The 72089-nt window shown below is 32.8% G+C and overlaps 3 protein-coding genes and 2 pseudogenes across 3 annotated transcripts; 1 reads left to right on the top strand and 4 right to left on the bottom strand.

The window, feature by feature from the left end:
- Positions 1–6511: 6511 nt before the first annotated feature.
- On the top strand, positions 6512–8577 carry LOC128181758 (uncharacterized; annotated as a pseudogene).
- Positions 8578–14128: 5551 nt separating this feature from the next.
- Positions 14129–19632, bottom strand: LOC128191260 (uncharacterized). Its single transcript, XM_052863349.1, has 3 exons — positions 18327–19632; positions 17571–17669; positions 14129–15922 (listed from the first exon to the last, which is right to left on the bottom strand). Exons 1-3 carry the CDS (start codon positions 19528–19530, stop codon positions 15660–15662), a joined length of 1566 nt encoding a protein of 521 aa, XP_052719309.1. The 5' UTR covers positions 19531–19632; the 3' UTR covers positions 14129–15659.
- Position 19633: 1 nt separating this feature from the next.
- Positions 19634–22247, bottom strand: LOC128177661 (dentin sialophosphoprotein-like). The gene is made up of 4 exons (XM_052844464.1): positions 22242–22247; positions 21348–22156; positions 20886–21026; positions 19634–20141 (listed from the first exon to the last, which is right to left on the bottom strand). The coding sequence occupies exons 1-4, from the start codon at positions 22245–22247 to the stop codon at positions 19634–19636; spliced, it is 1464 nt and encodes a 487-aa protein (XP_052700424.1).
- On the bottom strand, positions 22054–31831 carry LOC128191250 (N-lysine methyltransferase KMT5A-like). The gene is made up of 4 exons (XM_052863342.1): positions 31540–31831; positions 28262–28397; positions 26147–26342; positions 22054–22340 (listed from the first exon to the last, which is right to left on the bottom strand). The coding sequence occupies exons 1-4, from the start codon at positions 31706–31708 to the stop codon at positions 22266–22268; spliced, it is 576 nt and encodes a 191-aa protein (XP_052719302.1). The 5' UTR covers positions 31709–31831; the 3' UTR covers positions 22054–22265.
- Positions 31832–34017: 2186 nt separating this feature from the next.
- On the bottom strand, positions 34018–48847 carry LOC128168523 (N-lysine methyltransferase KMT5A-like; annotated as a pseudogene).
- Positions 48848–72089: the final 23242 nt, after the last annotated feature.

Here is a 72089-nt window from a genome sequence, read left to right as displayed (position 1 = left end):
ACATTTTTGTAAATCTCCGACAAGCAGAGAGTTTCTCTTGCATATCGTAGATAAACGGAAACAGCCGAGCGTCTTGTTGAACGAGACTAGAGTCCAATATTGCTTGGATCTATACTATTTCTTTGAAATATCGATTACTGATACGTAGTTTGTTGGAATTAATTCTTTAAATATTACAGAACATGATTCATACGGGGTTTTTCGCGACATTCTTGTCGGAGAATAATTCATTTTTTTTAAATGTGCATAATTCAAATACATACAGGAAACTACTTGCCATGCAAGATAATATATCGTTGATTCTAAAATAAATAATACTAGTAATCAATAAAATCAACTCCCGTCAGTTCTTCAGTACTTTGATTAGTTTTTGCTTCTCTCTCTCTCTCTCTCTCTCTCTCTCTCTCTCTCTCTCTCTCTCTCTCTCTCTCTCTCTCTCTCTCTCTCTCTCTCTCTCTCTCTCCCTGGCTTCTCTGCTCAGCATTTCCAAATATTCAAATTTGCCGGGGTCGCATTTAAATATGATCAATAATATTAAAGAAAAAACCCCGATAGAAGGGTATATGACCTAAGAACATTCGAAGGATCGATATTGAATGTTGATAAATAAATACATGATACATTTTTGAACTATACGAATGTCCTCAGACATATAGATTATAAGGACAGATACATAAGAAAAGGTTAAAAGCATTACAACCTCAATCTTCATTGAAATTGCAATGGGGCAAGTAACTGAGTACTCAAGTTAAATTAGAGTAAGTCATGCATCTTTGCAATATGGTTTATTAATATAGCGACTTGCATCTGCGTGACCAACAACGTTTTATTTCGTGTCTTATTTATGAATATATAAGGTAGAGTTTCATTTTCCCAAATGACCATATGCTTTTAATTTTGAGACCATGAATTCGATGGTAAATGATAGCATGAAAAAAAAGCGACGCTATAGAATTCAAAATATTCTTTAATAAACACCAATAATATATATTAAAACTAATTATATGTCCAATAATAAAATCTGAATGTTATTGCATCAATGAATACAAACTGATAAATTAAAACCAACAATTATCAAACAACAAATTATGTACTGCTTACTTTTTTCAGTTGCACAAAAAACTATTACTTAAAAAAAAACTACAGTCGAATAAAAAAAATATTGTATTAAAAAAATAATTTGATAAAAGTACTTTTAATAAAACCCAGTATGTCTGTGAAATGCCTCAAGCTACAGACTGAATTTAGAGAAATGAAGGACAAAGTCTTTCTGCACTATTAAGTTCTATGCGTAGAATTAATTTTGTTCCAGACATAATGAGTTTCATCACACAACCAAACAAACAAAACAAAAAAATCGACAACAATGTTTAAACCCGGTTACTAAAGCGCAGGATTATAATGCCAGGCAAAAACATGCCAGGAAAACATTTCGGATGGAATAATGACGCAAGCCCAAATCTCGTCGGCAGTTTAAAAAACGTCCTTAGTTACTGCGACTTTTGATCTGAATACAACCAACAACTACCTGTAATCTTAATGTTCAATGGTTAAATATAAATTACTATCATTAAATCTCCGTATCATATTGTCTTCATAATTAGTGCACCCACGTTAGGTCCTCTCTCTATTCGCGGAGAACTAATGATTCAGAAAAAAGAAGTGTTAGTAAAAACCGAGAGTCAGAGAAAAGGAAAGAGGTGTGGCCATGCTCCAATGCTACATCGCTATAGGAGGGAATCTGGACTATCTCTATTTGATATCACAGACCTTAAAAAAAACTTCAGACCCACTTTCGCTAGTCTTACCAGAGAGATAAAAATAAAACTCGAACCATTGATTATTCCAAACACCGGAAATGATTTATAGCGCGGGCTGTATTTACAGACGTCGATTAGACGTTGATTAGAAGCCAGGTGTAATGACGCGGTCCAGCACGTGCTAGTTTCCAAAATTTGTACTACAGATTCTTAATTAACCAATTTCTGCTTTGAAATAAATCAACCTGTCATAATATTAATCTATCTCGAACAATTTTGTGTCCTTGAAAAACCCTAACAAGGTCAAAGAAATGGTCAGAGCTTATATAATCCGTTATCGATTGTAAACGTCGAGATTTCTTTACATTTTTGAAATATGTTGGGCAGAAATTATTATATTTTATTGATGCCAACTTTTCGCTCCCTTAAATATATTTAAATTATGGATCTGTCATTTTGCATAGTAAACTCGTGAAAAGGATCTATGGCAGATGACAAAATCATGAACACATTTATCAGGACCGTCTGTTCCTAGAAAAAATAGTAACATATATTACATGTTATTAATAAATCAATGTCAATCCAATCATTACCTTGACAATATATACTTTATTTGATGGTTATGAAGGTGACAAACATTGCAGTAATCATACTAACATGTATTATTCCTGCAATTATCGTTACCTTTATAGCCGTGTGAAGCATTAAAGACAGCATTCTACTGTTCATGTAAACAAATCTCTCAGAATTTTTCTTAAACCAACCATATGCATATAAAAGAATGAAAGTACGTAATGTATCGATCATTTCGTTTTACTGAAAGACAACAAATTCTCTCTCGCACAATACGTCAGTCCATGTTTTCGATGTAGCTACTTTTTGAAATTTCAACGCATTTATTAACAACCTCAGAAGTATATAAATTGGACACTGCTTTACACTGGTAAAAATATTTGATTAAATGTTGTTTCTGAAAAAGTTAAAAAGTGTAAGAAGTCAGTTTCGAAAGGTTAATTTGATCAGTGTTGAATGCCTATAATCATGACTGGACCAATTAAATACATGTATATCTGGTTATATGTCAATGGCTGTATAAACGTAATCGTTTTTGTTCATAAAATAAAAAAAAAAATGAAAAACAATGTAACAAAATTTTACACATATTATAAACATAAAAAAACATGAGGTCTACAGGCCTTGACGGTCACCTGAGTACCATAGCCCATAGATTGAGCTTTTAGAAGGTATCATTTTTGCACTAATCTTCCTTTTTTGAGTCAAAATACTTATCCGAAACTCCAGGAATATTTGTCATCCATCCACCCAAATAAAAACTCAACTCTTGCCCCATGGGCAGTGAATTTCACAATAGAAGATTTTGTACATAATTCATGTAACAATGCATTTACTAGTTTATCTCCCACGACAATAAAAGTACAGAATAAAATATAAAATTCAATGCATTTTTACCATGTTGCCATATTGGTCCTACCATTACATTGTAGTATTATAAATTAGGTAGAACTGCTTGAAGAATTTCATAAGTATGCCTTCAGTTTATCTCCTTCTGCTGTGGTTGTAGAGAAGATAATTTTTAATATTTGATACATTTTCACTATATGACCAAGCTGCCTTAGGACCTTAACCCCTGACCCAAGGACCATGGATTTCTTAATTTAGGTAGAGGGCTTCATGGATATCATAACTATAAATTTCGATTTTCTCAAATGTGTATGGGAGCGTATGGGAGTGGAGAAGATTTTTAAAAAAAAAATATCCGATGTACGTTCAATATAAGATCATATTATACATGCAATAGAAACCACTAAATCTACTCTGTTGAAGAAATACGGCTTCAACTGGTACCCATTTTTTTTATTCCAACATAGTCAGTGTGACGATGAAAACATTGGTCGTTTAAGAGACACAAGCGACCTGCTTAATGCAGAAAAGATATACTTTTCCCCGTCCAAAACAGAGCTAGTTTAGAGACAGACATATTTATACTGGTACATATATAGTTCTCCAAGCGCTTTGCAGGCGAAACATAAAATTGATATGCAAGAAATTAATAACAGCATTAAATCAAATGATAGCAAGCCACAGATGTCAAAATATTTTGTAAATCGGACGTTTTCTAATGCGATGATGGCAATTATTCGATTATAGTGTCTGCAGGGGCAATAAAACATTGAAATGGTTTTGACAACAATGCTTATCTGTTTGTAAAACTTTAAATGATTTCAATATGATATACGTCAGTATGCTACGATATAAATCAAGAAGTCAAGGTATTTCTTATAAAGTAGAAGCCAAGAAAAAAATCGCTCAATCCACTTTCTGACCCATATTTCCTTCCCTGCAGAAAAAGGATAAAAGTATACTTAGTATTTTTCTTTTAACAAAAAATATATTCTATTGAATCATAAGATTGCATAATTCTTATTTTTCTTTTCAAAATATATTATTTTTCATTGTTATTTTTAAAGATTCAACTTTTACTTTTTAAGTTTCATCTCATACGAAGTCTTGTGTTAAGAAAAATATTACAAGAGTTCTATTTCCCTCTGTATAGAAGACTAGCGTTATATCACTTGTGTGATTTTTTTTCGATATTTTGAATTTTTTCCCAAACTCCAATTGCACAATGAATGGTCGCAACAAACGAAAGACTGCGTGATGATTCTCACTTTGGCTTGAAAATGAGGAAACTCTCCTTTCTTTATTCAAATGTTTACTATTCTTCCGTGATTCCCTAGCTTTGAAATTTGATGGACAGAAAAATACCTCTCAAACTGTCGCAAAATTGTGTAAAAATTTATCAAACAATTTAAAGATAAAAATAACTTGCTTTCTTAAAAACATACAGCGATCATTCCGGAAACTTGCTTATTATGTACAATTGTTTTCTAATAAAATCAGGCAAGCTTTACTTCCGGATTATCCTCGCGCAATTCTTCACATCCGGAACTTGAAAGCTGATGCAAAGCGCTCGTAAAAAAGATCAACCATGAAAAATTGCTGTGAGAAAACGCGTATTTGATGTAATTATGAATCTAAACTGAGCCATATTTACGCCATTAAAAATACGAGGGGATCGATTTCCCCTCCGCTTTATTTGCCAGGCGATACACCTATCATGGATCGACGGCGCAATCTCCCGACATGCGTCCTACCCCAGCGTAATTTTCCATAAATGTTTGCTAGATTACTCTTTTTCATGTGTAGTGTGGTCATTACGGGGGAAAGAACAGTAGATTTCACTTTGGAACTGTCGCCGTATCTCATATAAAATGACAGAGGATTGCTCTTGAGAAGATGAACTTTCAAATTTGACACACTTCTGACGATTCTGAGCTTTGAAAAGGGGTGTTTGGGTTTTTGTTAAATGTATTTGTATAATATTTAAGGTTTGCAATAACGACATCTGTTGTATGTCAAGTATATGTACACAAACTGTTTACTTCTTTACACATCTTTCTGACCAATTCCATTAGAGCAGCTGGGTTCATCAACAATTCTTTATTTTCTATTTCTGTACAACATTAAATATCTAAAACCCATTACCAAATGGATCAGAAGAACGACATTTCCATTCTTAAAATCGAAACAAAATTGACATTTTCTTATAGATATCGGGCTCCATAACCGTTTTCATGCATATGTGTGCCTGCCGAAAAATTTAAACATCTAAGTTTTGTTAAAACGTCTGTTTTTAGAATGAATTTGTAAGATCGTATGTAAAATGTACTTTTAACACGATGGCTCAAACAAATATATATATTTTTACCATAATAGCTTTGTTTAAATTCATTTAATTGTTTGTACGAAAATAAGATTTTCTATTCCGATTGGATAGTCAATTATTAAGTTAAACTAAATACGAATTCATAGACAATCTAAACAGGTTGTTAACTTTACTTGTATTAAAATTCACAGCTAAAGACAAAACCATTATACTCTTATCATTAATCTTTAGAACATTATTTATTAATGATCAGAGTATTAAACATACAAAATACAATTTGAATGTTTTGGCGGTATCAAACCTTTGATAAACAGCTTTTAAGGAATATAGATGGTATAAAAAACTAACTATCAGATTTACCTTAAAAGTTTAAAACGTTATTTTCAGCCATAAATTATTTTTTAATAAATTATTTTTTTATATTTTAGATAAAAAATTGAATATTTTCTAAATATTTATACAAAGTTCTCCTTTAAAAGGAGATCCCAACGTTCTAAAAATTGCCACAATCTCCCAGTCTTCTTAAAGGAATAAAGTAATGAATTTAACTAAAATCTTTACCCCCCCCCCCCATTTTTTTTTGTGTCCATGCGTTGTTATGAATATATAGTCATAAGTATCAAAAACCTGAAGTGTCAGCTGTCGAGCAATAAGCAAGATAAAAAACTCGTTTTATTTTGCTTTGTAAACCACAGGTACTTGGGACATGGATACCATCTCATCTTTATATGTTGAAAATAAAATAAAAATGGGGGCCAAATCACACACAGAGGATGAAGCTCTGCCGTTCAGTCAACTGTAAGGTAACAGAGATCTGAAAAGGTGACTGATTGGTCATAGCTGTGCCATTCAGTAACATCCAAGTCGACCTTCATGGAGGTGGACGTGTTTCTCTGGAGTGCTGCTCAGTGTTTTGGAATCTAAGGACTGTTTTCAATTGGTGTCTCCTATGATAGGTATATAGTCGGAGGTTAGAGGAAGTGTGCGTCAATTGTCTATTCTAATGAATTTGGGTACCCCGTCTCCCGTTAAACCACCAAAAAAGAAAAAAAACCAGAAAACCAAATTACAAGTCAAGATGGCTGCCGCTCAGGGACAGGGACAGGGACAAGGACAAGCACAGTGCCAAGATACGACTCCCATTTCTAATCCATCATGTAGTCCCATGCAGCATATTATTCAAGTCGGCAACGAAACGTACCACCAAATGCAGCCGATGCAACCTATACAACTCATGCAGCAAGCTATGTAGTGCTCTACATCATTTCAAAACCACCCTTACTCAACCTATTCGAACACTCTGAACACTTCCCATATCCCCCCACCGTGGGCCCAAAATATTTCCCTACAAATTCAGAGTGTACATAAAAAACTTGAAAAGCTTGATTTCATTGAAACTTCTCTCTCCTGCATGCAGGGCGAACTTAATAGTCTGAGCACTCGTGTCTTAGAAGTAGAAAAAAGTCAACAATTTATTTCAAACTCTTACGATGAAAACACAAAAACCAATGCTATAGCCCTTAAAGCTGAACACCGCTCGTAAATAGGCATACGCCATATTAGTTTTCTATCTCCGATATCCCACACTAGGGTATACTCTCCGATTTCGTTACGCCTGATTGCTTTCAAGTCACTACTATCGACGTGACAAAACCTTCGTGTTTCAAGGGGCACCAAGAGGGGTAATGAAATGAAAATGAAAAAATAAAAAACACAACTGAAAAAGAAACCCTTTATATCACTCTTCCGTAAAATGCGCACAGCAATAAAATGTTCTCCTGCATTTAAAAGGGTTACAGACCTCTCGCGGAACCTTTATTCAACTGTAGTACTGTACGCGTTTGAACGTTGGAATATTCATCCGGCAAAGTCCCACGTGCTTACTTCGAACAACGGCTGCCTGTCGACAAATATCTGCAAAGCTTCCACAATAGGTAAGAAGTTAGGGTATATAAATATCTAAATAGAAAATATTTCTCCAATGCCAATAAAATGTACACAAACTCGCGTTTTCAAAGACACCACGTTTCACTGACATCCATCCCTCCGATATTTGTCATTGGACTAAACTGCGCATGTGTAATAGAAAACGAAAGTAGCACTTTGTTGACCCTGACCATTGTAGTCGAATGGAAGTCGTGAACATGTGTCGGTTATCTTGCATTGCTACTTTGCTTATATTTTACTGCATTTATGGCATTTTGCTGTATTTGTTGCATAGCACTAACCTGTGCAATTGATGCCATTTTTTACTTGGAGTCTTTCTTCACTATAATTGCAAAATGGTACGCGAGTACTCGGTCAGCGTGTTCGAGGACTTTATTTACGACGGCAAAGCGTGGGTAGCACCTACACAGGTGAAACCCGAACATCGAAATGCGTTGGACCGTTAACTAACAAAAGGCTTATATAGGGGTTCTGGAATGAAAGGCGAATTGGAAAGAAATATGGCGGACAATGCCTATTTACGAGCGGTGTTCAGCTTTAATGAGCTTGACAATCTCTAAACTTCACTTGAAGACTCAATAAGAGCCAACAATCAGTTAAGCGAGGAAATTCTTGACCTCCAGTGCCGATCTATGCGGGATAATTTGTTGTTCTACGGGGTGGCTGAGGCCCTAAGGGGGGAAATAGAAGACTGTGAAAAAATTGCTCTTGATATATGTCGTTCTTCTCTGAATATAGCAGATGATGAAAGAGCTCACAGAATCGGCAGACCCAATGACAATCGAACACGCCCTATCGTATCCAAATTCTCCAGATTTCCACAACGCGAGGTCGTCAGAAAGTCGGCATTAAAGCTCAAAGGTTCTAATATCTCGATTGGTGAACAATTCCCCAAAATCATCCAAGTGAGAAGAAAGAAACTGCTTCCAGCGATGAAGGAGGCAAAAGATAGGCAGCGAAAAGCGGTCCTCATAGAGGAAACCATACTACCCTCCAGCAACGGAAGCCGACCACTTGGACGCACCGGTACTGGTGCATGGAGCTGAGGGCCGTAGCTCTCCGGGCGGAAGCTGGGAGAGAAGGGATACGAGAGGTGGCGGAAGGGGACGCAGGACTCGCTAAGGAGGTCAGGAGAACAACCTAAAGGACCTAAAAATCATAGGATGGAATATCCACGGAGGCTTTGAAAATAAATGGAAAGAAAGAACTTTTTGTGTACGTACGACACAATTTGTCTGTCCGAGTGTTGGATCGACAAGGAATTCACAATCCAGATTATAAAGCATATATCTTTTCTAGGAAATCCAAATCAACACAAGGAGGAGGCTCAATTATTTTTGATTAAAACTGAATATACCCCGTACATATCTGTTGTTGAATCCTTATATGATACCTTAATATGGCTTAAGCTAAGCAAAAGTGTAAAACTTCAGAAAGATTTGTTTATAGCCTTTACATATTTACCTCCTAGTAACTCTGTGTTTTTTGAAGAAAATGATATAGATTTATTTTTTGAATTAGAAAAACATTTATGTAAGTATATAGATTTTGGTTATGTGTTTCTCTTTGGGGATTTTAACAGTAGAACAAAAAATAAGCCTGATTACATTGAAAATGATGCTGTTCATGATTCTGTTTCCGTGCTGTCGTATTCAAATGACGATCAGCTGACTGAGCGGATCAACCCAGATGTAAGTCACAACGAGTATGGAACACGGCTATTGTCCCTATGTAAGACCACAGGAGTGCGCATTGTGAACGGGCGACACAAAGGAGGCTATTCGAATGACTTTACTTTTAACGGTGCGCGTGGACTAAGCACTATTGACTATCTCTTAACAACATCTGACATGTTTGACACCATTAGTAAATATATCGTAGGCAATTTTACAATGTTTTCTGATCATGCTCCACTACATATTGAACTTCACTCTTTTTGCTTTTTGGATGCATACAATATTGTAAACAATGATTTTTTAAGATCCCGTGATGTTTTTAAATGGGATCCTTGTTACTTAGAACTGTGTAAAGAATCACTTTTTGCATGTGAAAATATCAGCAATACCGTAAATTTTGAGTGTATTACATGTACGTCACAAGACGAACTTGACGAACGTTTACAAATACTGGTTAATTTGTTAGACTCCTCTTTTGGCCAACATTTTAAAGCTGAACACCGCTCGTAAATAGGCACTGTCCGCCATATTTCTCTTTAATCACTGCTGTCCCTACAACCGTTATATAAGGGGCAGACCTCTAAACAGTTCAAAATACTTCGCTGTAGAGGTCTCACCTGTGTGGACGTACATTTTGCCTCGCCGTGTTACCCGGTGTCGTATAATTTAAGGTCCGCCCCGTAAAATGGTCCGGCCGGACCTTTAATGTTAACATTTAAGGTCCGGCTTTCCCCTATAAGAAAAGGTCCTACCCGTAGTCACTTGTTAAAATTTCTCTTAAAGTAATTGTTCTTTTTGCTCGTGTACTTGTATTTTAAATATGTATTTGTTTACATAATCCAGTCGGCCATTTGCGTATTACTTTGTGGAATATCAAATATTAATAGCGGATTAGATTTTGACCAATTGTTTAAGAATCTGAAAAAAAGAAAACCAAGAGTATTTTGACAATAATTTGTACACACCATTTAGTCCCTTTGTTTTTAAATCTCTTCCGGTGTATATGTATAAGCAGAGGGTTTCATGACAGGTAAACACGGGTAAAAGAATTAAGTCCTGCAGGCATTCACACCTGTGTTAATTAGAATACACCCCTTAACTGAGAGAGAAACAATGTCTCCGCTGTGTGCTCTACGCAACTAAGATTGGCTTTTTAGCTTTTGCTTTGTTTAATTTTCAGTAGATCAGAAACTTATGATAATATACTAATAACTTATACGTCTCTAGGTAGATTTATCACAAGTTTTAAGATAATTAATAAAAGGTCGCAGATGTGGATTACCGTAACAGAGGGTATACGTTGACAATATAGTGTATACATGTACGTACTGTGATACAGTATATTCGATCACCTCATTATTAGTCCCCTACCGGTTTTCACCTGCGTCCGTCAGTCCGTCCGTCCATCCGTCCGTCCGTCCCACTTCAGTTTTCCACACTTTTTTTCTTTATGCGTTTGAGGAATAATATGAAATTTGCTGAACAGCTTCAAAATGTCAAACTACAGATCAAGTTTACACTTTTGTAGCGTGTGGTTAACATATTTTCGAGAAAATTAATTTTTTATATTCCAATTTTTTAATGTTCGGGTTCGATATCCTACACAACAGTGCATTGTTTTCACAATTTCCACAAACCGGTAGGGGACGTGTATTGCTTATGCAATACTCTCAGAATGCTTGTTCTTAAAGACTTATTCCCTCTTTCTTTAATCAAACGTACAATACTTTTATATGTATATAATGATGCATACATGTAATTAAGTAAGGATTTGAAAACAAGTAAACACTAGTCTTATTATAAGTAAATCCGTTTCCATCGATAATGTTTAAATTCTATATCACAAAGCGCTTTAATGCAGAAATATATAAATTTTGTAAACTGCTTAAAAAATCCTTGTTGATTTAAGAAAAAAATTGTATCTCCATGGAGTAAAATATTGACGTCCTTATCAAATGGATAGTGTCTAGAGTAGCAATCTTGTATTATATTGGTATAGATTAATACATGTAACACACACACACACACACACACACACACACACACACACACACACACACACACACACACACACACACACACACACACACACACACACACACACACACACACACACACACACACACACACACACACACACACACACACACACACACACACACACACACACACACACACACACACACACACACACACACACACACACACACACACACACACACACACACACACACACACACACACACACACACACACACACACACACACACACACACACACACACACACACACACACACACACACACACACACACACACACACACACACACACACACACACACACACACACACACACACACACACACACACACACACACACACACACACACACACACACACACACACACACACACACACACACACACACACACACACACACACACACACACACACACACACACACACACACACACACACACACACACACACACACACACACACACACACACACACACACACACACACACACACACACACACACACACACACACACACACACACACACACACACACACACACACACACACACACACACACACACACACACACACACACACACACACACACACACACACACACACACACACACACACACACACACACACACACACACACACACACACACACACACACACACACACACACACACACACACACACACACACACACACACACACACACACACACACACACACACACACACACACACACACACACACACACACACACACACACACACACACACACACACACACACACACACACACACACACACACACACACACACACACACACACACACACACACACACACACACACACACACACACACACACACACACACACACACACACACACACACACACACACACACACACACACACACACACACACACACACACACACACACACACACACACACACACACACACACACACACACACACACACACACACACACACACACACACACACACACACACACACACACACACACACACACACACACACACACACACACACACACACACACACACACACACACACACACACACACACACACACACACACACACACACACACACACACACACACACACACACACACACACACACACACACACACACACACACACACACACACACACACACACACACACACACACACACACACACACACACACACATACGTGTATCAACCCCTTTTTGGGGACCTTGTCAAAATATCTCAAATTGGGGACCAAGAGATTTCACAGCATAGTTGACATTGTTCAACTCATTTTATTCTGTTTGTATCCTGATTTGAGTAGATAAAGTGAATCGTTGTGTTTAAACGAAATATCAATGGATTTTGAAAACGGGGACCCGGAAGTGCCAATCTGAGGACTTGAGTGTAAAGTATGGGGACCCTGCTCCTTATAATCAAACAAAACTGAGGACCTTATCTAGATTAGACTAAATTCTTTAAAAAAATAATGGAAACGTTAATTGCAGAAAAAACTTACACTACCAACGTTAGCGTTTTATGTATTTTTTCTGCAATGGCGCCATCTTAATATCCCACATGGATCCCCATTTTCTGAGGATTCATACAATGATATATGATTAATTGATAATTGATCATTTCAACATTCAACAAATGAGATTTAAAACGTTTGAAAAATGTTATGTGATTAAAATCTTAAATCGCGAGGAATACTTGTACTGATAACATAAAAACCTGAAATCCTAATCCTCACATATCTACATGTATAGTTTGGGAACTTAGGCATGATAAATCTATTTATTTATTTTTTTAAATATATTTAACTGAGAGCCAATAACACACACAGTACACCTTTTGATATTGACATATGAATCCAATTTAAATTAAACTGAGGACAAAACACACACGGTACAACTTTGGGGAATTACACATGAATAAAGAATACACTAAACTGAGGACCTAATACACACGGTACAACTTTGGGGACTTACACATGAATAAGGTATAAACTAAACTGAGGACCTAATACACACGGTACAACTTTGGGGACTTACACATGAATAAAGTATACACTAAACTGAGGACCTAAAACACACGGTACAACTTTGGGGACTTACACATGAATAAAGTATACACTAAACTGAGGACCTATTACACACGGTACAACTCTGGGGACTTACACATGAATAAAGTATACACACTAGACTGAGGACCTTATACACACGGTACAACTTTGGGGACTTACGCATGAATATAGTATACACATAGACTGAGGACCTAATACAAACGGTACAACTTTGGGGACTTACACATGAATATAGTATACACTAAATTGAGGACCCAATACACACGGTACAACTTTGGGGACTTGCACATGAATATGGTAAACACTAAACTGAGGACCCAATACACACGGTACACGTTTGGGGACTTACACATGAATATAGAATACACAAAGTAAACATTGCAGACTTTAACAAATATTAAGCTTTATATTGAAATTATGAAATATAGACGATTAAAGTCACAATTTACTGAACTTTCAAACGTTTCCAGGGCAATTTTGCACCTTTTTTTCGCCGATCCTACATTCACCACTAGAAGCAGTGTGCATTTAGAGAACATTAACATGACAAATTATGCTGCAAAACCTTCCGAGATATCTAATTCTGGTCCTAATACTGAATTTAAAAAAATCATACATGTACAATTGTAATTTCTTTTCCACTTGGATCCACGGATTGTCAACATCCCCACATTCATTATGCTTACAAATCTGCCTGATAAGAAACTACAGTATTGCGCGAAACTTAAATGGCAATAAAAATTATAATTTATAAACTTTTGTTCAGAGTATGTGCTAAAGGCTATTCAAGGTATTAGCTGAAAGTTGCATTATTCTTCTTCCGTAGTTATTATAACAAAAATAAGTATTTTAATGTCATTCAAATCAAAATTTTAATTGTACGCAGCATGATCACAATACCACGTTTTTGCAGCACAATAAATTTCTGAACATTACAGCTCATGTGAGCCTCGTATTAACATATTTACATTTTGATGTAATGAATAAATTTCTTACTGCTCTACAACAAATTAACACTAATATAAGTAATCAAAATTTATTGGCAAATATTTTCATACAATTGATAAAATTGCAATTAAAGTTGCAATTATAGTTATCATTTATCATACACTTTCAATCCATTCATGTCAGTTTAAAACTCCACTTAAACATAGCATTTAATGCTGTAAGAAGTTTAAATTTTAAAAAAAAACATCTCCATCCAAATTAATTAACAAATTCTATGTAAAACAATATACTATTTGATCATACATAAATCATTGATAAAATTGTAGTACTTAACAGTTAATTAACATTCTCTGCATATTGATTACAATACTTAAAATCAGCCAATTATTTATTTCCAAATCTCCAAATCATCCCAAACAATCAAATACCTCGTATGTATAGTGCATGTGCATACTAGCTGTAAACGATGCATCATTCATATCATTGTCAACTCTCAACATCCACAATGAAGTAATTCATTTCAACAGTATGAAATATGTCAATATCTACTTCTCCAACATTTCATCAGTGCAATTTGCGAATTTACAAATTCAAATTATTCAGAGTTTACTAATGCTGTCAGTTCACTCCAAAACCAAAATTGTAAAACACTATATATATATACATGTACATACAACATATTCTCTACATTTTGATTAAAATAACCAATTCTTATATCTATCATTAAAACATTTCAACAAATCTACAATTCTTGTGAATACAGTACACATTCTGTTGTTCATACAACTATCATCAATGCACATCAACAGTACAATTAATTTTTATATAGCAAATCTAGCTCATTAATATAATTTGCAGTATGCAAAGTTACTAAATATTTTCTTAATTTCTAGTACATTATATATTTGTCAAAATCTATTTCCAAACATCAAATCAAATCAATTACCAATTATTGTATAATTCATACAATTGCTAACTGTAACCATAGTCATTCATACAACCAACAATGAAGGTAGATATACCGGTACACAATTTGCTCATTAAAACTACATGTCCAGTCACTGTAATATTTATTCCAATCCCTCTGTATTTCAATGAAAATGCTAAAATTAATCAAGGTCTATACCCAAAATATCTGGAAAAAAAAAATTTGTCATTTCAAGTTAATGTCAAATTAAAAACACAAAACCATATTAGTTTTACAGTTGTATTAATCAATTCCAGCTAAAGTTATCATGGCCCTTATTCCTTAGTTATTTTACAAAGGTGAATGCTCATCACAGCAACAAACATGACAACAGTATGTATTGGTAAAGCTATACATGGAGTATTTTCTACAAATTTGCTATTCCTCACACTTCTGTGCTTTATACAATATATGAAAATTGATGTCCACAAGCTATAATGAACTTGTAATTACTTCATTATCAAAGTAAATAAAGACAAAAAATCAGCATTTTCTTTGTTTTTTTATAAGGTTGTACACTTGATCTTTCACATTTCTCCAAGTTCTTTTGGAAAGGATTTTATCCTTTTTTAAAACATTCTCGATATCGTTCTTGCCAGGAACTTTGGACATTGCAATAAAATGGGAAAAATGCTTGTTGACTGAATTCATTTCAGATGGATTCCATGGTTTTTTCTGTGTTTTGTGACGTTTGCCTGCAGAATTTTCATCTGTAGATCTGCCATCAGAGGGTGCTTTTCTTTTCCCTAAAATTACGAGTTTTACAATATAAATTGGTTGATGATATGGTTGGAATGTGAAAAATGCAAATAACTAAGAAGACATACAGTACCGCAACATTTTTTTTCACAAGATAAATGATAGAATTTACGCATGATAGGACAGGCTTAATGCATGATAGAACAGGATACATGCATGATACAATAGGATTTATACACCATAGGAAAGGATATACTATGCATGTTCATAATTAACGAATAATCACGATATATGATCTTCACAATTTACCCGAAAATGGCATAATTTGATAAAGAAAATGTAGGAAATAAGAAATATTATGCAGAATTTCATTTTATTAAAAAAGTCAAATTATTACGAGCTGCGTCGTTAGAATAAATTCATTGGAAAAATAAACTAAAATGATGTATGAATTATCTTTATCAATAATCAAAATACAATGCGTGTTCTTTAATAATATATAATCTATCTAAATATTATCATTTTTTTTATTGAATTAAATAAACAAATTAGATGACATGCAAGTTAATGTTTACACAGTAATTCAAAACACTCTCTGCGTACGATTTAATATGTCAGACATACAGTTACATATGTTATCTTGTTCCAAAGAATTTTCGATTGTACACATTACCCTATCATCTCCAAATGTTACTTATGTCTTCTTTTTAAAAATATCTTTCGACTTAAGAACTTCAATACATATAGCTTAATATTGTTAATTTGATGGAATGTTTGATAAAGATTTGCATTATTTGTTCCAATATTATTGTTAACGGAGCGATGAACGACTTATAACTTTAAAATAAAATAGCTTGCTTACGAAAAGGCAGGATACAGCTAACACAATAGGATACATGTAAATAGAGAAACTGATAAAATATAACGATAAACCTGATAAGATTACTATACGTTAGGATAGGACTAATGTACGATAGAACAGTTTACACGCGCGATACAATAGTATTCATACATTGATAAAGGATTCTAAAATAAATAACTTTGCAGGTACCATAATTTCATCTCCTCATTCTGGCTAAATATTTTTAGAGAAGTAAAAAGGAATTTGTCATCTGCATCTATCATACATGTGTATGTAATATGAAAGATACTAAGTATATAAAAACTTTCCGTATAAATTACATGGTCTTGACATGTACTTGATTTTTGACTGAAAATTCTTCACATTATGAGCAGACAGAAAATATGGTAATGCCAGTGTCAACTTTATTCATGAGTCGTATTTAAGCTTTGTTTTTGTCTTGTTTTAAGAAAACAAATTAACTAAGAAAATTGGTGTTTTTTTTTGTAAATCAGAATTTGAAATCTTTCCACTCAATTAGAAACATATTTTCTAACAAATATATTCTTGGGAAAAATGTCAGTATGATAATTAAATACATCTGTTGGGAACTGTTTTGTTATGGATGGGGGAGATGTAAGAAGTTTTTCAAAGATGCATATTGTTCAATAAACATTTAGTTTAAAACAATGACCCTGTGTGGACTGAAGCTTGACTGTTAATGTACCCAACATTTAATCTTGAGAACTGCCTTTTTTTTTCATGCATCTACCGGTAGTTTAAAGTAGAATTATAATATACCAGAAAAGGAGAATATACCAAAAATAAATGTGTACTGAAATAAGGGTACAGACCTTGAGCGCTTTTATTATGAAGACTGTCTTTATCAGTCTGGTAATCCATTTCTCCATCACTCTCATCAGCACAGGACCCGTCAATTTCCTTTACCTCCTCTGGAAAAAATAATCAAAAAACGATAAGAGTAAGTTATGAACATTAATTCTTATATCATATATACAAGAAATTAGAATTCTTACCTTCATTAACTAATAAGAGGCCTACAGGCCTTGACAGTCACCTGAGTACCATATCATTTAGATTAACCTGGCTGAGGGTCTCGTTTTTGCATTTTAAGCTTCATTTTGGAGTCTAAACCCTAATCCAAATTTAAATTTTGGTTAAAAGAAACTTGCAGACTTTAACGGTAAACTTTTATAACACTCAGTTTTGCTAATAATGCACACGTGCAGTTAATTCCTAAATTATGGCAGCAATATGTTACATGTACCCATGTGAATTAATTGACCTAAAAAAAAGTCATTCACTATACGGCCAAATTAATTTATCCCCCCCCCCCACGAAAAAGCCCCAACCCCTGCCCCACTCCCAGTGAATTTCACAATTTTACAGTACAACAGTCCACAATAAACATACTATACTAAACCAAATCTAAAATCAAATGTTATCAAAAGTCTATAGATCAAACTTGCACAAGAGGAATAAATAATCACCATTGAAATATAACAAATGAGTTCATTTTAATAATCTATTCACAACACTGAATCCTTCCCTGTCTATATGCCTATGATCATTCAAAGAAAACAACTCACCCTGATTATTAAAGAGCATCTCTGTGACATTTTTCCCCTCGTTAATTAGCATCAACATCTTGGAGATCTTTGTTTTTTGAATGATATCCAATGGTTGCCGATAAATTTCTCTGTGGACTCTTATGTCATGGCCAAGGAATTTGGCTAACTGATCCTGACCGTTTTCACTAAGCTCATGGATTTGTGCCATTGTGGCAATGTGTTTTCTGAGGTTTGTATAGGTTATAATGTTTCCATAGCGCAATTCTATTTTCCCACATATTTCATTCAATACGTCACTTGCCCTTAGTGTTCGTGTGGAGGGTGATGGTCTAGCAAATAAATATTTTCCACATACATTTGCATCACTTCTTTTCTGCATTAAGAGATCAATGCATTTAATCATCTCTGGAGTAAGTAATATTGCAACTTTTCTTTCCTGTTTGCCTTTGAGTTCAATTCGAGTCAAAGAACGACAAAGCTCAATTTCCACGTCTGACAAACTTGATTTAAGTTCGTCATCGTAGGGAACACTGTTTTGTGCTTCAATAGCTTGCTTGTAATTGTCTACAGTAATACGCTGCACATCGCCTCCACGCTTCCTGTTAAAGAGAGTTATGTGACATAGCGTCATCTTTGCCAGCTCAATGTAGAAAGCTGAATCACTCGACAATTTCATCAAAAGTTCTTTGATTTTTTCTTTTAGGTAGGAATTAAGCTTGTACACATCCTCGCATAGAGGTAACATTTTTGGCGCATTATACTTTTTCTCACTCAAAGTTTGTCGTGCACGGGAAGAGATGAGATCGTTCCAATCAGACTCATACAACTGAATGAAAGCTGAACCATTCTCTTGTTTTGTTACATCTGACTCAATAATTCCATCTGATCTATAAATCCTTGCACATCGTTGAAGACTATACCCTATTTTCAGTGCAAGGGAAGGAGTTGCATACATATGTGTATCTTCACTAAATCCAGCAAGGGACTTCACACATGACACAACATTGTTAAATTTCTCAGGACTAAAACAATCCTCAATCTTCTGGATACCCCATTCAGGTGTCTTTTTGGCTTCTCCTATTAGTCTGCCTAGTTCTCTCATTCTGCAGCTGATGTGGTTAGATGTATGTTCCTGGATGTCCTTATTTTCATACAGGCGCTTTCCAAATTTCAGTATGAGTGGATCGCGATATATATACATATAAATGTCATCTTGAGACATGGATAATAAAACATCTTTGTAAAATCCTCCATTAATATGTTCTGGAATAGGTAGTAAAAAACGACCTTCTTTCACTCCTTGATTTTTTTTATCAGTCTGCTTACTAACACGTCTTAAAATGATCACTCAATGAAGTTTTGGAGTACAAACCCTTGCAACCACTACATGGTATAAATTCACTATGTGCTCTGGTCTTCTGCTCTCTATACTTCGGTATTAATGTTCCAGTTCCATTTTTCAGAACGTTGAAGTTGTGATCCCAGTCTCCTTCATTTCTTAATGTTTTCCAAATTTCTTTTCTTTCTGCACTGTTTTTGGGTAAGGAAAGAGCCTTAGCTACAATAACTTCATTTTTGTGCATTGTTTCCAAGTGTCTAGCCAGTTTTGGGTACAATTTTCCACAAAATTTGCATGCATGTTTTTTGTCCCATTTCTGCTTTCCTTTCTCTGTGTTGGTTTTCTGTACAGTGATAGTTTCCAAAGGGATAGATATTGGCACAACAATACTTCTCTCAGAATCATTACTGTCACTGACATAATCGGGAGGATTGGATGAATCTTTCAAATGTAGCAAGGAATGAACTGCATTGTCATCTGTATCACTAGAACCCCTATCAAAAGGAATTGTATTAATTCAATCTGACAAATAGCAAAACTCATGTTTCTATAAAGTTCACTACTGATGTACTTAAATTTAGCAAATTCATAAAAATATAAGAAATACTAGACATGATCTCATTGCGAGCAACAAATAGGTTTTCTGTTTGATTATGAATTAATGACAGGGTTCAACTAATATGTTGACATTATTTCATTTCTAAAATTTAATAAATCCACCTTAATTGGGCAAAATCATAACAAATACAATAATTTTATTAAAATCCAAAAATCTTAAGAAGGGCTTAACTAAAAGCCCGAATGATTTTATGCATTACTTAACAAAAACTGGAAATTAAAAGGCTTAATATAAAACAAATCATTTTACTAGGTACAAATTAACAATTCTTCTAAATCAGATTTGGTACGAGTTACTATATTAATTTTCTCAGACTAATTTTTGGCCCAACACTGCAGAATTAAGATTTCCAAAAAAGGTCATTTTTAAGAGGCAATATCTCTGCAATGTGTTGGAATCACTTCCAGTGACATTCAGAAGTGACGGACAACCTGCCCATAATCAAATTTGGTAAGTTTAAAACATATTTTGATGAAGAAAAAAAATCCAAATTTTTAATTTGAAATTTTTTTTAAAACAGTTTTCCAAAAATGCCATTTTAGCAGACCAGAAGTGACGGATGATCAGGGTATTAGCTGAAAATAAGGAATCTACAGTATATTCTTGTTTTTGTACATACCTAGTTTCAAAAGGGATAGATATTGGAACATCAATACTTTTCTCAGAATCATTACTGTCACTGACATAATCGGAAGGATGGGATGAATCTTTTAAATGTAGCAAGGAACAAACTGCATTGTCATCTGTATCACTAGAACCCCTATAAAAAGGAATTGCATTAATTCCATCTGACAAATAGCAAAACTCTGTTTCTAAAAAGTAAAGTACTGGTGTACTTTAACCAATAAATTTATAAATATAAATAATATTGAATTTGCTATAGGTATGTTAATTTTTATAGTGATTACTAAACAACAAATTAAGACTGATGAACCCAATTCTGTATAAAATTCAAATCATTAATTATACTCTTATTTTTATACAATCCTTTATAGACTTTACAGAACCTATTCTTGTATAATAATGATCAGGTAGAAAAAAAAGAATCTGCAAAATTCCATTTTTTGAAGTGTCTACTTACTGATCAGTATCTTCTGAAGGTAAATAATCAGAATCATTGGAATCCGAAAAAGAAAACTCATCATCATCACCAACAAAATCATGGTGTGTAAAGCTGTCAAGTTTCTCTGGAAAATCTGTGGCATTCCCAGGTACACGGCTGTCAAGTTCCTCTGAAGGATCAGTGGCATTCCCAGGTACACGGCTGTCAAGTTTCTCTGGAGAATCCTTGGCATTCCCGGGTACACAGCTGTCAGGTTTCTCTGGAGAATCCGTGGCATTCCAAGGTACACTGCTGTCAGGTTTCTCTGGAAAATCCTTTGCATTCCCAGGTACATTGCTGTTAAGTTTCTCTGGAGAATATGTGGCATTCACAGGTACACTGCTGTCAGGTTTCTCTGAAGAATCCCTAGTACTCCCAGGTACACTGTTGTCAACTTTTTCTGGAGAGTCTTTGGCATTCCCAGGTACACTGCTGTCAAGTTTCTCTGGAGAATATGTGGCATTCTCAGGTACACTGCTGTCAACTTTTTCTGGAGAATCTTTGGCATTCCCAGGAACACTGCTGTCAGGTTTCTCTGGAGAATCTGTGGCATTCTCAGGTACACTGCTGTCAAGTTTCTCTGGAGAATATGTGGCATTCCCGGGTACACTGCTGTCAGGTTTCTCTGAAGAATCTGTAGCACTCCCAGGTACACAGCTGTCAGGTTTTTCTAGAAAATCTGTGGCATTCCTAGGTACACTGCTGTTAAGTTTTTCTGGTGATTCCGTAGCATTCCGAACTAAAAAAAAGAATATATGTATGTCACTTTTGGACAAAAATAAAATTAACTAAGGTTGTCTAACCAATCACGATAAACAGTTTTATAAAAAAGAATGCAACATAATTATAAGATGAGGGCTTTATTTATTTAACTGGCATGGTAAGAAAAAATCAAATTTAATAGCTAATTATGTAAATTAATAAAGAGGACTTATCTAAAATCGACAGGGGTCTTTTTAAGTATCCGAATATCTAAAATCGACAGGGGTCTTTTTGAGTATCCGATTGCAAAGTTGTATAGTGAAAGTTTATTTTGAAGCTGACAAAATATATTTTATTAATATTTCTATTTAAATTTTCACTTAACCAATTGGTCAATGAAGTTCCTAGTTTCACTTGCTTCTAATAAGATTTTACGTGCCCCAAGCAATCGAATAGTTGTGAATATACCGGTAAATCCCTGAAGTCTTTATTCTTCATTACTTCCATTTTTTTCAATGTTACACAATTTATTGTAAATGGACATGTATGTATGACTTCTAATAGCAGCTGTATGCTTGCAATACAACAAAGTGGACAACTGAATCTTTTTTACATGTCTTAATGGTAACTGATTAAACTGACAAAACTTAAAATGAACTGGCGGGATTTATATCAAGGGTGATAATTGGTAACTAGTTAATTACCTGGTACATAACACAGCTTATTCAAGTGCAAGTCCCCATAGCTGTACCGTGTGTATCAGGTCCTCAGTTTAGTGTATACTATATTTATGTGTAAGTCCCCAAAGTTGTACCGTGTGTATTAGGTCCTCAGTTAAGTGTATATTATATTTATGTGTAAGTCCCAAAGTTGTACCGTGTGTATTAGGTCCTCAGTTTAGTGTATACTATATTTATGTGTAAGTCCCCAAAGTTGTACCATGTGTATTAGGTCCTCAGTTTAGTGTATACTATATTTATGTGCCAATCCTCAAGTTTTACCGTGTGTATTAAGTCCTCAGTTTAGTGTATTCTATATTCATTGTGCAAGTCCCCAAAGTTGTAATGTTACTCAACATGATGGAAACAATTCAAAATTGAGCAATTGGTTAATCAGATGAAATAAATAAACTCATGCAAATATAATCAAAAGAAAAAAAAAACTCTTCACAATGCTTAAAAACTTTAAATTCAGCAGGATTTAGACTGCTACTGCATATATAGCTTTCAAATTGTCATATACAGTCTAGACTGCCATAGCAACTCTCTGTCTTATGCAACCATATCAAGACCCACATAACATATTTTTCATTGATAAATTATGTCTTGAAACAAGTTATATCTTATTCTATACCAATATCAAAGACAACAAAAATGCTAAACCGGCTAATCTTATAATTGCATGGTTAATCTGATAATTTTTCTCGGGCAAATTGACTATCAGATTAAGTGGAACCCTCGGTATCTAGATTCTCATCCTGATTTGGATTAAATAATGGGGCGGGTGGGTGGATTTATTTTATATTATCTTTTAAAAACTATTATTTTCACCATTCATGTCCTAGAAATTACAACTGCTCTATTCCTGAAATATTTAAATTGTTAATGCTAATATGAGTATACAAACCCATTTGTAATCTTTTAATTTCAACTTAACTGCACATGCAGAAAGACATTTGTATCTTTATTATAAAAACATGACTGGAATCGAACGTTTATCCATGTTAAGCAGCCATTGCAATGTTTGTATGTACCGAGCTTGATATTTTTTCCCTGAAATACACTGGAGCGGGTCATTTTCAGAGAGGTGGGCGGGGATGAGAATCTAAAAAGTAATTTTATGTTGCCTAATGGCCATGAATTTTAAAATACAGCTAATAATTAAATCCTAGTTTTAAGATAAAAGATACCGTACATAATATTTTATCTATTTGAAACAATGTACTAAGTTAATAATGATTAATGTTGGATTGTCACATAAGACAGTCTAGATTGTATATAGATTGACTTTACTCCAAAGGACAAGTACTGTGAAATCAGTAGAATTTGTGGTGGCTAAATATTTGTAGTATTTGTGTGTAGCACTCCCCCACAAATTTACACTCTTGACGAAAACACATTTTGAAAGAGTACCTGGGTAAGTCATCATCCCTTACAGAAAAGAATGCCATTGAACTTCCATTATTTCTGCAGTTTATTTCTGGCCATTGAAACCCCATTGGTTTTCCAGTTACCAAGATGTCACATAAAATGGCTTTACATATTGTCTACCAAGAAAAACCATTGAATTTCCAGTTTCCAGTTAAAACACAGTGAAAACTTGGTGAAAATCCACTGAAACACCATTGAAAATGAATACTTATGCAAATTAGTTTGCACCAGTTAAATGATGTCATCTTTCAATGCTAAATTAATGGAAAAAGGACAGTTTACACAAATGCATTGAAAACCCATTGAAAACCCATTGATTTTCCATTGATTATTACCGGTATTTGATTGCTTTATAGAAGATAAGTAGGTCAAGATCAAGTTGCATCATAAGATGACCCTGAACATTTTGCAGAATACTGACCCAGAGAAATCTCAATATAGATCAATTCAAATCTCCCCATAATGCTTGTTATACATGTAACTGTACATAATTCATATGAGCAATAATTAAGGACAACTTAATTGTACTTGATACATGTATAAAAAAGGTAAATATTATCTAAATATTCTCATGCATGCACATGCATACTTACATGCATAATTAAATTATTTACTAGTTTATTGACTTCCAAATACAATCTAAAATGGTAGACATGAAGCTATATTACATAACTCTTTTTTTTCAATACATCCATGCACTAGCTGCTTGCAACACTTAAATCACTTGATAGTGTGTAAATGTTAATTATAGTCTTTACACAAATTTGTATCAAATCATACAAGTGTAGGAATTTAATATAAAAAATATTACCTCAAGTGATCAAGAATATATCCCCCCAAAAAGTTCCATAAATTCACTGTATATATATGCCACAAAAGAGCAGGATGCCCAACAATTACACATTTTCCTTACAATGTACATCACATTTTGGCTCCAAGATGAACATTTAAAAATTTGCAACTCAACTTCCTGTTATGCAGTAATCTTAATTCTTAGTGGTCAGTTTATTTGGCAGAGGCCAGTGACCCAGATTGGCAACTCAGCTTGAAATACAATGTAAATCTAGAAATGTGTATCAGAATTCCATTTAACTGCTCCTGAAAATAAATGGTATTTTACTGGGAAACAGTAACATTGAAGTTTAAGTGAAATGGAAAACTGGTGTTTCACTGAGAGTTGCAGGTCATTGAAAATGCAGTTATCTGAAAACTGCTATTTAACTGGTAGGTATAAAACTGGTCGGATGAAGACACAAGAAAAATAAATGCACAATCAATGGTGTTTCAATGAAAACTGGAAAATCAATGAAAGTTCAATGGAATTTCAATGAAAAGAAGCCAGTTCTTTTCTCTAAGGGATACTAAAACTGAAAACCGATGCATCTATGAAATTTCATCCCCACAAATGAGCAATAACCCATAGTTCATGAAAATTGGCCCTCACAAATTCAAATAATACCACAGTAGTCTAATGATAACGAGTTACAACCTGTAACAAAACAAATAACAGAATATAATGCACAAAAAATGAAAAACGTTTTAAGGATGTGTATTACATGCACCTCTTTTGGACATCTACAGAAAAAAAATATATGTTGTCATTGGACAGCAAAAAAAGAAGGCCACATGCTATATCTGGTAGTTTTTGCCTGACTTTATGACGTCAGGCATATCAAAGGTTTAAAAGTTGCCTTCTCAGAAACAGTGCAGACAGTAAGAGCAAGCAATATCAAGATTTTCAAAAAAAAGATTGACAGACAGACTAACAGGGGTAACAACAATAACATTCTTTACAAAGTGTGGGTATAATTATGATTACTTAAAGTGTAAAATACATACAAATTTAAACATCAACATGTGAAAATCTTTCATCGACTATTAAATCACAAAAACTTCCACAATCAACATATGCAATGGAGTAATTACCTTTCCTCTCCAAGGATAGATGTTGCCTGGGCCATAGTCATATACCAGTTCTGTATTTGAGGATAATGGCCTTAGAGAGAAAAAACAAATGACTGGCTTTTCATCAATCTCCATCACTTTTGGTCTACAATTTGGATGGATATGATCATCATTTAACAGACGTCCAAATGATCCATCTTCTTTTGAAGCATCAACCCTTGATGAAAATAAAATAAGCAACATAAATTTGAACCTTGCATAACTGGTATTGTCACAGTGAAAGATATGAAGACAAAATATCTAAAATTGCAAATCACTTCATAAGTTCTACATATATATGTGTATGTAATAAAATATAAAAACAAGGCTTTATATACGTAAAAGGGTATACTGAAACATTTTTAGAGCTAGATAATCACAGTTCACTAGGGCTGTGTATTGGTAAAGATTTTCTGATACATTAGGCCTAAAAAAAAAATAGGTTTGTTTCCGCTTTCCCGACCGACCCTAACTTCAACCCGCCGACCCAAAATTTTTTTTCGAGTTTTTTCGTAAATTTCCGTTTTTATCCGTTTTTGGTTAAAATTTCGTTTTTATCCGATTTAAAAATTTATTGTGTCCTCCAAATTTAAGTCGTAAAAACGCTTATAGAATTTATTGAGATGTCATCAGTGTTGTGTAGATGTTTGTTATTTACAAATGGCAGCACATGTCGTGCCAGTTGAGCTCGAGAAATGTTCCCACCAGCCGGGGAAAAAGTTCATCACATCATTTAAACAATGACAACAAATACTTGTTTTTTTTTATCTTACCCAGTTTAATAGATAAATGGTTTAATATGCACAATTGAACAGATGGAGAGGGAAAAAAAAAAAGATTAAAAAAAAAAAAGCCGACCGACCGACCCTAATTTTTTTCAGCCTGAAAGCGGAAACAAACCTATTTTTTTTTTAGGCCTTACGATACTCGCTAGACTTATTGAAAGCAACGGAGGTTGATGCAAACTATCCATGTAAACACTGAGGAGATCCAAAAAAATACAATAAACCAAGAGGTTTCTCACACAGCCCACAGATTTTTGCTCTCTCTGGATTTATCATACGTTTTCAGAACATCTCAGTGATTATATGGAGAATTTACGTCACTCAAAAGTAACCTTCCTATTGCTTTCGACAAGTTTGGCAAGTATCTAGTACATTTTGGAACGATGTGTTTATTATGCGACAGACAGATGTAGTTAGACGATAGGGATAATTCATTTGATCATTTTCCCACCTAGATCTCATCAGAAATTGTTGGAGATATTAATATAGAACTTGTTTAAAAACATATGTTGAAGTAGTGATGTTCTAATCATTGATTATAATCTAAAATTAGTAGATTATTACCGCATTCTAAGTGCTCGATTATAAAAAGTTTCATTACAATTAATTGGTTGGGTTTTTATTTCCCTCTCAACAAGCGCATATCATATAGCAGAATATTTGAGACCCGAACTATCAATACACCAAAAAGGAGCTGCGGTTTAAAAATGGCTGATATGTCAGACGTGCGCTATCCCTACCCGTGAAATAAAGCACAATCTCTTGTTTGGACATTTTTTTGTTTCAAGAAATTGAGTGTTGAACCGTCTAGCTACTAAAGAACATCTTTTGAATACAGCATTTTTATGGCAAGAAATATTAAATAAATTGAAATATCAAAGGCCTATTAACAAGTCAGTTAATTGTATCTTGTTTCTTTACATTTTTTTAACACTTAACTAAGAAATATGACAAATTTTGATTATTATCGATAATAAGTTAGTTGCAGAGAGTCGATTATTGATTATGAAAATCTCACCGATTCCTATCACTAGCTTGAAGTGAGGACCTCCTATAAATCCAAGACGGCGGGTGTCGTCCTTTTACTTTTTCTAATTTACATTGAATTTACTTTTTAACATGATTGAGACTGGGGTTTTCAGTGAATTATATCTATTGCAATACACACACCTTAGATTACCAATTTTAATCAATTTTTCCTTCAAAAAATATCTAGAAACTCATTCTCCAACAACCAAGCCCTTGTATTCTTAACATAAACAATTAAACATGGTGAACATGATGTACAAATTAAGCAGCAAAAATTTCTTACCAATAAGGCTTTCCTTTGAATGTAAATTCAAAAATATATGTGTCATCTACATCTGGTTCTTTCTCTAATAACTCTCCTTCATACGGTAATAGGAATTCATTTTGTCCAAATTCTTTCTTTGTAAATACACCTCTTCCTGAAAATAAATAAAGAACTTCCATTAGGGGTTGAAATTTACAAGATATACTTGCTGTATGCAAATTAAAAAATGAAATTGGGCGCTAAAAGAGACATGTGGTTGCCAACTTTTGCGAGTTACAAAATAATGGTCTAGCTTTTTCGGATTTTGAGGTTTATGATTATCCATTCAGAAGCTTACACTAAAGAAACTGTAGATGTAGAAACATTAGTTAGGGTGTTTTGAATTATCCCAGAATTAACCCTGTTAAACACAATCAGTTGTTCTCTTCTATCTTTATCCTAAAACAAAGTCTCAATACAAACCCTAAAATCATTGAATTTCACAATTGCAAACAAGTTCAAACTATACTCAGAAATACTAAATAGAATTCAAATGTTGGAATATTGACAGACTGTTTCCATGTACAAATTGTTAGGTTAAGAAATTATTTATACCTTCACAAATACAGAATCATGATATCACTGCATTTTTCACAGCCCCTTAGGCATCTGACAAACATTTTATTATTTTATGTAGTAAAATGATCAATTTTAAAATTATATACAAGAATGGGTTCCTCAAATTATACAAAAAAAAGATTTTATTCCAATGCAACCTAATTCAAAATCACTTTATTGTATCTAATTGTTAATGATATAAACAATTTTTAGGATTGGTCTAATGTGTGGAAAACATTTTTTCCTTAAATTTAAATTATTTTGCAGAATATTTTTGTTGTACTTAATCATTAGGGCCTATATATTTTTACAAAGTTCCCAAGATAATTTCATTGTTTCCTGACTTTTTTCTAAACATTTTTAGGGTTTCTAGACCCTTGAGATCAACATGGGACCTATCAATATGTAAACCATCAAATTGAATTAAAATATTTTATCCTGCAACTACTTCTTGCATTGACCAAATAAAGGTAACCCAATAAACCAAAGCTATATTCGGTAAATGCCCCAATATAGCCTCATGCATTTAACTAACGTTCAAATACACTATGACATCATTTTTCTTGCTTGGTTTACGCCATGGTGTCATGGTTTCAACTGCAGATAGGCAGCAAAATCAGACGAATTAAGCTTATTTGAGATGCAAAATGTGATATTATGTTACAGGATAAACAAAATACATGATGACGTCTTAAAATATGGGCGATATTTGGGCTCAGTCCAAAAACATGAAGAACGCCTGGCAAGCTTTCTTTCCCTTGCCCAAATACCATAGATTACTAATTAAATGGAGGAATTAATATCCGCGTAAAATCGCAAGAAGCCCCCTCCGCAGAATTTATAATCTCGTCATTATTTTCTGAGAGTTGAGAACCATAAAAAATATATATTTATTCGTGCAATTTGATTCAAACCAGTGGGATTGCATGGTCATGATCCATCACTTCTAGTGTTGTCAAATTGGTTGGAAATGATAATTGATTAATCGGTCAATCGGTTGTCTCTTACAAACTGATGATCGGCAAATAATTGAATCCATTACAAATTGTGTTCAATTCATTTAAATGAAACACTAAATAAAAGCTAATAAATAGGATGTATGCTGTATTGTTATCAATGAAAGTGTTACATATCTTTTGAGATTAAAAAAAAAACTAGTTTGCAACGGTTTTTATTTCACTAAATATATAATTATTTTATTTATCTCAATAGGAACTCAAAAATATTGTTAACAATGAGATTTTTAAATATAATTGAAGGTCAAAGGTGATCATTGCATGCTTTTAACATTAGATTTGTTATCTCTGTCTAAAGATATCCTTGATTCACATTTTGCTTATTTACTTGATATTTGTTAAAACCTCTGGGTTCAAAACTAATGACATTCATTCAACAGTATGAAAAATTTCCAAGTTTTCTCCTTTGAAACACCCCCACTAGCTTATCAGGTTTCAACACACAGCTAAAAAATATGATGTCTATGGGGATTTTGTACTGCAAAGTGACCCGCATGACAATGTTGAAAATTCTGTGAGGTATTTAAAGTGACTTCCGAATGGATGTTAACATTCCCCATTTGGCCCTATAATTATCTTGTTTACCATAACTGACCTTCTTTATATTTCATGCAAGAAGTAACTGGGAGGCCATTATACAATTGCCCCAAAACTTTTAGAAGTTTGAATGCAAAGTCTATGAAAGAGACACAAATTGATGAGTACCCGTAATCTTTACATTGCATTGTTTACAGACACAGTTCAAAGTTGCAAACTATCACTGCTCTAAAAAGCGATTTTGTTTACATGCTGAAAAAAATACACATATATGAAAATTGTATGTCAAAATAACTAAACCAAGCTATTCTGAATAGCTTTATTATCTACATAAGTTTTAGAAGCTATACTGGCGTGCGACCAATTCTCGCCAAGTACCATTTCTCGCCAGTACATTGCGACATCATTTTTCATATACCGGTATTATTTTTTGTTTTGATAAAATGACTTCACAATGTACTTGCGAGAAAAAGTACTCAGCGACAACTGTTCGCACGCCAGTATAGCTAAATCAGGAGATTGTGTTGGAGCTGTATAAGCCTTAAGAAATAAGTTTTGTTCCTGTGAATTTTTCTGAGTAACAAATGATATTGTTTCAATTAAATTATCTTGACTATTTTCCCTTTCATCTATTTTAATTGCACCTTTATCACAGGTATGTGTATTTCTATTAAAAACTGTCCAAATGTACTGCATAAATATATTTGGACAAACTATAGATAGATGTGGTATGTTCACAATTTTTAAACGTTTTAAATAAATTTCTAAGGCCTATCCCCCCCCCCCTGGAAATTAAAATTTCTTAAATTCACACAGTAAGATGACCAAATGTATGCCTTGGAACCCTCCGCCCCAACCCCAGGGAAAACTAGGCCTAGCATACAACCGAGAAACAATCCTGGATCGCACTTGAGCGTTATGCACAAAGATATTTCTTTCATGATTTGCAAGGGGATTTTAAAAAGTATACATTGTGCATTTCTCGGAAAGTTCACTATACAACCCGTCTTAATAAGATTTTCATTTCTAATGTTATGCAAATCGTTGGAAGAAAATCACCGAGTGCGAGTATCCCCCCCCCCTTCCACAGCACATCGTATTTCAAGTTTACATCATAAATGCCATCGAAACATGTAATCAACATACCTTTATTCGGAGTTTCTTTAATATAAAAGGCATCCCGGTCAATGATTCTTTGACCATGTTGACCTGGCCTTCCCCGTTCCCTCCGACTTCTTCTCGACATACTTTTCCCCCGCTTCAACAAAATGGCATTTCCGTTTTCTATACACACGCGCATGCGCATTTCGAACATGTGTATCGTCAGAGGTGCGTAAGTGAAGATGGCAACTACAATCCGCACGGTATCTGTGTAATCACATGTCTGATGAAAACCCGAAAATGGGACTAGATACTTTTCGATATTTTTTAGGTTTAGAACATGCTATTTTTTGGATTTAAGCAATAAAAAAATATGGGGACTTAAATGAAGTCCCCAGACTATTTGAGGTCCCCATTTTACGACTTGCGTATCTGAGGCAGGCCCCCAGTTTGGCAGAACCACACACGCACACACACACACACACACACACACACACACACACACACACACACACACACACACACACACACACACACACACACACACACACACACACACACACACACACACACACACACACACACACACACACACACACACACACACACACACACACACACACACACACACACACACACACACACACACACACACACACACACACACACACACACACACACACACACACACACACACACACACACACACACACACACACACACACACACACACACACACACACACACACACACACACACACACACACACACACACACACACACACACACACACACACACACACACACACACACACACACACACACACACACACACACACACACACACACACACACACACACACACACACACACACACACACACACACACACACACACACACACACACACACACACACACACACACACACACACACACACACACACACACACACACACACACACACACACACACACACACACACACACACACACACACACACACACACACACACACACACACACACACACACACACACACACACACACACACACACACACACACACACACACACACACACACACACACACACACACACACACACACACACACACACACACACACACACACACACACACACACACACACACACACACACACACACACACACACACACACACACACACACACACACACACACACACACACACACACACACACACACACACACACACACACACACACACACACACACACACACACACACACACACACACACACACACACACACACACACACACACACACACACACACACACACACACACACACACACACACACACACACACACACACACACACACACACACACACACACACACACACACACACACACACACACACACACACACACACACACACACACACACACACACACACACACACACACACTTGCATTATGCCGAAACTCACTACATCAGACTTTACACCTGAAATTCACTACACTATGTTCTAGTTGTGCTATTCAATATATATTAATATTTTTAAAAAATATAAGACATCTTTTTACTATTCTGCTATTTGAAATAGGCAAAATCTCCTTGTAAAAGTTTATGATTTTATACCTGATAGTCACTACATGAGGTCACATGACTCATTGTGAATACACACCAGAAACTCACTACAGTGTGTATTTCTTCCTAATTTACCCCAAAGTCAATACATCTAGCTAGTCATGTGATCGATTGAAGATTCAAAGGAAATTTACCACATAAACCATTTATTACTGAACAGAGAGAGAGAGGTCTAATAATTTCAGCAAGCTGCAAGACGAATTATTCTAATACTAATTCTAATACTCAGGCTAATCTAATCAATTCATTATGGTATACTCAAGATGCATATATTGTCAAATTTGTGGAGAACAATATATACTAAGTGAATTCTGGATAAATAAGATTAGACTGCATTTCACACTTTTCTCCACATATGCACGTTTTCTATTTAAACTACATTATATTTAGCACCAGACCCTACTTCGATACAAAGAATCTTATGTTAATTACATATATAATTCAATTATGTAAATTCATTCAACATTTTATGTTATATGTATTATAATTTGAAACATATACGAGACAGTAATATTTCTTGTCAAAGGACATGCAGTCTAGTACCATTGCAACTTGTATGCTTTTATTAACTGTTTTGCCTATAAAAGACACTTTACACTATCACTGTATGACTTAAATAATTAGGATTTCTTGCTAATTTTTACGCACCCTATCAAGACTGAATTTATAAGAAAATCTAATTGAATTGAAAAGTCTTCACGTGTGTTTCATTTCTTTAAAAACATATACTGTTTAAATTAAATAAATTCCTATTTGCCACTTGCTTTGTAGAATCTAGACCTGTGGACTTTGATACTTCTTCAAACAAAACATAAATCAACTACAGAATCTTAATTATAATTCATTTTATTTTAGGATCAAACAACTTTAAGCTAAAATTTAAAAGTACATCATTTCATAGTAATTCATGATATATGGAATTTTGTTTATGAATTCAAATAATTTCAATCAATTATTGACATTATCATGCATGATGCATGCCCTTCTTTACATTTCTGATTACATTTTATCAATTAAAATGTCAAATAATGTCTACCCATTTCTGCCATTTCAAAATGTTTCATGGAATAGGAAGTAGAATAACAGACAAAAAAATAAATGTACATTTGTATAAGCCAATAAGCATTTGTCACAAATGCATGCACTCTGTATTAAATTTAGATACTGGTCGGCATAATGTTATTAACAAATTGATAATACAGCACAAACAGTATGCATTCGAACTTCATTACGATAACATAATTATAATACATAGAAATTTAACGTTGCGACCACCTGGAATTTCATTTTCTGCAACTTCTCTGACGAGAGGTATTATGTTTTTGACAGCAAACTTCACATTGCGCCAAGTGAAGCCTGATAATGCCTTTTCCTTCCTAATGGCGTTTAAACAGTCAAGCTGACCAGGAGTTTTCCCTAGTTTGATAAAGTTATTAAATTGTCGCTCCAAGGATGCCTTTCTACAGCAGTCCATGTGTGACGTTGAACACTGGCTGTGAAAAAAATAAGATTTTATTATCTTAAAATTGCTGTATCTTTATCATATTTTTGTCATTAAGGTTATTTGTTCTTCAGCCCAAATGTACAGTCTTTATTCAAAAATTGGTATCCTTCCTTTGAATGTTAAAACTGTATGAAATATAGTAAAAAGATATTCATTCATTCATTGTATCCAAGAATTTAAACAAGAGGCCCAGGGGCCACATCGCTCACCTGAGCAACAATTGCCTTAATTCTGATCAAATTAGCATAACAGTATCAAAATATCTTGACAACTAAGTACAGTAAAAACTTGAGAATCTGCCAATTTTTATCCACCTCTTTATTTTTGGTAAATACCAAGCCCCTTTTGCTGTTGTGCTTGTAAGAAGATTTTTCTTTATTCCTAAATAGCCCCCCCCCCCCCCCCCATTTTGTGGCACCACTTTTCGTTATGGAATCAGGGCTTCATCAGACTTAAATCTGCATAACCTGTGCTTTCACACTAAGTACTGAGTTTAGGACTGAAAACTTTCCCAGAATATTTTTAAAGATTTTCTCTATATATTCCTATGTAAAAATCCAAACCGCCATCACGGCCCCGCCCTACCACTAGGGACTGTGATTTCGCAAACTTGAATTTACATAGTTACCCAAGGATGCCTCTACACAAGTTTAAGCCTTTCTTGCCAAATACTTTTAATAGTCTTAAAAAAGAAGATTTTTAAAGATTTTCTCTATATATTCCTTATGTAAAACTTCATCTTCCAATTGTGGCCCCACCCTACACCCAGGGACTATGATTTGAACAAACTTGGATCTACACTACCTGAGGATGCTTCCATTTTAATTTGAGCTTTTCTGGCCTAATAGTTTTGAGAAAAAGATTTTTAAAGATTTTCTCTATATATAATTTATCCCCCATTGTAGCCCCACCCTACCCCCATGGACCATAATTTGAACAAACTTGAATCTACAAAACCTAATTTATATGCAATTAAGTTACTGTCACTAATGGCAACTGGCAGGTGGTGTCCGTAAAAAGTTTTAAATTTATATAATCAAAGATAATACCTTGTCCTTGAGCCTCCGGTTTTGCATGGGGTGGGCATGATGATCTCTCTGTGCTTAGCTTTTTACTTTTACATGGAACTGCAATACAATATACAATGTTAATTACATCTCGATAAAAATTCACCTCAAGTAGCACAAAAGGTATGAAATTACACCGTATACACTATTTACTATTAACTAGAAAATGTAGTTAACTATGCTCTAAAACGACCATAACTTTTAACCTTACAGGACATCTTTGTACCGGTAACCTAGCCAACAAGCAATTACTGTGCATGTACATTATGTAATGTGTTGAATTACTTAAAGTACTTTGACCAAATAAAACCTCAGGTTATGAAACTTACAGTGTAGTGTTTTATCCTAGATACATTATAAAAAAAAATTGGGAATAAAATACAAGTATGAGGTCAGAATGTCCAGTGTACCGGATTGCACAGTTGGCAGGTTGAACAGTGCACACCCTACTTATATTTGAAAAATTTGTTGCAATACCTTCTACTTTAATAGGCTACCTAACTCTGGAATATTAAAAAAGATCTGGATCTAATCAACTGAATGAAAAGTACCTTCCATAGGGGATGCAGTGTTGGAATCATCATCAACTTCTTTTTCACTCTCTGTTTCAGTATCAATAGTTTCTATATTGAAGAAAAGACACATCAATAAACAGCCTTGAAAATTCTTGGGGAATAGACAGAAAATAAAAACATGATTTATAAACACACCTTTGTCAGCCAAATCAATTTCATCAAAGTCTGCTTTTTAAATGTGCATGATTAATGTATATTGAAAAGAAAACTCACTACGTGTGTGAAGATAATGTATATTGGCAAGGAAACTCACTACATGTGTGTGGTAGTTATTAAGGAATAAGAAATCATTCTTTCAGTACATGTATTATGGGGTGATAATTTTGGTCGGGGCATGATCAAATCCAATGAAGCTTGAGGGCTTTATGATGGATTTGACAATTTCCAGCAGTTGTACAATTAATTATTTGAATATAAATAAGCAAACTCTGCTTGCGCCCAAATCATACGTTATTTGAGTTTAATGGACTGTATAATACAAAATCAACTGTGTTATCATATGTTATCACAAGCAAAAACACTGAAAAAGTTAATTTAAATGAATATGGACAAGGAAATTTACTACATGTGTGTGGAAATGTATATTGGCAAGGAAACTCACTACATGTGTGTGGTAATTTAAATGAATATGGACAAGGAAACTCACTACATGTGTGTGGTAATTTAAATGAATATGGACAAGGAAACTCACTACATGTGTGTGGTAATTTAAATGAATATGGACAAGGAAACTCACTACATGTGTAGTAAATGTACACTGGTGAAGAAATTCACTCATATGTGTGGGAAATGCATTCAAAATGGAAAGGAAATTCACCACATGTGCAGGAAATGTGTTTGTTATGACATATGTTACACATAAATATTAAATACATTTTAATACATGTACATGTATCAAATCAAAATGAACACTAGAAACATTAAGTAAAAGTAACCTTCATTGTTCTCCTCACTGTCCTGGTTGACATCAAATGGGTTATCATCCAATGGATTATCATCAGGTGAATCTTAAACAGAACAATAGTTGTAACAATTTATTATTAAATTATATAGTATTTATTACTGTGCAGTTCTGAACTACATGTACTCTCGCGCAGTAAACTCAATATTATACAGGTTAAAAATTAATTGATTCACTGATTATACTAATTCTTGTTGCAAAAAACAATATGAAATGTTAAACCATGTGCATTTTTTTTTTTGAAATCCTTTTGACATTTAAATCACATTAACACATCAACAATTATTAAAATTGTCACATACTTGTCGCCAAGGTAGGTTGGCTTCCCCATAATCATATCTTAACTCTTCTCCAGCTTTAATATCTCTATTTGCAAAGAGGCAGAGCCTTGGATAATTCTCGGTAACCAAAAGGCGCATAACACAGTTATTCAACGGACTTCCGACTTCCTCGTCCTTTATATACTTCCCCTTTCTTTCAGTGTTAGTTGCATCAATGCTACAAACAAAAAAAGCAATTTTATAGATTTTTGCAGGGTTGCACCCGGTATTTAATGAAAATGAATTTACACATATATGTGTGAAAGTGGGACTGGTTTGATCATCGGTGGCTATATATAGCTCAGTTGGTAGAGTACATATCTAGTGATTCTGGATGCCCTGGTTCAAATCTCTGTTTGGCCGTCATATATTTCCAATCCTGTTACGTATGCATGGTGTTATTTTAGTCATCAAGCAAAGATGTCAGAATGATTTATTCACTGAATTATAGTGTAATCATGGTAATAGAAAATACCTAATCATTGTATAAAACTTTTTATCTCATGCTCACTTTACTTTCCTTTATAAAGTGCAAATAGTTATACAGGATATCATTTTCATCTCCATATTTAGTTGAAATGTACGTAACAATGGTTTTTTGCCAATTCTCAGAACTCATAACCTGCCGCAAACACTGCAATTTCTAAAAACAAATTGCCAGGGTGGTGAGAATATTCAAACACAATTTTTTTTTATTAAATTCTAATTAATTTTCTGTCATCAAAATCTGACCTAAATTGTACAATTCCCAGCATCTAGTAAACTGTATATGGATATCAATTTCACATTCTCATAAGAACCAGAAAAAGTTGTATTACAAAAAATCTAAAATAGGTAAATAAAACAATTGTATCTCTCTCTCTCTTTCTCTCTCTCTCTCTCTCTCTCATAACAATCACAATAAATATATAATATTTGCTTACCACTTCAGACCATTCCACTTAAAGTAAAACATATAACTAGTATGTTTTATTTTGCGCTTCTTTTCTCTTTCTTCTGCTTCCTTGGGCACAATTCTCTCTCCAACATATTCTACCAAAATTAAAGCTTCCTTTTGGAAAATTTTGAGTTGCAAAAACCCCATATCCTTAAAATAAGAAAAAAAATATTGGTGAATATTTTGCATTACATGATTGTACAGTGTGTTCACAAATCATGTACAAAACCTAATTTATTTATAAATGCCTTTTATTATGGAATTATTTGTATAATTGTGATTATCAAATGCAAGGGGCTAAAATTGTTCCAGAAACTAATGACATTTTTCATTTAAGGATCTGCATAATCAAGGGAAACAAATGTGTGAAACTGAGTAGATTGGTACATAAAAACAAAGAAATGATACTATTTTCTATTACACTAGACTCTAACCCGTGCATGCACGGTTTGACATATGATATCGGACATTCACGAAATAGATACATCGACACACCATATTTACATAACCAAGCTTTAAGCCTACAATAATGCTATTAATTTCACTACACTCTGCTTAGTTAGAATAATCTAACTGTGTCTCGGGACAGGCCTTCACCACAGTTGAAATGCCTCTCTTATACCCGTAACGTAGCAAAAAATTGCATAATCGCTTCGAAACGGTTTTGGAGAAAATTATTGAAGCTGCATTGTGATTAACAGTCAAATTATTCATAACAAACCATTTTGAGGCTGTAAATACCTTTCTTCTAAAAATTTAATTCATATTAATGAAGAATTCAACACTTTTTTACCTATGTTTTTTACTCACTTCGAATTTACACAACATGTTGACATTCAAACTCTCAGGATATAGCAAATTTTCAATGAAAATTTAAACATATGTGTATTATCGTTTCTGAGTTTATCCATGCAAGTGTGATATTGTGGAAACATAAACTAAAGAGCCTCCCGTGATTTAGCGTGAATGGAATGCACATGCGCAAGATTGTAGAATAAAAAAAATCCATATGATTCCGTATTTTTATAAGGAATTTTCGTTGATTATTAATAAGCAAATTAAGCTTGATTGAGAAAAAATAAAAACAAACTGGTAATCTTCAAATTCCACTGATGTTTAAAAAATAAAGAACAAAAGACAGTTCTCTTCTGATTTCTCGATATTAAAGCCCAAAAACTCGAGTCTTTTATTTTAATGTATAGTAGTAATAGATGTGTATCAACTCACCAATTCTTCTGTTGATCAATTCAACTTTTAATGCATCACAGTCCAGTCCAGAATGACACATAAATTCTGCCTCTCTTTTAGGGCTTATTCGTTGTTTCTAGCACATAAATAAATTACTCATTAGAAAAAAGTTTTATTTCAAAATATGCAAAATTTGTCTTTTAAACTATCACATTGATTTTAAAATCAAATTATCTTAAGGCCTTCCATTTTGGTTTGCAAACTCCTTTTCAACTATTTCAAGATCAAAATAAAAACTTTATTAATATTACTTATATAATGCACACGGTCATAATCACTTGTCCGAATGGACAAAAAGGAAAAAAAGTTAATGTAGAGCCCTGACACCGTGCATACATAAAAAAGATATATTACATACATAAATTAGAATGCTAATTTTACATAAACAGTCCCTGAAACATTCTACGTAAGCACACGCTGAACGGAATCTGGTGAACGCTAATGAAAGGTGAACGATGAGCGAAGGCAGAGTGCACATGAAGCGCTAAACGATGAACGGTGAACGATATGTGAACGCAAGATGAACGATTTTTTCGGAGTGTCTCGATGGTTATCCTTACATTGTATTTTGACGGAAATTAGGAAAAACATGCTAATAAACTACACGTACAGTGCTGCTATCTTGAAAGTTGACAAAACAGTCCTATCCTATCGACTATCCTGCAAATAATATCTATCCTGTATTATCTTTAAAATCATACCATACCATTTATGCATGTTTAGGAATAACAGTTAAATAAAACCAAATTTAAGACCATAATATTAATTTTATCAACAGATAATCGAGTAATGTAATGATAAAAATGTCTAAATAATACATAAAACCATTGTTAATCTATATATTAACACGCATTTATGTTTACTATCTTAAGTTGATCTGTTCAGTAAGACAGTTTATTGTCGAACATGGATATGTTTGTGATTTGGAATCGAAGGAATTATTATTTGAATCGTGAAAAATACACAAATACAATGTCTGTTTCTTATATTTATATATATATATATATATGTCGAATCGTTAGTTGATTGAATTCTTCTGTTTTTAAACGACTGGACTGACTATCTTAAAATGAATCATTAAATATTATTTGTGTATCAATTTATCTCTGTATTGTGTAACATAAAATTTTCACAGTAACTGCATACTTAAGCCATTTTCAGATCAACCAAAAAATGCCTGTTTAGGAGAGTGATAAAAAACAACAACAGCAAAAAACAGACCTGCTCAAGAATGTGTACTTTAAATTCCACGGATTAAATTCTAATTAAAATGATGCTTTATGTGTAATATTAGTTTCCTTTCACCTTAACACAAGGTTTTTTTCCTCATTTTGCTGAGATCGATTCTTTCATTTTTGAAGTTCCGAATGAAAATGAATGAAAACGGACTGAATTCGAACAATAAGTGAACGGTGAACGATAAGTGAACAAAGGTGAACGCACAATGAGCGCTTTCTGAACGGTGTGCACAAAAGGAGCGGAGTGAAGAGTGCAAGTGAATGCACTGTGAGTGCACGGTGAGCGCATGGTGAATGCACGAAAAAATGGGAAAGTAGATGGTTTAAGGGACTGTAATACTTAATACTGTCGCATTGTTTTTTTTATAATCATAAATTTGATAAAACCATTGATTAATTCACTTTTCTGTTGTGATAATTTCACTTACAAACAAAACAGACCGAGCAACTGATTTTGTTCAAATTGCTGATAAAACAATTTGAGCATATATTGTGACTGTATGACAATTATAGAAAACTTCAATATGTCACTCTAAGCAAAAACAAGAATAAACATCTAAATATGAGAATTTAATTGAGATATCACCGGTAAAATGTTTACTTAAAGAATGAGAGATATGCACACCCAAATAACTTTAACATATCAATGGTATTCGATACACATGTACTTTTGTTTGAAATATACTTAAAAAGTTCAACTGTATGTACAATGTTAAAAATTTCACTTACTGCAATTTTCCCCCTTGAATAAGCTGCCATCTTTTTAGTTGACTGCTATATAACTTACATAATCTAGAAAAAAGAAGAAGAAGAAGTTGTACATGAATGCCAATACAAATTAAAATGTGAGTTATATGAGATGCCATACTTCATTAATGTGAGTTATGAGATATTATACTAAATGTATACTGTAAATTCCTTATTTTACGCGAGTACTTAATTCCGCGATTCAACGATTTTCCATCAAATCGCGAGAACATAAAATCGCGAATGTCGAAATTTCATCATAGTTTCATGTAGATTACATGTGTCCTAAAATTAAAAGCGAGATTTTAGAATTCGCGAAACGGGCCTCTCGCGATTTTACGCGGATATTGATTCCACGCTTTTAATTAGGAATTTACAGTATAAGGTGGATAATTATTAACTTTTCACCTTAATTATTATTAACATTATCACCTCATGATGACTATTGATTTATCACATGAAATCCAATTCAGTGAAAACCACTATACATGTACATGATGTGTGTGGAAATGTATATGGACAAGGAAACTCACTACATGTGTGTGGTAATTTAAATGAATATGGACAAGGAGACTCACTACATGTGTGTGGAAAGGTATATTTGCAATGAAACTCACTACATGTGTGTGGTAATTTAAATGAATATGGACATGCAAGGAGACTCACTACATGTGTGTAGGATATATACAGGTAACTCTCGATAGCTGGAAGTCCATGGGTCCAAGGAAAAACTTTGAAGTTTCAAGAGTTCGAGTTTTCAAGAGTTCGGAATTTTCTGGGTTGACCAATGGGTTTTAAAATTAGTCTTACCGGATGTTATGATTAAGCCATTTAATTAGTGCTAACCTTACGCTCATGCTTAAACAACGTTTTCTTTTCAGTAAAATATACAGAACTGGATGTTTTTAAAACTAAATTCAAACAACTATTGAATAAATTCATAATATAATTATTTATTTTATGCATCATATTAAGATCAAATTGCTCAGTACTACTGGAGTGCGAGACGATTAACATGTCATAAATGTGATAACTAAGTATCACCCATTGTTCCCACCGTAAGGGTCCTTCACCAGCTGTAAGAACTTGTTCAGCAATATAATCATTACAATGACAATGATGCTGATAAGCATACTTTTAACAGTTTTATAATTCTAAAATTTGACCATGGCTCAATATTATCGTTTCATCTCAATTAATTTCTCATTTTCATTGCGTCTCCAAATTATCGTAAAACGGTTGTGATAATTATAGATTAGGTATTTGTATAGTCAGTCATCAAACAATTATCACCTTGCAGGACAAGTGCCGCCTGAACAAACAACTCGTGACACAAGTCCCGCGTCTAAGGTGTTATTTAGGTATAGCGCTTGGAGATACACGGAGACTTTGAGGTATCGAGAGTAAGAAACTATAGATTATGAACGGGACTGCAGTTTGACTTAGAGAGATCAAGCTAGGGTTTTCGAGAGATCAAGAGTTTGAGAAATCAATAGTAAATTTGCTTAGTTATATAGGGGAAAAAATCGGGACCCTAGACTCACTTCCAGCGATCAAGAACTTCGATCCAATCAAAGTTCGAGCCATTGAGAGTTACCTGTATATTGGCAATGAAACTCACTACATGTGTGTGGTAATTTAAATGAATATGGACAAGGAAACTCACTACATGTGTGTGGTAATTTAAATGAATATAGACAAGGAAACTCACTACATGTGTGTGGTAATTTAAATGAATATGGACAAGGAAACTCACTACATGTGTGTGGTAATTTAAATGAATATGGACAAGAAACTCACTACATGTGTGTAGGAATGTACATTAATTGGCAATGAAACTCCCTACATCTGTGAGGTGAATTTATACTGGTGTAATTGGGAAACTTGCTATATGTGTCTAGGAAATATATATTACCCGGTATATTGGCAAGAATATACTACATGTGCATATGAAATACATAAAATTGTTGGCAATGCAACCAACAATGGTAAATGTTGGTTGCAAGAAAACTCATTACACAAGGTGGGTTGATTCACATGTATAAAATAATGTTAATGTTATTCAATTGAAACTTACTGCACAAGATTGGTAAAGAGGCAACACACAGACCATGAATATCAGGCATTATTACATGATTGTCCACTAATGCGCCAAAAGTATGTCAATTTTTTGTTTTTCCCTATATATTTCATCGAAAACAAGACTTTTTTAAAAGGTTTTCAGGTCAGATTATTGGTCAGATTTTGAAGAAGTTGATATTGATTTCCAGCATAGTAGATTCAATTTCCACTTGTTGTCGTACATTAGTTTTTGACAACTCATTTGTAAAATTTGAATATTTCAAACACAACACTGAGATAGTTTTTAAGAGCTCTACTATATATTTTTTGCAATGTATGAGCCGAAAAATCTTACTTTGAACTGTTTATATCAAATTTCAGTAATAGAAGGTTGGAAAAATATTCAAATAAGATGCAAAAAGAGCTAGAAAAATTCTTAATGTGTCAATCCAAGTCTTTTCAATGTACATGGTCAAAGGGTTTCATTTTAACAATTCTAAAAAAAACAAAATTTCAATTAATATATGGTGAAAAGAAAAAATAAATTGACCTACTTTTGGCACCTGAGTGTACATACATGTATATGTCCCTGATTTCCTGAACTCAAGTATAATTTAAGCTGGTCGATTGGGGAAGGGGGGGGGGTGCATAAAAAAAAAACCCATTAGAAAACCTCTTTATTTTTAACCATATGTAATTTACATCAGCTCTAGTTTAAAAAAAAAGAAAAAGCAATCATCTGGTTCTTTTTGGGGGCAATCTCAAAATACAGGTATATTTTTCTATAGGAATATTTAGAGAATTTTCATTGTCCGCACTTCGTAGCAGATTTAAAAAAAATACTACAATAGAGATTTTCTTTGAATTGTGAAATCGCGATTAGCAATATCATTTTGTACCTTATATGTAAAAAAATACTAAATTCAACCATCTAGTTTAAGTGAGGGTCATCTCAAAATATGAACAGTTGATAAATTTTGCTATATACATGTATTTTGGGTACATGTATTACAAATGTAGATTAATTGCTATGATGGATTCATTCAAAATGAAGCAAAATAACCCTGGAGATACCATCATTTAGTGTATACAATTTCAAAGGGTTACGATTTTTACTTTTTCTTTTTTCCTATATACTCCTACAAAGCTTCATTTTATCATAATGTCTACATATAAAGCAAGATCAATGGCAATGCTCACCTACCAAACCACAGAAAAATTGTTAAAAAAAAATTGTTTATCATGTGTTTATTGTGTTCAATTTAATAAATGTCTATATCTATATAAAAATCATAAAAGGTTGAAATACACTGTATTTTACTCGATCAGAATGCACAAAAACATGAACCATGCAAACTAAAGTCAGCCTCAACCTTAAACCAGATGAGAATTGCGCAGATTAAACAACTCATTTTAAGGTTTAATTGATTAACATTTTAGACAGAAAATTAGAAAGTAAAAATGCTTATATTCATAAATTGTCAGTCCAACCAAATTGAAATTAGACCATACAATTAGACAACTCATACATCATGCGCACACTACCGAGAGAGTTCTCCATACATGTATGTATTTGTTTTATCTCTGTAATATAAATAAAAAAGGCTCTTGTAATTTTTAAAACAACAATTTGGGTCAATACTAATATCAAATCTCCTCTTGCTTGATCTTAGATTCAGATAACAACAGACATAGTCAAAATGATGTACATGTAGCTAGCTGGGTGTTCAAGAAATAGACAACTAGACATGAACAATTCATGAATTACATGTATTACCATGATGACTTCAATCTAATGTTTCAACATGTGCCCTATTTGCAAAACATCCTTGTTTATTCACCTGCCATTTTTTATATGCATTGTTCCATCCAGATATACCACCCCCTCCCCATATAGAATTTGAATTTTTCCTTTAAATGTACCACCCTCAAGTCATGAGATGAGCTGCTACAATCCCCTCCCCCTGAAATAGTTTTATTTGTTTGTGTCAGAGAGGAATTAAGTGTTTTTTGTTACCAATATTCTGGGTTGGATTTCTGCAGACTGCCCCCAATAGGCATTCCTGTATCTTGCTATAAAGTGATGTGAAACTCAGAAAGGGGCTTATTTTTAAGGCAATTTGATTCATCATCTGATAGTCTATAGAAAGATAGATTAAAGACTGGATGGTGCACCTTATTCCTTAACCACAGAAACTGTTTTTGATATCTATTTTTACTCTTTTTCTTCACTTGACTTTAACTTTTTAGCATCCGAATTATTATTAAGCTAGTCAGAAACTTCAACTTAAAAGTAAATGTCCCCTTAGGCTACCTCTTTTGTAATTTATAGTAAATCTTTAATTTTATTCATTTGACCAGTTCCGAATAGTTCATATGTTGAATAGCAAATAGTTATGGAAATAAAAGTTGGAGAAAAAATCATTACCTTTAATATAATACACTTATAATGCTTGTTTAGATTTTGCAGTAGTTTCATTTTTTGCGGTCATATACATGCACGTATTCAATACTACAGTCTTACATTAGTCAACCAATATTAAACTTTTGCTTTGCCAGGTCATTGCAACGTTATTATGTGCATAAAATAGTCTGTTGACGCCTTATATTTTCACATGTAACAAGATTTCTTCTATCAAAAGTTGTTTTGGTATTATTCTTACATACCCATATAAGCATGCAGGATATAAATTTTAAAAAATGCAGAAGGATGAAAAATCTCATTAAGCTGCCATTTTACAAATTCCAAAAACTCAATTTGTTTTTGTCTGTTTCAGGATTATATGAAGAAATAGATTAAAACAATTACTTCTGGAATTCATTAAATTTTCTTACTAAGTCTTAAATAAATCATATTGAACCACAGTAATGATAAATGGAGGTGCGGCAACTGTACTCCGACAAGATATTAGAATTTAGAAACTACATGTAGTCTAAAGTATTGTTATAGTGATCTTGTTTGTTAAATCCATGCAAATTAAATTAACTGTATAGGTTAAAAGAATTTCCAATAGCTGGTTGGTATGCATCAAACCTCTTTTTCAATAGGTTCAATTGATGGTGTTTAAATAGGGCTAAAACTTTTTATCTGCATTCGATTTCCATGGAAACAGCTATGCTATTCAGAACTTATTGATTTATTTGTAAATGGTAAAATGGCTTCCAATATAAGTTTTTAGGACAAAATTCTAAATAAAGCAATATTGCATTACTATCAGCAATAATATAACGTACATCAGCCAAAGAAAAAAAAAAGACTTCAAAACAACACCCAGGAACATTTAAAGCACCACCAAATCTATACCCTATTCAGTACTGGTCAATCTATAGAAAGAATAATCTTACCGTAACCAGGCTTACGCTCAGGTCACAGTAAGAATTCGTCCCATATACTTGCAATGTAGCAGCTGCAAAGCGGATCTGCTTCGCATCGACTTTAAGTCTATTAAAAACAATCTGCCGGGGTAAAACACAGCATTTATATTACAAACCTTTTTGAAAATGCATATGTAATTAAGTCCACAAAATATTCATTTTTAATATAATGGGTCATACAAAGGCATTTTGTTAATATATCTGTGGTAGAGTCAGGTATATTGCATTCCTACTAGCTCTGGCTAGTGGGTTAACCCTTTATCTTGCTCGGTAGAGTGCTTGACTGGCGTGCCAGAGGACCCTGGTTCAAACCCCAGCAGAGGCAAAAAGTGTCTCTGTTTGAATTTGCCTGCCATTTTGCACTCGAAATATCTCGGATTTTATCATTAACATGGTGACCAGTGATTTCATTGCCAAAACCGTTAATGTGGTAAAATGGGATTATAAATGAGCAACATTGTAGGTATTTGAGACCAATCAAATGAAAATATAAGCAAGATACAACCGAGATATTTCTTTTTTCATTTGCTACTAAGAATTACAGTAAAGGGCACAAATTCTATCATTTAACCGGGTTAGTTGGACATGTGTCATTTTAAGAAAAGACCATTCTATCTAGTCAATCGACGGTAATAATTATTGTTTATCATTGCATTGCATCGATTTCGTTGATCAAAATCATACTAATATGTTCCAAACATTTCTCATTTATTTAGCAAAATAATTTTATGAAAATAATACAAGAAAAAAAGACATGTTATTTAAAATGTCAATTTAAAAAAAAAAAAAGTGTTATAACCAAGCTATGTAGCTAAATTAGGAGATTGTGCTGGACTTGATCACGTTACATTACAAGTGCAGCTGTTAAACACATGCACATGCTGACGAAACGCAGAGAGGTTCTACACTTGTTCACACGTTCAACTTCTCCTACAAGATTGTCACTAATTATTCAAACGACTTACAGTTCTTACGTAGCTTCTTTTCCTTTTTGGGGGGCTGTAGTAATTCGTATAAAGCATGCAGGATGGAGGGGTTTGTTTTGTGACATTTTTTTTACCGGATATGTCGTAACACTGTCAGGTCAAGTCGTACACAGACCAATTCGTATACAGGTCAACTCGTATACAAAGAATTGTTCTCATATGTATTACAGGCACTCAAATCAATAAACTTCAATTTAAAAAAAAAAAAGAGGTAAACTTCAATGAATTTGAAAATGAAGCAGAGTAAAATTGTTTAAATAATTACCTTGTTAAAGAATATTTTTTTTACTTTTGGAGAGTGTTTACAAGATTCAGTAATTATTTAGCTCTCTTGTAGGTTTTTTGTTTTTGTTTTACAAGTTTGCATTGATGTCATTAATTATGAGGATGAATATGGTGTAAAAATTGATCCCGAAAGATTTGGGGGGGGGGGGGGGTATTGTTTTTATAATGATTTATTAAATTTTAAAATGAAAAAAAAATGAGTTTCCTCATGGGGATCAAACTTCATATATATCTACATATAGGATCTTTCCTTAAACTTATTAGAACCATTTCTTTGTATCAATGTAATGAAAGATAAATAAGGGTGCAAATGATAATAATAATAATAAAAAAAAAGATTTAGAGAGTTTTCTAAGTGCTTTACTGCATGTATTAAATTTTAAACATTAAATTAAAAATTATTGGTTTCCTTATGGGGGTGTAATTTCTTAATAAAAGGGTTTTCCTCAAACTAATACTGATTATTTGTTTGTAATAATGTCATTAGGGGGAATTAGGGTGTACATTCTGGTCCTGAAAGATGCATGTGGTTTCCTAAATGTTTAACTATACCTGTCAGATCTTTCAACGATAAAAAGAAAATAATGTGTTTCCTCATATGGGTCATAGTTTATGATAATAGGATTTTCAAAAAAAAGGATAAAAGGGGTTTTCAATTTAATACTGATTTTTAACATTAAAATGAAAAACACGGTTTTTCCTTTGGGGTGCAATTTGTAAATGAGCCTTTCCCTTAAATTAATACTGATTATTACTTTGTATTAATGTCATTAAGGATAAATTAGGGTTTAACATTACTGATTTTTTAACGTTAAAATGAAAAGTTTGGGTTTCCCCATGGGTGTTTATGTAAATAATAATAGGATTTTTCCTGATAATTATTCTAATAATCATTTCTTTGTTTTAATGCAAGGAAGAGTAAATTATGGTGCAAAAATTAAGCTCATGAAATTAAAGGGTTTTTATAGGTGATTTACCGTACTGATTTTTTTTTTTGGGGGGGGGCATTAAATTAAAACTTAGAGTTTTCTCATGAGGGTGTAATTTAATGAAAGAATTAATATGTGATTAATATAGAGCAACAATTTGCTAATTTTTCTTGATTGATTGAAGAGAACTTTACTAAGAAACTCCACAATTAAAGCCGTTGAACACAAAAATATTTCTTTATTTTGGATAAAATGTGTTGGGTGTAAATTTGAAAGTTAAGAAACATATTGTTTATTTCTTCATGATTAATTGTTTGTTGTGAATTCCAAAAGAGAATATAATTAAAAGATTCCCCAGTTAAGGCTTATGAAAAATTGTTGACCCCTTTGAGGAAATCCATATTTTTCTCCTCTTGATAAAAAGTATATACTGTAGAGAGTCTAAATTTGAAAAGTTCCAAGTTAATGTTAATTTTTTCTTCATTATTCTTTAATTACCCGAACTAATAACAACACATTTTCACAATTAAAACCCCTAAAATGTTTAGAAGAACATGCAGGAGGCACATAATTCTCGATTGTGCTACATGCAACTTGTTAAAGTCTAGAGGAAATTCTAACTTTTTGAGAGTTTATCAAAAATTTCAATGGTATACTAAAATTGTAATGAAATAAATGATTATTTAAAACACAAATTAAAAAAAGCACACACTACATGTGTTTGACTACTACCGAAATTAAACCCAGTTAAACGTAAAAGAAAACCATCTTAATCATCTACAACTTTATGAGGTGACACACACAAAGACATGTAAATTTTCCTCAATTTAGCTGCAGAATAACGAAAAATCAGATGTCGCATTTAAACAAATGATCTAAAATTATATATTCGAAAGAAAATTGGTGTAAAAATCAACAAAAGATTAATTTTTCATGAAAGAAATAAGTGATCGTACCTTCTTTTGCGTTTCCATTATTTCCATAGGAAGTTGAATTTGCGCATGCGCAAATGTGGCAAGGGGGCAAAGTGTGTAACATCCCCATTAAGACTCGATATCGTGTGTAACAAAATTCATGTGTAAACCGGAAACTCACACTTTTTATAATTTTGTATTTTCTGGGTAAATCATGGTCGAAAAACCCGATTTACGGGGTTCTGCAAACTTACTACACGGATTTGTGTCGTAGGTTTTGAAAATGTAGTAAGTTGCACGTGTGTAAACTAGTACATGTCGTAGGTGTCGGCATGATACAAACGCACACACACACACACACACACACACACACACACACACACACACACACACACACACACACACACACACACACACACACTTGTATTATGTCGAAACTCACTACACCAGACTTTACACCTGAAATTCGCTACACCATGTTCTAGTTATGCTATTCAATGTATATTAACATTTTTGTGTAAAATAGGGATTCTATTTACTATTCTGCTACTTGAAACAAGGAAAACCTAACTCTGTAAGTTCATGATTTTACACCTTATAATCACTACATTAGGTCACATGACTCACTGTGATTACACACTGGAAATTCACTACAGTGTGTAAATCAACTCAATTTACCTGAAAGTCACTACATTTAATAATGTTGCCGATTGTGGATGCAAAAAAAGAAAGGACAGGGGTGTAAAAGGCGCTGTATAACAACCCCCCCCCCCCCCCCCCCATGTGGAGCAATAAAGACGAACGATTTTCAACTTCAGTAAAAATATAATTATTTGGCTTATAAGCATTGTTTATAGTATAAATGTCATGGTGTGAGTCAAAAAAATGTATTCATTCTGTAAACATGACAAATATGGGTTTCAAAATTAAGCTGCACGGCGTTTTATGCAAAAATATTGATCATATACTGTTCTAAATTGCAAATTTTAGGTATGAATGGGTTTTGACTCCATCCTAAAAGTGCTTTTAAAGGATAAGTTTTTATTCATTTTTATTAATGATATATCAAAATAAAGTCTAAACTCATAATGGGTCAAAATTCGTGATTTTCATAAAACATATTCCGCGTTTATTAAATCATTAATAACTGTTTAACAATCAAAGTTATTCACCGTTCCTCTAGTGTATCAACGTAGCTCAGTGAGATAGGCGGAGGCTTGTAGAATAAGGGTGTTCGAATCTTAGCCGACTTTAAAAAAAAAATTCTGTTGTTTCACACAAAACATTCTTTTAATATTAGATTTATTGAAAAAAATATTTAATACGCTCTAGATAACGATAAAAAAAAATGCGTAATGTTTATGTTCTGTACACACAATGTCGCATAATAATAGCGCTAGCAAACTATGAGACTATGATAAGTACAAAGTATAAATATATATTTGTTAATTTGTCAGAGAATGGTGTTTTATACTATACATGTACTTATGTACATTTTCAAATGTATAATTTCTTTTTATATGACTGTATGTATCCCATTTCAGCATTCTTGGTGCAGGGGATTTGTCGGGTATTGTACGCTCTTGTCCTTTAAAACAATAATCATTCATTACTGAACAGAGAGAGAGAGAGAGAGAGAGAGAGAGAGAGGAATAATTATTTCATTTTATTACATTTCAAATATTTTTTTTCTTTACATAGATACATAAATGAACGTTATTTAAAATTGACGGTGACTAAAAAAGTCCTATTAATACACCTGTCAAATAAAATTAACATATTCAGATCAGACCTGGAGATTTATCACGTCCTGCTCATCAAAATACTATAATTTTGCTTAAACAAAATAGGAATGTTGTATATGTTTGCTATTTTTCAGTATACAAACAACATCATTAAACAAAGGAGAGAGAGAGAGAGAGAGAGAGAGAGAGAGAGAGAGAGAGAGAGAGAGAGAGAGAGAGAGAGAGAGAGTTAAAATAGAAAGGCAGGCAACAAGACAAAGAAAGATATCTATCATTATTAGACACACACCACAACAAGTCAATACACTTTTGATACTACATTGTTGAATCACACAGCATAGTCACTACATTGCTGATACACACAGCAATGTCACTACATTGTTTATGTACACACCGCAATGTCGCTACATTGTTGATACACACAGCATAGTCACTACATTACTGATACACACAGCAATGTCACGACATTGTCTATGTACACACATCAATGTCACTACATTGTTGATACACACAGCATAGTCACTACATTACTGATACACACAGCAATGTCACTACACTGTTTATGTACACACAGCAATGTCACTACATTGTTGATACACACATCATAGTCACTACATTACTGATACACACAGCAATGTCACTACATTGTTTATGTACACACATCATAGTCACTACATTGTTGATACACACAAAAAGTCACTACGTTGTTGATGCACACAGCAAAGTCACTACATTGTTGATACAGACATCAAGTCACAACACTGTTGATACATATTATAAAGAAAAAGTATTTACTTTAACTGCCTTTGTTGTGTGTGTTAAATGCTACACGCAGCTGATATAAACTTAATAAACTACCAACTTGTCCTACTTCTTAAAAAAGCAAAAGTGTAATTAGTGTACTGAGAGCTCTAATCACGTCAGCAAATATTCCCATACATGAGCATACTCTTGATACACCTCAGTCCTGTTTTGGGCCAATCTTATGTACATCAATTTTTCAAGTTATACTCAATATGCATTTATTGTCAAAATTGTTGAGAACTATATATGCATGATTGTAAGTAAACTCCAGATTAGCAAGGCGGGACAGAATTTTGAACATTTCTTCACGTATGCATGTTTTCTATATTAAAAATTATCATAGATATATTATAATAATATTAATCTATTATTTCCAATTTAACGTATATATCATTACATACGTAGGATTTCATCTAAAAAAAAACAGTGATTGATATTTTATTTTTCCAAGAAGCACTTTGAATGTTTTAGAAAAAAAATTATTCTATCCTTCTGACTATGCGGGGCCACTAGGCTATCTGCCCACTTTGCACCAGCTTTCTGTTCCATTATGCCTAGGGTGGGAATCGAACCCACATGCATAGTCAAGGATTCATTATAAACAAGCAATGTGATAATGTTCAATAATGTAAGAAAGAATAAATTAGAGTGCAAATATTATTAAAAAAAAGATTAAAGGTTTATTTGAATGAGTTATTATACTGACTTTTAAACGTTAAAATGAAAATTATGGGTTTCCTCATTGGAGTGTACATTTTTTATTAATGAAGATTTCCTATAACTAATGATTGTAATATCATTGTGATACTGTCATTAAGGAGGAATAAGGATGCAAACTTTGATCGGAAAACATTGAGGAGTTTCATAAGTGTTTAACTATACTGATTGTGTAACTTTGAAGTGAAAAATATGGGTTTCCTCATGGGGGTCAAACTTAATAATTATGGGATTTTTTCTTTAAATAATGGTGACATTTTCTTTGCAATAATGTTAGAAAAAATAAATTAGAGTGCAAATATTAATCAAAAAAGATTAAAGATTTATTTGAGTGAGTTACTATACTGACTTTTTATTGTTAAAATGAAAATTAATGGGTTTCCTCCTTGGGGAGTAAATTTTTTAATAATGAAGATTTCCTATTACTAATGATTGTTATATCATTGTAATACTGTCATAAAGGAGTAATAAGGATGCAAACATTGATCCTAAAAGATTTAGAAGTTTCATAAGTGTTTAACTATACTGATTTTTTTAACTTTGAAATGAAAATTATGGGTTTCCTCATGGGGGTCAAACTTCATAATAAAAGGATTTTTTCTTTAATAAATGGTGACACCTCCTTTGCAATAATGTAAGAACAAATAAATTAGAGTGAAAATATTAATAAAAAAAAGATTTTAGATTTATTTGAGTGATTTACTATACTGACTTTTTAACGTTAAAATGAAAATTATGGGTTTCCACGTAGGGGTGTAAAGTTTTTATTAATGAAGATTTCCTATAACTAATGGTTGTTATATCATTGTAATACTGTCATTAAGGAGGAATAAGAATGCAAACATTGATCCTAAAAGATTTCGGAGTTTCATAAGTGTTTAACTATACTGATTGTGTAACTTTGAAATGAAAATTATGGGTTTCCTCATGGGGGTCAAACTTCATAATTATGGGTTTTTTTCTTTAAATAATGGTGACATTTTCTTTGCAATAATGTAAGAAAGAATAAATAAGAGTGAAAATATTATTTAAAAAAAGATTTAAGGTTTATTTTAGTGAGTTATTACACTGACATTTTAACGTTAAAATGAAAATTATGGGTTTCCTCATTGGGGTGAAATTTTTTTATTATTGAAGATTTCCTATAACTAATCATTGTTATATCATTGTGATACTGTCATTAAGGAGGAATAAGGATGCAAACATTGATCCTAAAAGATTTAAGAGTTTCATAAGTGTTTAACTATACTGATTTTTTAACTTTGAAATGAAAATTATGGGTTTCCTCATGGGGGTCAAACTTCATAATTAAAGGGTTTTTTCTTTAATAAATGGTGAAATTTCCTTTGCAATAATGTGAAAGAGTAAATTAGAGTGCAAATATTAATCAAAAAAGATTTTAGATTTATTTGAGTGATTTACTATACTGACTTTTTAACGTAAAATGAAAATTATGGGTTTCCTCATTGGGGTGTACATTTTTTATTAATGAAGATTTCCTATAACTAATGATTGTTATATCATTGTGGTACTGTCATTAATGAAGAATAAGGATGCAAACATTGATCCTAAAAGATTTAAGAGTTTCATAAGTGTTTAACTATACTGATTTTTTAACTTTGAAATGAAAATTATGGGTTTCCTCATGGGGGTCAAACTTCATAATTAAAGGGTTTTTTCTTTAATAAATGGTGACATTTTCTTTGCAATAATGTAAAAAAGAATAAATAAGAGTACAAATATTAATAAAAAAAGATTTTAGATTTATTTGAGTGATTTACTATACTGACTTTTTAACGTTAAAATGAAAATTATGGGTTTCTTCGTAGGGGTGTACAGTTTTTATTAATGAAGATTTCCTATAACTAATGGTTGTTATATCATTGTAATACTGTCATTAATGAAGAATAAGGATGCAAACATTGATTCTAAAAGATTTAAGAGTTTCATAAGTGTTTAACTATACTGATTTTTTAACTTTGAAATGAAAATTATGGGTTTCCTCATGGGGGTCAAACTTCATAATAAAAGGATTTTTTTCTTTAATAAATGGTGACATTTCCTTTGCAATAATGTAAGAAAGAATAAATAAGAGTGAAAATATTATTTAAAAAAAGATTAAAGGTTTATTTAAGTGAGTTATTATACTGACATTTAAACGTTAAAATGAAAATTATGGGTTTCCTGATTGGGGTGAAATTTTTTTATTATTGAAGATTTCCTATAACTAATGATTGTTATATCATTGTGATACTGTCATTAAGGAAAAATAAGGATGCAAACATTGATCCTAAAAGATTTAAGAGTTTCATAAGTGTTTAACTATACTGATTTTTTAACTTTGAAATGAAAATTATTGGTTTCCTCATGGGGGTCAACCTTCATAAATAAAGGATTTTTTCTTTAATAAATGGTGACATTTCCTTTGCAATAATGTAAGAAAGAATAAATTAGAGTGCAAATATTAATCAAAAAAGATTGAAGGTTTATTTTAGTCATTTACTATACTGACTTTTTAACGTTAAAATGAAAATTATGGGTTTCCATGTGGGGTTCAAAGTTTTTATTAATGAAGATTTCCTATAACAAATGGTTGTTATATCATTGTAATACTGTCACTAAGGAGGAATAAGGATGCAAACATTGATCCTAAAAGATTTAAGAGTTTCATAAGTGTTTAACTATACTGATTTTTTAACTTTGAAATGAAAATTATGGGTTTCCTCATGGGGGTCAAACTTCATAATTAAAGGGTTTTTTCTTTAATAAATGGTGACATTTCCTTTGCAATAATGTAAGAAAGAATAAATAAGAGTGAAAATATTATTTAAAAAAAGATTAAAGGTTTATTTTAGTGAGTTATTATACTGACATTTTAACGTTAAAATGAAAATTATGGGTTTCCTCATTGGGGTGTAATTTTTTTATTATTGAAGATTTCCTATAACTAATCATTGTTATATCATTGTGATACTGTCATTAATGAAGAATAAGGATGCAAACATTGATCCTAAAAGATTTAAGAGTTTCATAAGTGTTTAACTATACAGATTTTTTAACTTTGAAATGAAAATTATTGGTTTCCTCATGGGGATCAAACTTCATGATTAAAGGATTTTTTCTTTAATAAATGGTGACATTTCCTTTGCAATAATGTAAGAAAGAGTAAATTAGAGTGCAAATATTAATCAAAAAAGATTTTAGATTTATTTGAGTGATTTACTATACTGACTTTTTAACGTTAAAATGAAAATTATGGGTTTCCTCATTGGGGTGTACATTTTTTATTAATGAAGATTTCCTATAACTAATGATTGTTATATCATTGTGATACTGTCATTAATGAAGAATAAGGATGCAAACATTGATCCTAAAAGATTTACGAGTTTCATAAGTGTTTAACTATACTGAATTTTTAACTTTGAAATGAAAATTATGGGTTTCCTCATGGGGGTCAAACTTCATAATTAAAGGGTTTTTTCTTTAATAAATGGTGACATTTCCTTTGCAATAATGTAAGAAAAAATTAATAAGAGTGAAAATATTATTTAAAAAAAGATTAAAGGTTTATTTTAGTGAGTTATTATACTGACTTTTTAACGTTAAAATGAAAATTATGGGTTTCCTCATTGGGGTGAAATTTTTTTATTATTGAAGATTTCCTATAACTAATGATTGTCATATCATTGTGATACTGTCATTAAGGAGGAATAAGGATGCAAACATTGATCCTAAAAGATTTAAGAGTTTCATAAGTGTTAAACTATACTGCTTTTTTTAACTTTGAAATGAAAATTATGGGTTTCCTCATGGGGGTCAAACTTCATAATTAAAAGATTTTTTCTTTAATAAATGGTGACATTTCCTTTGCAATAATGTAAGAAAGAATAAATTAAGGGCAAATATTAATCAAACAAGATTTTAGATTTATTTGAGTGATTTACTTTACTGACTTTTTAACGTTAAAATGAAAATTATGGGTTTCTTCGTTGGGGTGTAAATGTTTTATTAAAGAAGATTTCCTAGAACTAATGATTGTTATATCATTGTAATACTGTCATTATGGAGGAGTGAGGATGCAAACATTGATCCTTAAAGATTTAGGAGTTCCATAAGTGTTTAACTACACTGATTTTATAACATTAAATGAAAGTTATGCGTGTACTCAGGAGAGTCAAACTTCATAATTTTAGGATTTTCCCCGGAAAGAATGTTGATATTTTCTTTGTTTTTATGCAGTAAATAAATAAACGAGGGTGTTAATATTAATCAAAAACATGTATGGGGTTTATACTAAGTGATTTACTATACTAATGCTTTATTGTTAAGTTGAAAATTATGGATTTTCTAATAAGGATTTAAGCTTTTGATAAAAGAATTAGGGAAATATTAAGAAAAGGTACATAATATATAAACAATTTGATAAACAATTTGCTGATTTCTTCTTGAATATTACAAATATACTCTACAATGAAAACCGCGAAAAAAATATACTCAATTTTAAATGAAATGAAAGCGCATACTGTACAGGGTGTAAATTTGAAAATAAGCAAACAATTGTTTATTTTTTAATAATGGGTTGTTCTTTGCAAAGCCCTTAAGAGAGTAGAATTAAAAGAATTTGCAGTTAAAGCCCCCCTTTAGAAATATTATGTACGCCCGTATTCTTTTGCTTTCGATTAATTCATATGGTCTAGATTTGTATTGATCAAAGTTAATGTTAATTTCGTTTAATTTCTTCTTTAAATACAAGTATTCAAAGAATACAACACAAAAATTGTACAATTTAAACCTTTAAATTGTTCAAGAAACTCTAAAGGAGACATTTTTTAATTGAGCTGCATGCAATTTGTTGAAAAGTTTAGAGGAAATTCTAACTGTTCGCGATTTTATTAAAATTTTAATGATCTACCAAAACTATAACAAATTGAGTGTTTATTTAAAATACAAACGTTAATAAAAACGCTCACTGTATGATTACTTGAAGCTTAGCCTTGTAAAAATATAAGAAATACATCTCAACCAACAGATTTCGAGATCAGATTGAGGAAAAACATTTTTTCTTTACATACCAAAGGGATATATTGCTTTAACAGATATTCATAATAAACACAAGTAATAATACGTTTGAAAACCTGTCAAAAGTGTCAACGGATTAATACAACACATCATTTTTAACAATAAACACTTACATTTTCATTTCCTTCAACCCGACCTTGTTTTGAGAGGAAGTTGAATTCGCGCATGCGCGAATAAGATCCAGGGGAAAGTGTGTAACTACCCCATTTTGACACGGTAAGTGTGTAACAAAAATCATGTGTAAACCGGAAAGTCACACTAAGCTATGTTTTGTATTTTCTGGGTAAAGCACGTCGAAAAATCCCGATTTACGGCGTTTTCAAACTCACTACACGGGTGCAAGTAGTGAGTTTTGAAAATGTAGTAAGTCGCAGGTGTGTAACCTAGTACATGTAGTGAGTATCGGGATTATGCAAACGCACACACACACACACACACACACACACACACACACACACACACACACACACACACACACACACACACACACACACACACACACACACACACACACACACACACACACTCTCTCTCTCTCTCTCTCTCTCTGACTTCCATGTTGGTGAAGTGCCTAGTTACATATCCTTCGATGCATCAATGGTATCATTGGTATATAGGAAAATACTTAATAAAGTTGACACTTGTATTGACTAATTTAATGATGATCTTTTGTTTCAGTGGGTAGGACCCAATAATAAAGTTAAAGAAATGGTCCGCCACGTTGAATTACTGAATGCAGATAATTAATATTCATATGATAAATATTCGTTTAAATGCTTGTTTTGATTTATCCTTATAATCTTTTAATTTAGGGCTAGGACCTTATATTATGGCACAGAAAAGGTCCACTTGTTGAAATACCCAATGCAGAAAATTAACATTCATATTGATACTTGCTTTGATTGACCCCGATGTTCTTATAATTTAGGGATAGGACCTAGATGTAATATCATGGCTCGTTTAGAAAAGGTCCGCCCCATGAAATACTGTTTGCAAAAAATTCACAGTATCTTGACATGATGACCTTTCATTTTAGAGGTAGGACCCAATATTATAGTTCAAGAAAAGGTCCGCCTCATTAAAAGAACTGCATAGTCATGCATGAATGTAGTGAGTTTGTTATAGATTTTTATTGTGATATTTTTTAGTTGAACTACGTAATGTTGGAGTGGGCATGAAACTTACTTCAGTGAAGGTTTTATTTTTTAAAATGTACTCAGAGTTGTTAGACATTAACTGTAACAATATTTATATAAATAATTTTCATCGTAAAATATTTCAATTAAAGGGGCGAGACCCGACACATGTACATATATATGTACATGCATTGTGTCCTTAAAAATTAGTGTAATGTTAAGTAAGAGAAGTAGTAAAACATATTTAAATTGAGTTTTATCCTACGACTTTTAAAAATGTGACAGACGCATGAAATTCGTTGCAAACGATTGTCCGTTAAAATAAATAAAAAAATAAAAATCTTAAATTATTAAGGTAGGTTTGTCCTTTAAGTCTGACGATATCGATTTTCATCTAATGGCAATAAGAAATATGTGGGGAAAATAATGAATGCTATATGTGGGGGTAGCAGGAACATTTGGCGGAGTGTGAACATTTGGCTTTTTCACACAAATATTTTCCACAGGTGCACGAGGACAACCCCCCCCCCCCCCCCCGGTCTGAACCTTTGGTGAAGTTGACTTTTTTTGGATAGAAATTCTTTTAATTAAAGTCATGTACACATCTTCCATTTCAAATATCTAAAAATTAACGGAAAATAAACTATTAATGTAACCCCCCCCCCCCCCCCCCCACCACCATTGCATATGAAAATGAAAAGATCTTTTATATGCAGGTTGGGGTTGTTTTAAATAAATCGGAGCATGTTGTGTACATGACTTTAAAGGAATTTCTACCAAAACAGTGTCAACTACCCCAGGGGTCTAAATTCAGGGGGGGGGGGGGGGTCCTGTCCTCAAGCACCTGTGTTATTTTTTTTCTAAGAAGAAAATCGGATCCCTTTAATTTTTTTGCCAGAAGCAAAATGCATATACAGCCGAAGGAATATGGCTTTTAACTAATCTTACATGTATGTCTTTAATTTCTTATGAACAAATCAATTCCTTTGGATACTCCCCTTCCTTGATTATTATAGTCCGATCCAAATATAAAGGTTCAAATAGAGAGAGGGATTGAAGAACTGAATAATTTATAATAATTAGCATAACTTTCACTTAATAATATGCCCCTGTCACAGGGGCGTCTCCCCTCTCTCTCTCCATCTCTCTCTCTCTCTCCATCTCTCTCTCTCTATATATACATTGTATATATAACTGTATTATTTATCGCAATGAAATTATCAAATTTTACGCACTTTTTGAAGCCAGGAGAATACTAACATCAAATAAATTGGTCAATGCATTATTTACGAACAGAAAATGAACATAAAATAAGGAAAAAATGCATAAAATCTAAAGACCACGAACGGAATACTACATGTCGGCCACGAGGTTCAGGTGTGCAATCGGGTGTAACGAAATCGAAGGGTTTATATAACAGGTATCTGTGTGACGGTGCCTATTTACGAGCGGCGTTCAGTTTTAAGGTGGCTCTATACACCACTTTTTGATGACGCAGTACGCAAAAAAGTAAATCTGGAAACATGCATTTCCGGTACTGGCTGATTTAAACTGAGGTGAATTGTATGGGAACCGTTATTTTGAAAAATTTGTTAAATGGATAGATTTAATTTGATAATTGGAAAATTCATTACTTACAAGTAATGTGGTTTGTGACACCTTCACGTTGTGTGGTATTATTTATCGAAATAAACAATAAAATCAAGTATAAATTTTTAAAGAGTTTCTTTAGCATCATCGATATGTTACACCGTAGCGCAGTGGATTAGTGGGTTCACTACAAACCAGTAGGTCATGAGTTTGATACCCGTTGAGAACAATAAATTTTTTTACTTTCCAAAAACTTCTAAAACGTATTTTTTGGTTGAATACCGTGAAAGAAAATTCTAAACAGGTAAAAATATTTCAATTATAGTATACTTTAAGGATGTTGTTTACACAAGGTTTGAGTTCTCAAATCCGGATTGTTAAAAAGTTCAATTTCATGAGTAAAATTTGTTTTAAATACAAAAAGTATTTTATGAAATGAATTATTATTGACATAACAATCGATATTTTTACTAAATTATGGAATTAGGGTCTGACAAAGTTTGACTTTTAGCAAAACAGAGGAAATTCGGACTAAATTTTTCAGATTTTGTTTTCCACTGAAATATTTTTGGTAGTACTGTAAAATTTAAAGTTAAGATTTTATTTGTTAGTCAACATAATTTTGCATATTTTTTGTTGGTTTTATCTTGCTTGTTCTAATAGATAATCGTATGGAAAACACTACAAAAATATTGAAAAATGCCTAAAAATGATAAAAGACACCATATCTTAAAATTTTGATCATTGACCTCATATAAATTTTATGCAAGCAGAGAAAGGTCAATATACTTAGTTTAATACTATAAATGTTTTAGCATTATCATCATTCAGTTTTTTGTTATATTGAATCAAAAATGTGTAGTAATTTGAAAACTGATAGAGGAAATTCGGACTAGAATATCTATAAAAATTGTGAATAAAAACTTTATGCTTTGTATCTATTTAATGTCACTATCATTCATAAACAGTATTTCATTTGTTAAAGAGTTAAGCAATTTGTATTATTTTCACAATTAAGAAAATCTCAATCTTAGTGTAAAATTTTTATGGATTTTTTAAATTTTCAAAAATTATTCAATGGCCATTAACTAAAAAAGTAGGTCATTGACCTACTTTTTCGAAAGTGAAGAATAACACTAATATGTAAGGTCTATAACACACAATAGTTGGTTTTTCATTATCATCAGTGGAATTTTTTTTTCATTCTGAGTAAACGTCATCCTTAACGCACATTAATATCGACACCTAACGGGGATGAGAAGGTTGCGTTGAATTTCTCTCAGGTTGGGATACATAAATCCTATTAGCCTAGTCAATGTTCCCCTTTATTTATTTGACTTAGTTTTGCATTAAAGCGAATATATTCACTTATACAGGGCAAAGTCTATAATGAAATATGTATGTATTTATCATTCCAACATTATATTTAGGAAATTTTCTTCAACTCAGAAATGAAAAGTCCTCAAGGTGTTTGGGCCTTGGGACTTAGGAACGATAACCCTTACATGAGGAACTTTCATACCAAATAAAATTTAAAATATTTTTTGTGTTTATTTGCAATGGTTTTCATTCAATTTTTTATGTCACATTTATTAAAATACATTTTCTTATAACATCAAGCAACTTTTTCAGATGATTTGTCAACAGAGTAAGAAAATATGAAAAAATATGTTTTGGGGAAATACTAAAAAAATTGCAATAATAACATTTTTGAATGTTAAGAAGTGATATATTTTTTTTATGTGTCCGAAGGAAATATCCATCTTATGACAAAATAATTTCTCTCAATTTGTTGATAGCTGTCTTTTTAAAAAATATTTTACAAAAACACGAAAAAACATTAAAAAATTCTTTTAAAATACCTACAGTATCCCTATCGTCATTTTAATATTTGATAAGTATGTGTTTTGTGGTCTTCTATTGAAAATTAGAATAAACTGTGGGTGTATAGAGCCACCTTAAGCTTCAATCCAAAAATCCGAAACAAACAAATACAGTACGCAGTACCCATAGACGTACAGTATACCTATCGGTTGACGATAAGCCCTGGTTTGTCTTCCTCAATAATTATTCCAGTGTTTAAAAGGGTGATTCTACAGACCCTAACAACTACAGGGGTATAAGTCTTTTTTTTTTTTCCTTTTTTTTAATCATTTTATTCAATTTCGTACATGTAGTTTATATAAATATATATATCTAAATCATACAAAATAAATTGAAAAAAAAACACACAAAAAACCAATCTTATCTTATAACAATTGTGTTACATTTTCAATCACATCAATTCTTAAGGCACATTTACTAAATTTCAATACATTTATCCATAAAATAGTACACTTTTTAACATGATTTCTTAGATTATATTCTGTTTCATCGAGACTTTCTAGTCTGCAAAACATCTTGTATTTGTAGATTTTTAAAGCAACAAAAGAAATGAGGTTGTCAAATAAGCGTGTCTTTTTGTTACATTCATAATAAAAGCCAAAAATAACATCTTTCCATTGAATTCTCACATTGATTACAAAAGATAATATGTTCCAAATGCTTCGTACATTCTCACACGTGAATACAAGATGTTGAATATTTTCAATTTCAGAGCACAAAGTGCATTTGTTGCATGTATCTTTTTTCCACTTAAACATGATTTTCTTACAGCACAGCATGTTATGTAACAAATTGTAATTGAATTCAGCAATATTTCTATCTAAAGCGACTTTGATTTTTTGAAGATATATAGATCTCCAATTTTCAGGGAATATATTATACATTTCTTTGTAAATACGATTATATTTTGGAGGTTCAAATTTTCTATATAATAATATATCATAGAAGAAATTACATTTCTTGTTTTCAATTGTACAATACTGTTTAAAAAACAAGAACGTTCTCTTGTTCTTTATATTAATAAATTTTGCTTTAACTCCGTCAATATTTCTAATATTCTTAAAGGCAGAACTTATTATCTTATATTCACAAAGTAGATTTGCTTTACTGCACACTTCATTACCAATTTCATACAATGATTTAAACCCATTGTCAGTGAATATGTCTTTAACATACAGAATGTTACTTTTAATCCAATTCTTAAAGAATATAGGTTTACCATCAAATACAAAATGCCTATTATTCCATATAGGCTCTTGTAAAACATCGTTTATATTCATACTTGATATTTCTGTAATTTTTTTTACATTGATTAAAATACATAAAAATTTCTTTATAAAACAAAGGTAGGTTTTTAAACATTTCAAAGTTAGCCAACTTAACACAGTTTAATTTCAACATATATTCAAAATCTATGTTGTTACTTTTTAATAGATGATCCAGGTGTTCACCCAAAATACTTCTACCTTTATTTCTCAAAAATCTTGGAATCCAAGCTGCTTTTAATGCTTGGAATTTTAAAAGTACATCAACAATACCTGTCCCTCCTTCTTCTATTTTTCCAATTATTGTTTTTCGTTTAATTCTATCTTTATTATTCCATATGAAGTTAAAAATATGGCTATACAATTTTTTAATTACATCTTCATTTGGTAATGGTAAGATTGATGCTACTTATATCAATTTACTTATACCTAGTGTGTTGACAATTTCAGTTTTACCAAAAATTGTGAGTTTTCTCCTTTTCCAAGATTCATATAGCTTTTTCATGTTTTCACATTTGTCTATCCAATTTTTCTTATAGCACTCATCTTTATTATGTCCAATATATATACATAAACATTTAATGGATGGCGTGTTTATCTTTATTCCAAAAATATCATTTTTACAACTTTTTAAACGACCTGTCAATATACATTCTGTTTTGTCAATGTTTAGTTTAGACCCTGCATGTTTAGAAAATTCTTTTATAGTCTTTATGGCCTCTTTTAGGGATTCCCTATTTCTTAAAAACAATGTCAGATCATCTGCATGTTGTATATGTTTAAACTCTTTACTATAATTACTTGGTTTATTCCTAGAATTTGATCATTGTTTTTCACTTTTAAAGCTAGAATATCGGCTACAAATAAGTATGATATTGCCGATATTGGACATCCTTGTCGTATTCCTCTGGACATATAGCATGTTTCAGAAATCCATCCATTATTTTTTATTCGAAACATCGGACTATTGTACAGAATCTTCATCCACTTTATAAAATTATTTTTGAATTTGTATTTCTCTAGTGCTTTGAATAAGAAGTTCCATTCTATCGAATCAAAAGCCTTTTCAAAATCTAGGAAAAGAAAAATTCCCTCATTATTTGTTTCCTTGCAATAATCGAATAAATCTAAAATTATTCCTGCGTTTTCTCCAATATACCTCCCTTTAATGTACGCCGATTGATTTTCGTTTATTAAGTTATCAATCACTTTTTGAAGTCTTCTTGCAAATACAAAAGCTATAATTTTATAATCTGTATTATTTAAACTAATTGGTCTGTAATTTTTAATGTTGGTTTGATCGCCTTTTTTAAAAATAAGGGAAATAACTGCCAGTCTCTGTGAATAACTCATTTGATCATTTTTAAAAATGCATTTCAGTGTATCTTGAAATAGTTGCTTTAAATCTTTCCAAAAGCATTGATAAAATTCATTAGTTAGACCATCTAAACCCGGAGATTTGTTAAGTTTTAAATTCATGACAGCCTCAGTACATTCTTCACAAGACGGTAATTGCTCGCAAAAATTAGCATCATACTCACTAAGTTCATTATCAATTTCTACAGATGATAAATATTCATCAATGCAATTGTCGGAAACTTTGTTCGAGGAGTATAATTTTTCATAGAAATCGCACATTACGCCCATAATGTCATTTGTTATATTAAATGTACAGTTGTCAGTTTTTTGTTCTTTAATTATACTTTGTTTTTGTCTACTTTTTTCTAAGTTAAAAAAATATTTTGAAGATTTTTCTCCCTCTAACATCCATTTAGACCTTGACCTTACAAATGCTCCTTTACATTTTATATCGTAAATTTTATTTAATTCAGCCTCAAAATTGCGTTTTTTAGTCATATCAATATGCTGAAATTCTAGTTTTTCAATGTCGTCTATTTCTTTTTCCAGTGATAATATTCTTTGTTTAATACTTTCTTTTGAGTTTTTTGCAAAGTTTATAGAAAATTCACGAGCTCTTGCTTTGAAAGATTCCAACTTTACCATTGGATTAGTGTTTTCTTCATTTTTTATTTCGTTAATCAAAGTTTGAATACCTTTTTGATAATTTTCGTCAGATAAGTATGAATTGTTAAGCTTCCAATAACCGTTTCCCCTTTTGTTAATATTTGTTTTAAAAGAAGTTTTCAGAAGTCTATGATCAGACATTCTCTTCCCATTAACTGTTCCGGGAATTTTCCGTAATGTAATTTTTTTTCAAAATCATAAATAAAATTACTGCTCACAAATGTATAGTCAATTCTGCTACTAGGAACATTATCTGCGTTACACCAAGTATAACCATCCAAATCCGGATATTCTGTATGCCAAATATCATTCATTTCTAGTGAAGAAACAATTTTATTTAGCTTATTTGAACTTTGATCTTGTGGATTATTAGTTTTACAGTTAAAATCACCACACATTATTATATTATCAAGATCAGCTACGCATCTTTTATGTAAAAAACTGTTTAACCTAATAAAAAAAATCATTTCTATATTTAGCAGAGTTTGGTGCATATACATTTACAAGAGTTAGTTCAATGCCGTTAATTTTTACTTTCAAAAATAGTCGTCTACCATCTACAGACCCATGTTTTTTCTATTAATTCTACATCTAATTCTTTTTTAAAAAGAATTGATACACCCCTACTAAATTTTGAATCGCTAAAACAATGATACGATTTTCCTAACCATCTAGCATCATATTTTAATACATCTTTTTCTATAAAGTGGGTTTCTTGCACAAAAATTATATCTGTTTGAATATCATGTAACCATACATATAATTTAGTTCTTTTTTCGTCCGAGTTCAGGCCTCGGGCATTAACTGTTAAAATTTCAAACTTATCCATTTAAAAAATTTACATGTATGAAATAAGCTATCATTTTAAATGAAAAAACAGTACAGATTGAAGTATGTTTAACAATATACAGTCTACAATACGCAGTCCTTAAAATCATGTCCGGGTCGATCATCAGACTACAGTGTTTAAGAGCGCGCACTAACCACTATCATAGTCCGTACCTAGCGGTTTTTCTCCGAGAGAGGTGACATCGGTGTTTTTGTAGCCCGCATTTTTGCGCCTGTTGGTTCGCACAGATTTACGCGGAGACCGAGAGTGGTCCTGCATAGTAGACGGCTGCTTATCAGCTCTTTTGTCGGATTTCCGAATCGAACTCAACATGTCTGAAATATGACGCTGTGAGGCTGCCTGTAGATTCCTAGGAACAGACTCGGATCTCCGTGGTGGCGCCGGCCTTCGCGTACTGACGATCTTACGAAAGATCTGCCCCAGCACATTCTGTCCAGGCCATTTTCTGTGATCGGTATGTTCTGTTCCGGCTTTGTTTAGGCCTGTTCCCCAGAAATCGTCATAAACACTCTCAGCAAAGAGTGTTGATTGTTCTTGTTTGTCCAGAATTTCTCGGAAAGCTTCAACCTGATCATACTTTGCATTTACAATTTCTTCCATTAGTTTTTCCTGTTTATCAATGAATTCATCATTAATCTGGATTGTTTTACTAATCATTTTTGCGTCTAGAGCCGTTTCTGCTGCCTGTATAGCTGTAGCCTTTGAGAGATCTCCGCAGCGAATGCTTAAACATATTGAAAAGCGTGTTCTGCGGAGCGATGATGGATTCCAAAAACATGTATGGTACACGGAAAGAAATTCGATAATGGGTTATCGGCACCGGCAATGGATATGACGTGTTTCTGGTTTTCGACAAAAGCCTCGCACTTCTCTGATCCTGGTTCATGATCTGTTTTTAGGCAAATGCGACACCGCTTTTTGCCGCTGCATTGGGACCGCCAGTGTTCTCCCCAACAGTTTGTATATTTGGGTACTCGTTTTTTAGATGGCTGGCCTTTATGGTAAATGAGACATTTAATGCATGCACAAAAAGCTGATGGTGGGAGTGATTGGCCATTTTGTAGAGGTTTGGCATACACAAAACGGTTCCCATTTAGGATGCTTGTCATTTTATGAGTTGTAGGATGTCTAATATTTTCATATATAATTGGACTTGTAAGGCTAACTTTGTAGCTATCCTGCATTTTGATAATTTCACCATCGTCAACGGACAATGGTACTCCCTTGATTGTGATTCGCAGAACTTCCTCTAAGGGCGAGTTTGTTCCCGCAGAGAAAGGATTTGTTTCAAAGACATTGATGCGAGGGTCAATCAAAAAATACGAAGACAATGTGGCTGTTTATCATATATTTTTCATGAAAGTCATACTTAACAGATTAATCTGTGCACCAACACTTATGTTATTGATACGCGAAGTTTTAGTCCATTTGATGAAACGGTATTTTTGTTACCCCTTTTTAAAATCAACATGTTATGTCACCACGGCGCACGATAACGTTCAAAACATGACGTCAAGATTAAACACGCACAGTTTATAGATATACCCTATCTCTATATCATGCTTAGTCTCTGTTCCTTTCTCCTTACAATTTAAAATGGCACTGAACCACTTAACATCTTATTTGCACACATTTTTTACGAGAATCATAAGTTAGTTCTTCAAAGTTTTCATTTTCTAACCATGTATCTCTTAGTTTACAGTAAGGATAACCCTGAACGTCGGTTGACGTTACTTCTTTTTTGACCAAATATTTACAGATATTCTACTCTCTTTGGGACTGTTTTATATTCAAAATACAATGACCACCACCCCCACAAAATTTATCACAGTAAAACACAAACTTCCAAATAATTGTTGACTTATTTTTTGCACCACGGAGCATTTTCACAGCTTGTATCGGCTTTTCCCGTGTAAATACATTTTATTTGTACTTCTCGTTGCGCCGTGACGTCCGGCGACGTCGATGTTTTTAGTCAATTCTATAGAGGACTATCTGACTTTAGTTACTAATATCTGTTCGACAAAACAATATATCCTGTCACTATTTGGTACATAGAATACCATGAACTATTCTAAATTTGAAGTTTCAATATCATTTGGTTTTAAGCCCAATTTATGGAGATATTTCTTTCAACATAATATGGTTTATTGTTGACATAACACACATTTTGACCGTGCGCCGTGACCTCATTTTTGCAGGATTAAATTCTAAATAATTCTTAGAAATAAAGAAATTTATTAACTTTTTTTCTTGCAAATTGTTTGAAACTATTGCTAAATTATGTCTACCAAATTTAGTAATGATATGACGTTAAGTAACATAGCTATGACAAAAGTCTTCGTATTTTTTGATTGACCCTCGTATGTTACTTTCTGAAGATGATGTGAATTAAAGCTGAACACGACTTGTATATGGATACTTGCCTGTGTATTTCGAAAGTCAAAACCTTCGGTTAGTAGTTTATCTCTACTTTGGGTAGTGTTCACATATGATAAATTCTCCAGATACCTCGGTCTCTTTGAATACACTTGATTACACAAGTACAGTTCAAGACGGATTCAAGAAGTTCATAGTCTGTAACAGGGTTTGAACCTTGAACAATATCAGAGTTTCTCAAATAGACTGGTTTTAGCATACCAGTGGCCATTGTGTACAGTTATTTACAGAGTATCTATATACACGTACAAAAGCTAACGGTACCTCGTCAAGTTGATAACTGAAGAGTGGTCACTCACCGTGACGGTACTTGAGCAGATATTCACAGAAGTATACAGGTATACAGGTATATTTACAAATTACGAAAAATCGCAAAAAACCTCAAGAATCACACTTACTGAGTGTTGCTGATTGTTGGGGGGTGGAAATTCCGGACAGAGAAAGTCGCATTCTAGCCTAGAACTTCACAAAATTGTCAAAATGACGAGAGCCAAGTTAAATACAACCGCCATGGCCCATGTCACGTGACCTTGTCGGTATAGGTCTTGTTAGTAATATGTGTAAGTCATTTACTTCAATTTTAAACAAAAGGTTATTGGAATGTTCAAAATATAATGATGATATAACGGATACACAATTTGGTTTTAAACCAAGCTATGGAACACGTGATGCTATTTTTGCTTTACATTCTATTATTAGTAACAGTCTGTGTAAAAAGGAGAGGTTATATTGTGCATTCATCGATTTTAAAAAAGCGTTTGATTCTATTGATAGACGACTTTTGTGGCTTAAACTTTCAAAGGTTGGCATTGAAGGAAAATTATTGGCAGTTATTAAAGCGTTGTATCGTCATGGGAAATCCTGTATTGGTGTTGATGGATTTTTAAGTGAATATTTTTGTAATAATCTAGGATTAATGCAGGGCGAAGTGTTGTCACCTATTTTATTCAATTTATATGTTAACGATATCGAAAATAGCTTTTTAAATGCCGGTTGTTTGTCTTACGAGTTACCTTCCCTAAATCTGTTTCTTTTAATGTACGCTGATGATATGGTCCTGTTCTCTGAACCAGTAGAAGGTTTACAATGTCATTTGAATGAACTACATAGCTATTGTAATACTTGGAAAATGCATGTTAATGCGGAAAAGTCAAAAATTGTGGATTTTAGAAACAATGGCAGAGTAAAAGATAGTGAGTGTTGGCATATTGGTAATGATGTTTTAAAAATTGTACAACAACTCACTTACTTAGGAATACTTTTCAACTTTAACAACAAATTTACCAAAGCTGAAAAACAATTATCTGAACAAGGTAGAAAAGCATTGTTTGCGCTTAGAAAGAATATACGGGGAATGTCATTTAATATAGAAACTTTATTGTCGCTTTTTGATTGTTTTATTGGTGGAATTGTTAATTACTGTTCAGAAATATGGGGAAATAATTATATGTAGGTTGCAATATCGAGAAACTTCATACAGACTTATGTAAACAAATTCTCGGAGTGAAGAAAAGTACGAATACTGCTTACTTATATGCTGAATTAGGCCGTGTGCCCCTTGTACATTATAGAAGGTTTAACATTATTAAGTTTTGGAAAAATGTCTTAATTAGTGACAATTGTATAATTAGACATTGCTACGAAGTTATGTATATTAATTGTGAAGAACACGGTTATAAAAACTGGGTTTTCGATGTAAAGAAAATTCTCTTTGACTTCGTTTTTTTAATATAGGGTCTAACCAAAAAATAAACAATGGTATTTTACAACTTGTAAAACAAAGAATTTTTGATCAAACAAAACAAGATATATTTGCAAATGTTGAAAATACTAAAAAATGTTCTTTTTACAAATATCTTATCGATGGTATACATCTTCAATACTATTTAAGAAAAATCTATTCCCATTAATTACAGAAATATATAACTAAATAACGACTATCGTCACATCGCCTGGCTATTGAAACTGGTAAATATAATAACACAAATAGAGAAAATAGATTTTGTCCACATTGCAAAATTAGTGTTGAAGATGAATTCCATTTTTTATTTGTTTGTCCTCTATACAGAACATTGCGCAGATTATACATGAAAGAATATCATTATAAAAAACCTTGTATGTTTAAATTAATTCAACTTTTTAATACTGACAATGTTAAAGATCTCTGTAATCTTGGCAAATTCATCTCAAAAAGTATGTTATTAAGGGACAACTGTATTACATAATTGTAGTCTTTTGTTTTCTCAACCTGTATATATAACAGTAAATGTTATTATCTGTACG

This window comes from Crassostrea angulata, chromosome 1 (genome assembly GCF_025612915.1).
Source record: "Crassostrea angulata isolate pt1a10 chromosome 1, ASM2561291v2, whole genome shotgun sequence".
NCBI classification, from domain to species: Eukaryota; Metazoa; Mollusca; class Bivalvia; order Ostreida; family Ostreidae; genus Magallana; species Magallana angulata.
This window is presented reverse-complemented; position numbering and strand designations above follow the sequence as displayed.

Bases quoted from the DNA above. Each gene is read 5' to 3' on its own strand.
- LOC128191260 (XM_052863349.1), bottom strand. From the start codon at position 19,530: ATGTCTCAAGATGACATTTATATGTATATATATCGCGATCCACTCATA. The intron at 17,670-18,326 runs GTGAGTTGTTTT...TATTTTTTCCAG, and splicing joins GATGCTCTTTAATAATCAGG to AGGAGGTAAAGGAAATTGAC. The intron at 15,923-17,570 runs GTCTGTACCCTT...TCGTAATTTTAG, and splicing joins TCATAATAAAAGCGCTCAAG to GGAAAAGAAAAGCACCCTCT.
- LOC128177661 (XM_052844464.1), bottom strand. The intron at 21,027-21,347 runs GTAAGTAGACAC...TCCTTTTTATAG, and splicing joins CCTTCAGAAGATACTGATCA to GGGTTCTAGTGATACAGATG. The intron at 20,142-20,885 runs GTATGTACAAAA...TCCTTTTGATAG, and splicing joins TCTATCCCTTTTGAAACTAG to GGGTTCTAGTGATACAGATG.
- LOC128191250 (XM_052863342.1), bottom strand. From the start codon at position 31,708: ATGTTCGAAATGCGCATGCGCGTGTGTATAGAAAACGGAAATGCCATT. The intron at 26,343-28,261 runs GTAAGAAATTTT...ATTTTCATCAAG, and splicing joins TTCAAAGGAAAGCCTTATTG to GGTTGATGCTTCAAAAGAAG. The intron at 22,341-26,146 runs GTAATTACTCCA...TGTCGATTTTAG, and splicing joins TCTATCCTTGGAGAGGAAAG to ATATTCGGATACTTAAAAAG.